Source organism: Oncorhynchus gorbuscha, linkage group LG05, assembly GCF_021184085.1.
Source record: "Oncorhynchus gorbuscha isolate QuinsamMale2020 ecotype Even-year linkage group LG05, OgorEven_v1.0, whole genome shotgun sequence".
Classification (NCBI taxonomy): Eukaryota; Metazoa; Chordata; class Actinopteri; order Salmoniformes; family Salmonidae; genus Oncorhynchus; species Oncorhynchus gorbuscha.
The window spans coordinates 44,920,279-44,992,367 of record NC_060177.1 but is presented as its reverse complement, the minus strand read 5'-3'; the positions used below and the strand labels follow the sequence as shown (position 1 = coordinate 44,992,367).

Genomic DNA, 72,089 nt, shown 5'->3' with positions numbered 1-72,089 from the left:
TGAGATGGAGGCAACAGTAAATTCTTTACCGAGGCCCAACAGCGAATCTCAGCTCCTAAAGGAGAAGATGAAAAGACGACTTAATTACAAAAGGCCACTACCACTTTCAAACACTCAACATGTCTAAAGTACTTACCTCCATAAAACTGAGAGGTCCACAGGAGTATAAAAACATATCACTGAGAGATGAGGTCTCAGCTCATGACCTAACTATTGACGATCTCACACGATGCAACTGACCTGATGGACATTGGTGAAAGGACTGACACAGGAGAGCATGGATGAAAATGAGACCTCAGAACAGCGAAACAGATGTGAAAACGACACTGAAGCTGATCAGTCACCTGAGGATTCCGAACAGGCCAGCAATGAGCAGATTACTGGCATTGCCCTACTCACATGCTTACAACCAGCAGACATCGGATAGGAGATGCTATCGTTTGGTTACGAGATATTTTGCATTGCTCTTGCCGAAGGAAACAGCCCAGTCAGCTTTTACAGAATCCCAAAACTTGAGGCCATGGCTTTCCCTGTTCAATTTCCCACTGGAGAAAACACACTAGATGAGCAACACAGACTGAAAAAGCTATTATCAAGCAGATATTTTAATGCAAGGGTATTCTTTACTGACAATCGCTTCACCAAAGATACAAATATTGTTTTTTGTTGCAATTTGTCACAGAGATGCATCAGGCCAAGGCAGGTATGTCGCTTCAGGAAGGAAAGCCCATGACCAGAGATGAATGCAGGATAAACAATAGATTCAGGGATGCAAACTGGTCACCTTTCTGCGAAATTTGCCGTTTTGAATCCAAAATAGGTGAGCTACGTGCTTCGTGTAGATCTGACAAGAAAAATTGTGGCGGGGAATCACTACTGGCTGTAAGCGGACGAGTGATGCACGTTTGGAGCAATGCTCACTGTATCCAAGGCTTAGCCAATTGTTCACATAGCAGAATGCAGCACACGACTGAAGATAACTAATTTGCTAGTTACAGCATCAGCGCGTGCTCTGGAAAGACAGCAGAGAGTGGAAAGGCAGTTTGCCAGTTACAGCAGCACGTCCCCTGAACTATTACGAAGAGGTGAGAAGTCTGAAAACGGAGATGTGGGTGAGAAGGTGATGGAGAGTACTTCATGAGCTGTAACCGACAAACAACTGGCATTTGGAAAGTTTGAGGTGAGGGAGAAAGTGTGGTGGAACAAGTGTTGTTAGTATTGTTATATATCTTGCTAGCTGGATCAAATTCTCTGTTAGCTAGCCAGAGAAATGTTGAGCAACATTAGCCAACTTAACTGATCAAATAATTTTGTTTATGGTGTGAAAATTAGCTGGCTAATAAAGTCAGACAGCTAATGTTAGCTAGGTAACGTAACAACATCAGATGAGCTAACCAATTCGCTATAGTATTAACTGGTATACGACTCCTTGCCGTTCCTCAAGTTATAATGTGTTAGTTCTTTACTGGACCCTGGCAATCTGTGTGAAATGTTAACGAACTATCTATGAAATAATGTTTTCCCTCTACAGTACGTGGTTAATATTCAGAATGGGAGAATTAGATGAAAATGAGGTGTTGCTTGTTAAACAAGTGGATTCAGAGATCAAGTGGAGCTGGAGCTGGGTCTGGCTTAAACTGGATGCAACTATAGAGGTGAAACGAACATCACACAGTTTCCATACAGTGGATAAAAAGGGGTATGCCAGGTGTACTCTCTGCCTGAAAGAGAACAATTATGCAAACAAAGGGTATCACGCTCTGCTGGCACATTGTAGAACAGATGCCCACAGGCAAAGTGTACAGGGAAGTCAGGAACCAATACAGCCAGTCAGTCAGGAAAGCAAAGGCCAGCTTTTTCCAAGCAGAAATTTGCATCCTGTAGCTCTAACTCCAAAAAGTTCTGGGACACTGCAAAGTCCATGGAGAACAAGAGCACCTCCTCCCAGCTGCCCACTGCACTGAGGCTAGGTAACACCGTCACCACCGATAAATCCGTGATAATCGAAAAACTTCAACAAGCATTTCTCAACGGCTGGCCATGCCTTCCTCCTGGCTACTCCAACCTCGGCCAACAGCTCCGCCCCCCCCCCCGCAGCTACTCGCCCACGCCTCCCCAGCTTCTCCTTTACCCAAATCCAGATAGCAGATGTTCTGAAAGAGCTGCAAAACCTGGACCCATACAAATCAGCTGGGCTTGACAATCTGGACCCTCTATTTCTGAAACTGTCCGCCGCCATTGTCGCAACCCCTATTACCAGCCTGTTCAACCTCTCCTTCGTATCATCTGAGATCCCCAAGGATTGGAAAGCTGCCGCGGTCATCCCCCTCTTCAAAAGGGGGAGTCACCCTGGACCCAAACTGTTACAGACCTATATCCATCCTGCCCTGCCTATCTAAGGTCTTTGAAAACCAAGTCAACAAATAGATCACTGACCATCTCGAATCCCACCGTACCTTCTCCGCTGTGCAATCCGGTTTCCTAGCCGGTCACGGGTGCACCTCAGCCACGCTCAAGGTACTAAACGATATCATAACCGCCATCGATAAAAGCCAGTACTGTGCAGCCGTCTTTATCGACCTGGCCAAGGCTTTCGACTCTGTCAATCACCATAATCTTATCGTCAGACTTGGTAGCCTCGGTTTTTCTAATGACTGCCTTGCCCTGGTTCACCAACTACTTTGCAGACAGAGTTCAGTTCAGTGTGTCAAATCGGAGGGCATGTTGTCCGGTCCTCTGGCAGTCTCTATGGGGGTACCACAGGGTTCAATTCTCAGGCCGACTCTTTTCTCTGTATATATCAATGATGTTGCTCTTGCTGCGGGCGATTCCCTGATCCACCTCTACGCAGACAACATCATTCTGTATACTTCTGGCCCTTCCTTGGACACTGTGCTATCTAACCTCCAAACGAGCTTCAATGCCATACAACACTCTTTCCGTGGCCTCCAACTGCTCTTAAACGCTAGTAAAATCAAATGCATGCTTTTCAACCTTTCGCTGCCTGCACCCGCACGCCCGACTAGCATCACCACCCTGGATGGTTCAGACCTAGAATATGTGGACATCTATAAGTACCTAGGTGTCTGGCTAGACTGTAAACTCTCCTTCCAGACTCATATCAAACATCTCCAATCCAAAATCAAATCTAGAATCGGCTTTCTATTTCGCAACAAAGCCTCCTTCACTCACTCCGCAAAACTTATCCTAGTAAAACTGACTATCCTACCGATCCTCGACTTCGGCGATGTCATCTACAAAATAGCTTCCAATACTCTACTCAGCAAACTGGATGCAGTTTATCACAGTGCCGTCCGTTTTGTTACTAAAGCACCTTATACCACCAACCACTGCGACCTGTATGCACTAGTCGGCTGGCCCTCGCTACATGTTCGTCGCCAGACCCACGGTCTCCATGTCATCTACAAGTCTATGCTAGGTAAAGCACCGCCTTATCTCTGTTCACTGGTCACAATGGCAACACCCACACATAGCACGCGCTCCAGCAGGTATTTCTCATTGATCATCTCTAAAGCCAAAACTTCATTTGGCCGCCTTTCCTTCCAGTTCTCTGCTGTCTGCGACTGGAACGAATTGCAAGAACCTCTTAAGTTGGTGACTTATCTCCCTCACCAACCTTTAAACATCTGCTATCTGAGCAGCTAACTGATCGCTGCAGCTGTACATAGTCCATCGGTATATAGCCCACCCAATTTACCTACCTCATCCCCATACTGTTTTTATTTTATTTACTTTTCTGCTCTTTTGCACACCAGTATCGCTACCTGCACATGTTCATCTGATCATTTATCACTCGTGTTAATTTGCTAAATTGTAATTATTCACTCCTATGGCCTATTTATTGCCTACCTCCTCATGCCTTTTGCACACAATGTATATAGATTCTTTATTTTCTACTATGTTATCGACTTCTTTATTGTTTACTCCATGTGTAACTCTGTTGTTGTCTGTTCACACTGCTATGCTTTATCTTGGCCAGGTCGCAGTTGCAATTGAGAACTTGTTCTCAACTAGCCTACCTGGTTAAAAAAAGGTGAAATAAAAATCAAGAAACCTTTGAGGAATGTCTGTTAGCTGTGGGAGACTTTTACCAGTTGCCACCGATGGGACATGCTAAACCCCTGTGCTTGTTTGAAGGACATGTGCTGGACTTTTGGCAAGACACCTTTCAGATGGTAACCCTGACTGAGATCAGAAAGACAGAAAGAGGACGTTGCCTTCGCACAACTGTTGAACAGGCTTCGCGTCAAACAGAAAGGGAAAGCCTTATCTGACAGCAACAAAGCTTTGCTTAGCCAGGCAGTGACCGACCCACCCGATTGCTCAACTGACGTGTTACACATTTTTGCCATCAACAAAGATGGATACCACATCGCAACCACAATTATGGCACTCTAATATTATAAACATTGATGCACATGGATACAAAAAGGATCCCCAAACATGGCAGTAAAGGGAGTGGCTCACCATCAGTTCCCCATAAAACTGGCCTTTGCTTGCACAAGACTTAAGGTTCAGGGCATCACGAACCAGGCATGGCATACTTCGCGCTCAATGAACTACCTCGCTCCGTGGATTACTCATTACTGAATTTGACAAGAATAAAATATATTCTGATCCGGAAATATGTAGCTCGTTGGATAGCATGAGAAAATATATGTTTGACGACGCATTGCCACTTTTCAAAAGTTCACTGACACCACACACAACTCCACACCAAACACTCATAGCTATTCACCACAACTTGCAGGGATTGTCTGCATACATTGATGACAATTTCGCACTATGAGTTGTTTCTTGCAGATGTTTTGTGTGTCACAGAAACTAAAATGTTTGGCTCTTTGGTTCCTGACAATCTACAGTTAGGAGACTACCTCATGTTTTAACAACAGACCATCTCTTCCACAAACTACCCACATCTGTCCAACAAACATGGAGCAAGTTATGTAAAAAACTCCCTTGAAGGGCACAACATTCAGTACATACAGAATGTGACCGACTTGGAATTCTTGGTAGTCAAGATCATGGTCCCAGTCGTTGCATTGATAGTCACTGTCTACAGACCACCAAGTCCAGGAGGTTCACAAGATTTGGTAAGAACTGGGCAGTATTGCCCAGTTCTTACCAAATCTTGCGAACCTCCTGGACTCTGGCCATCGTAAATCATCATCCGATCATTGTCTACGGTGACTTCAACGAGGATCTGCTGTCCAGGTCAATCAAACATTGTTTAACGAGAGAGGGTACGCACAGTTGATACAAGCTGCTACCACGGAAAATAATATTCTGCTGGATCCAGTGTTCATTTCCCGACCACAAAGTTGCCTCCATTTCAGGTGTGCTGCAGACGTACTGCATTTTAACTTCAGACATCTCTCAGGTATGAATCTTGACCAAAACATGAATGACATTTCACTGCTTGCATTAGTTTAAAGTCCTATTCATGTAAGTGTATAAAACAAGTATGTTGAGAAAGCAGAATAACATGTTGACCTTAATGTTTATGGTAAAACAAAATGCATTTAAAATAATGTAACTCAAATACTCTGTTAAGTTGTTTATCCCCCTGGGGGCAGAGAAGGGGTTTCCCCTTCTGGCCAGTGGGTCCCTCTTCCCACTGATACCCCTCCAGCCATGAGAAGACTTCATGACCCCCCTGTTGTAATCCATATAGTGTGATAAAATAAAGTGTATTTATTTAAAAGACAATACCTCCTTGTCTTCTGTACTACAGTATATTATAGTAGGATAAAATGTATAAAAAGGGTAGTCGTCTAAGTGTAGTAATCTAATTGTAGTTGTGTGATCTATACTGAACAAAAATATACACGCAACATGCAACAATTTCAACGATTTTATGGAGTTTAAAATAATAAAGGAAGGAAATCAGTCGACTTACTTAATTAATTAGGCCCTAATCTATGGATTTCAACACTGGAAATACAGATAGACATCTTTTAGTCACAGATACCTTAAAAAAAGAGGTAGCAGCTTGGATCAGAAAACCAGTCAGTATCTGATGAGACCACCTTTTCCTCATGCAGCACAACACATCTCCTTCGCATAGAGTTCATCGGGTTGTGGCCTGTGGAATGTTCTCACTCCTCTTCAATGGCTGTGCAAAGTTGATGGATATTGTCGGGAACTGGAACATGTTGTCACGTCTATCCAGAGCATCCGAAACATGCTCAATTGGTGACATGTCTGGTGGGTATGCAAACACATGGTGAACTGGGACATTATCAGCTCCCCAAAATTGTGTCCAGATCCTTGTGACATGGGGCTGTGCATTATCATGCTAAAACATGAGGTAATGGCGGCAGATAAATGGCACGACAATGGTCCTCAGGATCTCATCACGGTATCGCTGTGCTTTCAAATTGCCATTGATAAAATGCAAATGTGTTTGTCGTCGGGACCATAACCCCACCGCCACTATGGGGCACTATGTTCAGAACGCCGACATCAGCAAACCGCTTGCCCACACACGTGGGCCCACACGTCCACACGTTCCTCATACACGTGGTCTATGATTATGAGGCCGGTTGGACATACTTCCAAATTCTCAAAAAAATGTGTTTGAGGCAGTTTATGATAGATAAATTAAAATCTCTGACAAAAGCTCTGGTGGACATTCCTGCAGTCAGCTTGCCAGTTGCATGCTGCCTCAACTTGAGACATCTTTGGCATTGTGTTATGTGACAAAACACATTTTAGAGTGGCTTTTTATTGTCCCCATCACAAGGTGCACCTGTGTAATTCTCATGCTGTTTAAATCAGCTTCATGATATGCTACACCTGTCAGGCGGATGGATTATCTTGGGAAAGGAGAAATACTCACTAACACGGATGTATACACATTTGTGCACAAAATTTGAGGGATAAGCTTTTTATGCATATGGAAAATGGGAACTTTTATTTCAGCTCATGAAACATGGCACCAATACTGCCACCAATACATGTTAGGTTTATTTTTATTCAGTACAATTGACGCACTGTCCAAAGTAATGAGATTGATATAATAGTCTGTCAAAGTAACCAGGCTAAATATTTTTTGGACTATATTTAGGTGCTTTAATTGCGTAAAACTTTAACTGACATTACCACAATAAAAAAAAGTTTAAAGAGCTTAAGCAAGCCCCACAACTTTATAAGTTACCATCTAAGCTTAGATATTCGTCATACTTCTTCTGTTTATTCCGCACGCTACTCCTCCTACAGTGTTTAAGTTTGAAATGCTGTTCCAGCAAAAACTCAGGAATGGTCTCGTAAAAAGTTGTATACAAGCAACACGATCGTTACTCACTTTGTCATCTTGTTACATTCCATCCGTTAACATGGGATTTGTCAAAATTGTAAGACTCCCCATTGTGACGTTCAAACTGTTATTTTCGAACTGAAATCATGAAACTTTTGATGCAAACCAGCGAATAATTCCACTTTGCAACCACTTAGCAATACCAGCTTCGTCTACTTCTCTGCTACTCAAATCTGCCTTTCCAAATATAATTTTTTGTCATCAAAAGTTACAGCAGTTTAAGTAACCGCATCATCATTTTCTGTAACATTTTGGCAAACATCCGGTTTAACCACTACCGCAACAAGTTAGACAAAAAGATATGTCTACTTCTCTGCTATTCAGATCTGTTTGCAGAATCTAAATATTTCACTATGTAACTTATGGTACAGCTGTTTTTGTAACTGCATTACCACGTGTTTTCAACTTTTCCCAAATAGCTGCCATTTTGACCACTGACGCAATAATTTAGAGACTAAGGTAAGAAATCTTCCCCCACTCTGCTTTTCAAATACGAAGTCTAATTTCAAATCAAGACTACCAAATCTGTAACTAGAGCCATTTTCGTAACCCATCGCCTTGTCTTTTAAATCATGTCAGAAGTTAGCCGATTCATTAATTTCCAAACTATCATTTTGACCACTAAATCAAAAGAGTTCTCTACTTCTCTGCTCGTCAACTGCGGAGAAGAAAAAAACTAATTTGGGATTACCATTCGAGGGAGAGCGATTTAAGTAACCCCTCACACGCTGTCTTCTGACAATAGCTCTATGTCAATACTGAGATTACAAACTGGAACCATTGCTAAGATATTCACTGACACTGCAGGCCAAAAAAATGAAAAGGAGAGAGAGAGAGAGAGAGAGAAGTCAAATGTCTGCTGTTTGCTGATGATCTGGTGCTTCTGGCACCAACCAAGGAGGGCCTACAGCAGCACCTAGATCTTATGCACAGATTCTGTCAGACCTGGGCCCTGACAGTAAATCTCAGTAAGACCAAAATAATGGTGTTCAAAAAAGGTCCAGTCACCAGGACCACAAATACAAATTCCATCTAGACACTGTTGCCCTAGAGCACACAAAAAACTATACATACCTTGGCCTAAACATCAGCGCCACAGGTAACTTCCACAAAGCTGTGAACGATCTGAGAGACAAGGCAAAAAGGGCATTCTATGCCATCAAAAGAAACATAAATTTCAACATACCAATTAGGATTTGGCTAAAAATACTTGAATCAGTCATAGAGCCCATTGCCCTTTATGGTTGTGAGGTCTGGGGTCCGCTCACCAACCAAGACTTCACAAAATGGGACAAACACCAAATTGAGACTCTGCACGCAGAATTCTGCAAAAATATCCTCCGTGTACAACGTAAATCACCAAATAATGCATGCAGAGCAGAATTAGGCCGATACCCACTAATTATCAAAATCCAGAAAAGAGACGTTAAATTCTACAACCATCTAAAAGGAAGCGATTCACAAACCTTCCATAACAAAGCCATCACCTACAGAGAGATGAACCTGGAGAAGAGTCCCCTAAGCAAGCTGGTCCTGGGGCTCTGTTCACAAACACAAACACAAACACACCCTACAGAGCCCCAGGACAACAGCACAATTAGACCCAACCAAATCATGAGAAAACAAAAAGATAATTACTTAACACATTGGAAAGAATTAACAAAAAAACAGAGCAAACTAGAATGCTATTTGGCCCTACACAGAGAGTACACAGCGGCAGAATACCTGACCACTGTGACTGACCCAAAATTAAGGAAAGCTTTGACTATGTACAGACTCAGTGAGCATAGCTTTGCTATTGAGAAAGGCCGCCGTAGGCAGACATGGCTCTCAAGAGAAGACAGGCTATGTGCTCACTGCCCACAAAATGAGGTGGAAACTGAGCTGCACTTCCTAACCTCCTGCCCAATGTATGACCATATTAGAGAGACATATTTCCCCCAGATTACACAGATCCACAAAGAATTCGAAAACAAATCCAATTTTGAAAAACTCCCATATCTTTTGGGTGAAATTCCACAGTGTGCCATCACAGCAGCAAGATTTGTGACCTGTTGCCACGAGAAAAGGGCAACCAGTGAAGAACAAACACCATTGTAAATACAACCCATATTTATGCTTATTCATTTTATCTTGTGTCATTTAACTATTTGTACATTGTATATATATATATATATAATATGACATTTGTAATGTCTTTACTGTTTTTAAACTTCTGTATGTGTAATGTTTACTGTTAATTTGTTGTTTTTCACTTTATATATTCACTTTGTATGTTGTCTACCTCACTTGCTTTGGCAATGTTAACACATGTTTCCCATGCCAATAAAGCCCTTGAATTGAATTGAATTGAGAGGAGTGGCTTCTAAAGATTCTAAAAGCTTCCCATTGTGACATCACTTCCAACTGACATTCAATTACATAACTTCTGATTACACATTTAACTACTGACCACATCCACATAACTACTGACCACATCAGTATCCATGTAATTGCACAATTACATAACCACACAACTTCTGACCAAACAACTACTGAACCACAACATTACTGAACCACATTACACAACTCAAACACAAAATTACACAACTTCTGAATACACATCTAACTACTGACCAAATCTACTCACTTGATGGGAATTAAAAATGACATTTTTACACATCTTTCACTACCACAAATGAACGTTTAAAGAGCTTTTGCTAGCCCCACAACTTTACTTGTAAAGTTATCTAGTTGTTATTTTTCTTCCTCTGCACGCTACTCCTCCTACCCCATTTAAGCTTGAAATGCCATTCCAACTTCAAAAATGTGCGGAACTGTCTCGATCGAGTTGCTTGTATACAACTATGATATCTGTTAAACTGTTAGTCCGTTTTTTTTGTTGCCCAAATCCACTAACATGGGATTTCTCAAGATTCTAAGGCTCCCCATTGTGACATCACTTCGAACTGTCATTTTCTGTGAGTAAAATCATGCAGCTTTTGACACAAATCAGCTAATAATTCCACTTTGCAACCACAAAAAAAAGGCTTACCAGCTTCTTTTACTTCTCTGCTACTCAAATCTGGAGTTTGGACAAAAAATTATATTCAGATCAAAAAAAGTTACCACATCAACATTTCACAAACAAGTTAGACAAAAAGTATGGGTTAGGGTTATTAGTATGGGATATTCGTCTACATCTCTAGGAAGACAACAGAATACATGTCTCTCAATTTAAAGTCTGTATTTAAACCATATTCTTAGCATGTGTACATTGACATTTGTAAAACGGTAATACAGATGTTTCATATACTTCTGTGCACACACACACACAGAGGAAGGCATAAATGTTCCTTCTATTTGCAGAAGTCATTTATCAGACAAAGAGCAGTCACATTATCTGTTAAATATTCTCCTCAATCACAAAAGAAAGTATACACGAGGTGATTTATCAAAAGCAAAAGGATGAAAAAGCAAATTAAGGAAGAATTAACAATGCAATTTCCATTCCGCATATTTCCACACATTGACATCCCTTCAGAAAAGTAGCAAGGTTTGGAGCGGTAGCTTGCAAAAACAATATGAGAAACAGAAGTGGCTACACATACAAGAAGCCACTTGTGTTGTGAGACACTGGGGGTGCATTTCAATAGTGTAGAGTGGCTTCCTTTCCTCATCTCTTCATTTACAAAAATTTGAAGTAACAGGATATGTTAAAGCAACATGAAGGTTGAACATTTACATTTTTTTGTCATTTAGCAGACCTTCTTATCCGGAGCAATTTACAGGAGCAATTAGGGTTAAGTGCCTTGCTGAAGGGTACGTCGACAGATGTTTTACCTAGTCGGCTCTGGGATTCGAACCAGCGTCCTTTCGAGTTACTGGCCCAAAGCTCTTAACCACTAGGCTACCACATCAGGTTACATTCTTTCAGATCCCCAAATAAAATAAAAGGCCGATATTTAATCAGAAACACGTTGGAGCACATGACATATTTAAGCATTTACCGTGAATGCAACTTCCGCAAATTGCCGTAACATTGCCTTTAAAAAGGTGCATTGTTGACAGCACTCTATAATGTGCGTCAGATTGAATTCGAGCCTAAGACCTGGTGTAAGACAAGAGTGGATGGCACTTGATTCTTCCAGGGTAACAGGTGTGGTTCTTTGTCTATTTCTACATGAACCAAGCACAGGTCCAGCAAGGGCTGGGGGGGGAATGTTTATGTACAAGATTGTGGGTGAGTCTAAAGAAATGTAATGAATCATTCATTTGAGTTCTGTGGGTATGTCATCTCAAAAGTTACAAATAGGATATGAATTATCTAATCAACAGGCAGCGGACAGCATACATACCACAGTATGACATTCCAGTTTCAAACAAGCACCACACAATTTATTTTTCTGGCTTCTGGACACAGCGATCAAGGTTGGGGTCAATAGCATTTCAATTCAGTCAAGTCAGTAAACCCTTTCAAATTCAATTCATGAATGCAAGTAGTGGCACTTTGTTTTCAAAGAGGATCCCTCGCTTTGAGTTGAAATTGAATTAATTTACTTACCAAACTAAATTAAAATGCAACTTACCACGATGCAAACTGAGGGCAACAATACAGACCATTAACACTTATCTCAACTACCCTTTAAACCCACTACACAGGTCCTACTCACAGAGATCCTTCCTTTCTAAAAATCACAAGATAACAAATCATAAATAGTCAAGAACAGGGTGGTCTATGCATTTATATGGAGCTGTTTGAGGAACTGAATATCATTCATTAGAGTATCAATAACATTGGTACTCTATCATAGAGGAATAAGACATCTTGATGCACAGAGAGCTGCTTTGAAGTGAAACCCAGGTAAGGGGGAGTTGAGTTGACCGGTGTCTCTGACCGGTGAGTCAGAATGTTTGGGATTTATTATTTGAGGTTTTTAATCTGCTGGTTGGTGTTGTTGATCTTGAGGTCCAGCTTGTCCACTTTACCCAGCAGATTGTCCAGAGAAGTGTCCTGATTCTCAATTTCAGATTGGAGGCCCAGTCCTAGGTTCTTTAACCTTCCCAGGCCCAGGGACATCTCATCTGGAGCAGTTCAAGAAAACAGGGGTTCGTTAAAATTAGATTTTTTTTATTTTTTTTATTCTCCACAAAATGTGGAAATTTGCCTTCGGCTTCACACAAAAACAGATATACACAAATAGATGTTAACTGCTGATAAGGAGTTGGATTCTTTTGTTGTTGATCGCCATTAAAAGTTATGAATAAAATTAAGACAAATGTAATTGTTATTTCCCATCGGTCCTGGAAGGCTCTTACCTAAGTTGTTGTCCAGGGTCTGGTGGGCGGCTCTAAGCTGTCTGTTTGCAGGGTAGCCATTTTGACTAGATGAGCTGTCATCTGATGCAAATGCGTCGAAACCTACACCACACACAGGAGATGTCATTGACAGAAAATTATCCTTTTGCTTAAAGTAGCTGCCAAGTGTTCCAGATTTCTATGAAATATGACCGATTACAATATGAGGAAAATAAAGACTTAAAAATAATGCTGTCATTTACATAATAGTGATCAACAAATCACAGACGGACCTGTCTAAGCCAAAGTATGTGAGGTCACATATGAGGAAATACACTGAACAAAAATATAAAAAACGCAACAAAGTGTTGGTCCCATGTTTCATGGGCGGAAATTAAAGATCCTAGACATTTTCTATATGCACAAAAAGCTTATTTCTCCCCAAATTAATGCACAAATTTGTTTACATCCCTGTTAGTGAGGATTTCTCCTTTACCAAGATTATGCCACACCTGTCAGGTGGATGAATTTCAAGAAGTATGATCATTACACAGGACAATAAAAAGGCCACTAAAATGTGCAGTTTGTCACAACACAGATGTCTCAAGTTTTGAAGGGAGCCTGCAATTGGCAAGCTGACTGAAGGAATGTCCACCAGAGCATTTAATGTTTATTTCTCTACCATAAGCCACCTTTGTTGCTTTAGAGAATTTGGCAGTAAGATCAACTGGCCTCATAACCGGTAACAATGCAAGCCCAGGACTTCCACATCCGGCTTCTTGACCTGCGGGGTCATCTGATACCAGCCACCCGGAAAGCTGATGAAACTGTGGGTTTGCACAACTGAAGAATTTCAGCACAAACTGTCAAACCGTCTCAGGGAAGGTCATCTGCACGCTCGTTGTCCTCACCAGGGTCTTGACCGGACTGCAGTTGAACGTCGTAACGGACTTCAGTGGGCAAATGCTCACCTACCGTGGCCACTGGCAAGCTGGAGAAGTGTGCTCTTCACAGATGAAACTGTTTCAACTGCAACGGGCAGATAGCAGACAGCATGTATGGAATCCGACCATCACCCCTGGTGAGACAAAACCACGACTCGTCAGTGAAGAGCACTTTTTGCCAGTCCTGTCTGGTCCAGAGACAGTGGGCTTGTGCCCATAGGCGACGTTGTTGCCGGTGATGTCTGGTGAGGATCTGCCTTTTACAACAGGCCTACAAGCCCTCAGTCTAGCCTCTCTCAGCCTATTGCGGACAGTCTGAGCACTGATTGTGGGATTGTGTGTTCCTGATGTAACTCGGGGAGTGGTTTTTGCCATCCGGTACCTGTCCCGCAGGTGTGATGTTCGGATGTACCGATCCTGTGCAGGTGTTGTTACACGTCGTCTGCCACTGCGAGGACGATCAGCTGTCCGTCCTGTCTTCCTGTAGCGCTGTCTTCGGCATCTCACAGTACGGACATCTCCAGCCCTTATGCCACCTTGCAGCATGCCTAAGGCACATTCACGCAGATGAGCAGGGACCCTGGGCATCTTTCTTTCGGTGTTTTTCAGAATCAGTAGAAAGGCCTCTTTAGTTTCCCACATTTCCATACCTTTGACCTTAAGACACTAACAGCTTAGGCAATTAATGACTGTTCCACAGGTGCATGTTCCTTAATTGTTTATGGTTTATTGAACAAGCATGGGAAACAATGCTTAACCTGTTACTCCTACCCCCTACTTTTTCAAACATTCTGTAAAAAAATTGCGCAACATTTCCGCACCCTGCTACTCATGCCAGGAATATAGTATATGTGTATGATTAGTAAGTGTGGATAGAAAACACTCAGACGTTTATAAAACTGGTTAAATCACGGCTGTGACTATAACAGAACGTGCGTTTCATCGAAAAGCGCAGGAAAATCTGATCACTGAAAATGCGAAAATATATCCATGCGCCACTAGAACCCATTGTTGAATGTGAACCACATTAAATGGGGCCGAGGTTGCAATACCTACAGCTTCCACACGATGTCAACAGTCTTGTCATTTGCCTACGATTTGTTTCTTGGTCAAACGGGCACAAGGTAGCGCCTTTCTTCCTGTCTCCGACCGGATATTTTGGTTGAGATTTACCCGGACATTATTTCCAGACGTACAGCTATAGAATATACATCGCCTCGTGATCAATTTGATCGCTTATTAACGTTTACTAATACCTAAAGTTGCATTACAAAAGTATTTCGAAGTGTTTTGTGAAAGTTTATCGTCAACTTTTTTAATAAAAAAAAATGACGTTACGTTATAAAACGCTATTTTTTTCCTTGATTTTTTTCTTCATAGATCGATATCTAGGCTATATATGGACCGATTTAATCGAAAAAAAGACCCAATAGTGATGTTTATGGGACATCTAGGAGTGCCAACAAAGAAGATGGTCAAAGGTAATGAATGTTTTATATTTTATTTGTGCGTTTTGTGTAGCGCCGACTATGCTAATTATTTTGTTTACGTCCCCTGTGGGTCTTTTGGGGTGTTACATGCTATCAGATAATAGCTTCTCATGCTTTCGCCGAAAAGCATTTAAAAAATCTGACTTGTTGCCTGGATTCACAACGAGTGTAGCTTTAATTCAGTACCCTGCATGTGTATTTTAATGAACGTTTGAGTTTTAACGAGTGCTATTAGCATTTAGCGTAGCGCATTTGCATTTCCAGATGTCTAGATGGGACGCCTGCGTGTCGGGTAGGAGCAAGAGGTTCAGATGGTGATCAGATGGTCATGTGCGGGTAGAGATACTGGTGTGCAAAAGAGGAGAAAAGTAAATAAAATAAAAACAGTATGGGGATGAGGTAGGTGAATTGGGTGGGCTATTTACCGATGGACTTTGTACAGCTGCAGCGATCGGTTAGCTGCTCAGATAGCAGATGGTTAAAGTTGGTGAGGGAGATAAGTCTCCAACTTCAGGGATTTTTGCTATTTATTCCAGTCACAGGCAGCAGAGAACTGGAAGGCGGCCAAATGAGGTGTTGGCTTTAGAGATGATCAGTGAGATACACCTGCTGGAGTGCATGCTACGGGTGGGTGTTGACATCGTGACCAGTGAACTGAGATAAGGCGGAGCTTTAACAAGCATGGGCTTGTAAATGACCTGGAGCCAGTGGGTCTGGCGATGAATATGTAGCGAGGGTCAGCCGACTAGAGCATACAGGTCGCAGTGGTGGGTGGTATAAGGTGCTTTAGTAACAAAACGGATGGCATGGTGATAAACTGCATCCAGTTTGCTGAGTAGAGTATTGGAAGCTATTTTGTAGATGACATCGCCGAAGTCAAGGATCTGTAGGATAGTCAGTTTTACTAGGGTAAGTTTGGCGGCGTGAGTGAAGGAGGCGTTGTTTGCGAAATAGAAAGCCGATTCTAGATTTGATTTTGGATTGGAGATGTTTGATATGAGTCTGGAAGGAGAGTTCACAGTCTAGCCAGACACCTAGGTACTTATAGATGTCCACGTATTCTAGGTCGGAACCATCCAGGGTGGTGATGTTAGTCGGGCGTGCAGGTACAGGCAGCGAACGGTTCAAAAGCATGCATTTGGTTTTACTAGCATTTAAGAGCAGTTGGAGGCCACGAAAGAAGTGTTGTGTGGCATTGAAGCTCGTTTGGAGGTCAGATAGCACAGTGTCCAAGGAAGGGCCAGAAGTATACAGAATGGTGTCGTCTAGAGGTGGATCGTAGAGCGTAGAGGTGGATCAGGGAATCGCCCGCAGCAAGAGTGACATCATTGATAGAAAGTGTCGGTCCGAGAATTGAACCCTGTGGCACCCCCATGGAGTCTGCCAGAGGACCGGACAACATGCCCTCCGATTTGACACACTGAACTGAACTCTGTCTGCAAAGTAGTTGGTGAACCAGGCAAGCCAGTCATTAGAAAAACCGAGGCTACTGTGTCTGCCGATAAGAATATGATGATTGACAGAGTTGAAAGTTTGGCGAGTTCGATGAAGACGGCTGCACAGTACTGGCTTTTATCAATGGCGGTTATGATATCTATAGTACCTTGAGTGTGGCTGAGGTGCACCCGTGACCGGCTCGGAAACCAGATTGCACAGCGGAGAAGGTACGGTGGGATTCGAGAGGGTTAGTGATCTGTTTATTGACTAGGCTTTCGAAGACCTTAGATAGGCAGGGCAGGATGGATATAGGTCTGTAACAGTTTGGGTCCAGGGTGTCTCGCCCTTTGAAGAGGGGGATGACCGCGGCAGCTTTTCCAACAGGCTGGTAAATAGGGGTTGCGACAATGGCGGCGGACAGTTTCAGAAATAGAGGGTCCAGATTGTCAAGCCCAGCAGATTATTTTTTTTTGGGGGGGGGGGGCTGTTGGCTGAGGTTGGAGTAGCCAGGATGAAGGCATGGCCAGCCGTTGAGAAATGCTTGTTGAAAGTTTTCGATTATCATGGATTTATCGGGGGGTGACCATATTGCCTAACCTCAGTGCAGTGAGCAGCTGGGAGGAGGTGCTCTTGTTCTCCATGGACTTTACAGTGTCCCAAAACTTTTTGGAGTTAGAGCTACAGAGCTATCTGTGAAGTTATTTGAATTTTTACAAATTATATTTTAAAGACAGGATCCTGAAAAAGAGACTTTTATATATATATTTGCTGCCTTTAATAATTTCCCTAACCCTATTACCCCTAATTAAATATTACATTTTTATTACTCCCCCCCCCCATAAATTGAGTAAACTAATGGACAACAATACTTAGGCTTTTACTTTCAGCTTATACATACATTTCAGACATAACTAATGTAAACTACCTTGTTTATTTTTAGTCCCAGCCTTCAGCAACCCTCAACCCCTCCAATCTCTGAAGACCATCAGGTTTTGATTTCTAGCTGCCATATATTTTTCCACTGTGCTGTTTCACAAAATATTTATATTCTCATAGTTGACAGATTGTAAATTAAAGATAAACACCTTTGCTAAGAGTATTATATTATTGATCAATTGACTGACTTATCAAATTACCCAGCCATTTGCAGAGTTAACTCTAAGTCAACGTTGTATTTTCTTTGCCATTCCCAACGAATCTACATATGGGCAGTACCAAAACAGCCAAATCTGCTAACTAGCGCACACACAAACAAAAGTTTGGGTTCACTTTGAAATTCTTGTTTTTGAAAGAAAAACATTTTTGGTCCATTAAAATAACATCAAATTGATCTGAAATACAGTGTAGACATTGTTATGGGCCTCTATACATAGGTGTATAGAGGCCCATTATCAGCAACCATAACTCCTGTGTTCCAATGGCATGTTGTGTTAGCCTTTTAAACGCTAAACTTGGATTAGCTAATTGATCATTTGAAAATCCTTTTGCAATTATGTTAGCACAACTGAAAACTGTTGTCCTGATTAAAACTGTCCTTCAGCATTTGTGGGTTGAATTACAGGCTAAAAACAGCCAGAAACAAAAGGACTTTCTTCTGAAACTCGTCAGTCTATTCGGCTATTGCATGCGAGAAATTGCCAAGAAACTGAAGATCTCGTACAACGCTGTGTACTCCTCCCTTCACAGAACAGCGCAAACTGTCTCAAACCAGAATAGAAAGAGTGGGAGGCCCGGTGCACAAATGAGCAAGAGTGTGTGTGTCTAGTTTGAGAAACAGACACCTCACAAGTCCTCAACTGGCATCTTCATTAAATAGTACCCACAAAACACCAGTCTCAATGTCAACAGTGCAGAAGCGATGTCCAGTGTCTGTTCTGTTCTTTTGCCCATCCTAATCTTTTTTATTGATCAGTCTGAGATGGATTTTTCTTTGTAACTTTGCCTAGAAGGCCAGCATCCCAGCTGAGCCGTTGTTACTCCTAGACGTTTCCACTTCACAATAACATCACTTACAGTTGACCGGGGCAGCTCTAGCAGGGCAGAAATCTTACAAACTGACTTGTTGGAAAGGTAGCATCCTATGACGGTGCCACACTGAAAGTCACTGGGCTCGTCAGAAAGCTATTCTACTGCCAAATGTTTGTCCTATGGAGGTTGCATGGCGGTGTGTTCGATTTTATACACCTGTCAGCAACAGGTGTGGCTGAAATAGCCGAATGCACTAATTTGAAGGGGTGTCTACATACTTTTGTATTTATAGTGTATGTATTTTCAAAATGCATAATGCCTCCAGCTCATTGCAAAGTGATGTGTGACGTGTTTAAGCCTGCATTCAGTTACCAATGAGAAATAAAAATAGCTCTTTTGAATCTTGGCCAAAAAACAATTATATTTAGAATTATTGCAAATTGATTGGGCTTATAACAGAGGTGTCGGGCAGATTTTTCACTCAATGCCTCTTATCTGTATGCTCTGCGCATGTGACAAAAAAGATACATAGTGAATATCCACGGGCTGGTTCGATCCAGGACAGCCTGAGCATGTACCCAGCCGAGACATCAAAGACATTGGGCAAGATCGTGAAATCAAACCCGGCTTAACAGCCTTAGGTCGACTCGTTTGTGCTTGTCATATTATTAACAACCAGTTAGCAAGGCTAAACAGGCCAAAGAATAACTAACAAATTGTCGGGAACTTCACAAATCTAGTTACCAAAATTTAACACAATGTCCAGAAGGATGAGCACGCCCTCCTTATGTAAGACAGTTAAGTTGTCGTAAACCCTGATAAATAACATTGGAACACAAAATGTTTCTTAAAATTTGCAAATTGTTCTGCTAAGCTCGAGGTGAAGAGCGGGAAAATTTAAGGAACGAATCCTTGCCTCGGGTTTATCACCTGTGGAAGGCAGAGCTCCCGGTGAGGCATGGTGTTCACTGGCCTTGTCAAGCATAATTATAATATTCTTCAGTAGAGGGCTCTAGCACACAAACTCCTCATAGCTGTGTTGTACCAAGTTGACCAACTAAAAGGGAACAAGGGATGACAAAGGATATATTATTTTGTGGCTGAGGTTTGTGGCCTTACCTCCAATGTCCAACTTCCTCAGGTTGGGGTGACTGGCCTGGTACTTGCCTTCATGCTCCTTACTGTGAGACATGGCATTCTGCAATCTAACACACACACATACAGTCAGAGACTCAAGGCAGGATGATCTTTGACCAAATACTAAAGACATTACACACTTCACAGTTTAATCAGACTTGAACACAGAAAAACTAAAGACTGACAGTGTAAGAATAAGCCCTCTACCACCATCTTACACCTCTTCATTCCTCACACAAGACCTGTATGGGCAACATGGCAGAAACTATGATAGTATCACCACGGATAGCCTAAATACTCAGTCAACAAGTGGCTACTGATGGTGGAATGTTTGGGATATCCCATGAAAAGTTGTTCACTAGCATTTTATATAGCAACAGCACATGCCAGAGTAGAGATAGAGGTATAGAAATAAGCAGGGAGGGACTGGGCATTACTTGCTGCTGGCTTGGTAAACAACAGGCTCTTCTGGCAGGGACTTGGTGGTCTCAGGCTTGGCCTTAAAGTAAGTGACAAGGCCTCCCCACACACTCTTAATGCTGTTGATGTGTTTCTGGCTGGTTTTCAGGTCTTGGCCCATGTTGTCCACCATCCTCTCGGTCCTCTTCAGAGCCTCCCCCTGACGCATCAGCTCCTACGGATGGAGACAGAGAGGAAATCAGTGTTATCAAATTCACTCGGCTATATTACTCTTTACAGTGGGCCAAAAAACATGGAGAAATACATCTAACAATGCTGGACTTTGATAATACAGATGCTCCAGGGTGACTTTTCCGAGGTACAGATCAGCATCCTAGAGCTGGCCACCCGTCCAAACTGGGCAATAGGGGGAGAAGGGCCTAGTCAGGGACGTGACCAAGAACACAAATGGTCACTGACAGAGCTCCAGAGTTCCTCTGTGGAGGTGGGAGAACCTTCAAGGAGGACAACCATCTCTGCAGAACTCCACCAAAATCAGGCCTTTTTGGTAGAGTGGCCAGATAGAAGCCACTCCTCAGTAAAAGGCACACAATAGCCCACTTGGAGTTGGCCAAAGAGCACCTACATTTACATTTACATTACATTTAAGCTCTTATCCAGAGCGACTTACAAATTGGTGCATTCACCTTATGACATCCAGTGATACCTAAAGGAGTCGGACCATGAGAAACAAGATTTTCTCGTCTGATGAAACCAATATTAAACTATTTGGCCTGCAGCTGAGCTTCACGTCTGGAGGAAACCTGGCACCATCCCTACGGTGAATAATTGTGGTTGCAGCATCATGTGGGAATGTTTTTCAGCTGCATTGTGCTGAGTAAAGGGTCTGAATACTTATGTAAATGTGATATTTCAGTTATAAAAACATTTTGCAAACATTTCTAAAAACCTGTTTTTGCTTCTTCACTAAAAACAGGTATTGTGTGTAGCTTGAAATAGAATAAGGCTGTAACGTAACAAAATGTGGAAAAAGTCAGGGGGGTCTGAATACTTTCTGAATGAATAGGCTTACCTCTGCAGTCTCAGCGCCGATCTTCTCCGACTCATAGATGAGCCCCAGGGAGCGGTGGCTGCTGACCACCGCAGACTTGGCCGTACGCATCACTTCCTGTTGGAGGCATCTCTGCTTGCGCTCTGCCTCACTCACCCCCCTCTCTTGGGGGTCGTAAAATCCCCCACTTGACCAGTGCTGCTCCTCCTCATCATCATCTGCAAATGGGTTGTGGGTTCTGGGGTATGCCATCTTTTCAACAAAACAGCAGAGTTATGACAGTGGAGAGTGGACACAGCAGGCAAAGGGGGGCTTATACATGACAATTGTGTTCGTTCATCTTATGTTTACTGGGTGATTCTCATGGAACCATTAAAACACCATGGCAGTAATGATTTAAAAAATAAAAAACATTTAGTAATGTAACAAAATATCATAATGAAGATAGTGTTCTCTACCTTGCACAAAGAGTCATTTCAACATAGGATTAAATTATTTTTGTCATTACCTCAACACATCCAGCTGTCTGAATGCATGTTGTGTTGTAATTTAAACAGAGTAAAATGAAAATATTCTTGAATGTATAACTGAATATTATGGTAATATGAATAATGAAAAAATGAAGTGTCCATGACTGATGTTCTCATCCTCCGCAACATTTTTGTAGGACTGTTTTGGCAAGTCGGCTAGGAAATTTTTCCAATTTATTTACAGACAGATTATTTCACTGCATCACAATTCTAGTGGGTCAGAAGTTGACTGCCTATAAACAGCTTGGACAATTCCAGAAAATGTCATCATAGCTTTAGAAGCTTCTGATAGGCTAATTGACATCATTTAAGTCAATTGGAAGTGTACCTGTGGATGTATTTCAAGGCCTATCTTCAAACTCTGTGCCTCTTTGCTTGACATCATGGGAAAATCAAATCAGTCAAGACCTCAGGAAAAAATTAATACAAATGGGGAGCAGTATCCAAACGTTTGAAGGTAACACCTTCATCTGTACAAACAATAGTACGCAAATATAAACACCATAAGCACCACGCAGTTGTCATACCGCTCAGGAAGGAGACGAGTTCTGTCTTCTAGAAATAAACGTAATGTGGTGCGAAAAGTGCAAATAAATCCCAGAACAACAGCAAAGGACCTTGTGAAGATGCTGGAGGAAACAGGTACAAAAGTATCTATATACACAGTAAAACGAGTCCTATATCGACATAACCCGAAAGGCCGCTCAGCAAGGAAAAAGCCAATGCTCCAAAACTGCCATAAAAAGCCAGACTACGGTTTGGGGACAAATACATGGGCACATGGGGACAAATATCGTACTTTTTGGAGAAATGTCCTCTGGTCTGATAAAATTTAAATAGAACTGTTTGGCCATAATGACCATTGTTATGTTTGGAGGAAAAAGGGGATGCTTGCAAGCCGAAGGACACCATCCCAACCGTGAAGCACGGGGGTGGCAGCATCATGTTGTGGGGGTGCTTTGCTGCAGGAGGGACTGGTGCACTTCACAAAATAGATGGCATCATAAGGCAGGAAAATTATGTGGATATATTGAAGCAAAATCTCAAGACATCAGTCAGGAAGTTAACTTCTTTGTAGTAGGGGGCAGTATTGGGTAGCTTGGATGAAAAACGTGCCCAAATTAAGCTGCCTGCTACTCAGCCATAAAAGCTAGAATATGCATATAATTAGTACATTCTGATAGAAACTTCAGTGTTTTCTAAAATTGTTTGAATGATATGTGAGTATAACAGAGTATAGCAAAAACCTGAGAAAAAAACAACCAGGAAGTGGGAAATCTGAGGTTTGTAGTTTTTCAACTCAGCCCCCATTGAATATACAGTGGGATATTAGTTATGTTTCACTTCCCAAGGCTTCCACTAGATGTCAACAGTATTTACAAACTGTATTGAGGATACTCATAAGAGCGCTTTGAGTGAGTGGTCTGGCAGAGTGCCACAGCCTCGGTCTGGCGCGCTCAAGTGAAAAGGTAGCTACATTCCACTTCATTTGTACAGACAAAAGGAGTTGTCCGGTTGGAACATTAATGAAGTTTTATGTTAAAAACATCCTAAAGATTGATTACATACTTAGTTTGGCATATTTCTACGGGCTGTAACATAACTTTTTTGGAACTTTTCGTCCGACGCTCGGCGCGACCTGAACGCGCTTTTGGATTTGTTTACCAAATGCCCTAACAAAAAAAGATATTTGGACACAACTGATGGACATTATCGAACAAACAAAACATTTATGGTGGAACTGGGATTCCTGGGAGTGCATTCTGATGAAGATCAAAAGTTTTTTTGAAATCTGACACAGCGGTTGCATTAAGGAGAAGTTTATCTAAAGTTCCATGTATAATAGTCGTATCTTTATCAATGTTTATTATGAGTATTTCTGTAATTTAATGTGGCTCTCTGCACAATCACTGTATGTTTTAGAACTAGTGAAGGTGCCAATGTAAACTCAGATATTTATATAAATATTAACTTTATCAAACAAAACATACATGTATTGTGTAACATGAAGTCCTATGAGTGTCATCTGATGAAGATCATCAAAGGTTAGTGATTAATTTTCTCTCTATTTCTGCTTTTTGTGACTCCTCTCTTTGCTGGAAAAATGGCTATGTTTTTCTGTGGCTTGGTGGGACTTAACATAATCGTTTGTGGTTGTTTCGCTGTAAATCCTTTTTGAATTCAGACACTGTGGCTGGATTAACAAGAATTTAAAAATGGTGTGGAATACTTGTATGCTTGAGGAATTTTAATTATGAGATTTTTGTTGTTTTGAAATTGGCTCCCTGCACTTTCACAGTGTATTTGGCATTGATCAAATCTGCAGACAGACAGTCAAGTTCCCATTCAGTTGTCCAAACGTGGGTTGGGACAAGCATGCATTGACAGGCAAGCTGCAGAAGGACGAGCAGGCTACTATCTCTCATCGTTTATCAGTGCAACTTTGACTGCCAACTAGCTGAAAAAGTTTGAGGGTTTATCTAATGTTCCCTCGTTAGATTTTAGATCATCATGCACTGGCTAGCATTAGTTATTGATCGTGTTGATGTGAACAGGCAACTGAGGGAGAGAGCCTACCTTTTCATGGTTGTCTGATCAATAGGATTGTGAAGTTCCCAAAAGGAACTTCCAAATGGGGATCTAATAAAAGTTCCCAAATGGAAGACTCACGTAGTATTTACATTATTTTGTGGCTTTTGGCGAATGCGCTCTAAATAACAGTATGAGCAGCGTAGAAGGGGGGGGCAATGCAAATGGTCTGGGTAGCCATTTGATTAGATGTTCAGGAGTCTTATGGCTTGCGGGCAGAGAGAACAGTCTATGACTAGGGTGCCTGGAGTGACTATTTTTAGGTTGCATTAAGGAGAAGTGAATCTAAAATTCACTATATTTCTGTAAATTGATGTGGCTCTCTGCAAAAATCGCCAGATGTTTTGGAAGCAAAACATTACTGAACATAATGCGCCAATGTAAACTGAGATTTTTGGATATAAATATGCACATTATCGAACAAAACATACATGTATTGTATAACATGATGTCCTATGAGTGTCATCCGAGGAGGTTAGTGGCTGGAGAAATGGCTGTTTTTTTGACTTGGCTATGACCTAACATAATCAAATGTTGTGCTTTCGCTGTAAATCATTTTTGAAATCTCAACACGATGGGTATATTAACAAGATGTTTATCTTTCATTTGCTGTATTGGACTTGTTAATGTGTGAAAGTTACATATTTCAAAAATATATTTTTGAATTTCGCGCACTGCCTTTTCAGCAGAATGTTGTCGAGGGGGTTCCGCTAGCGAAACGCCTGCCCTAGAAAGGTTCATGTCAAGTTTCCTGAGGTAAACCCATAAGATTTATGCAGGTAGATCTTATTGCCTACATTAAAGAAAGTAGCATTATTGCGCAAAACAATGAGCTGGGAATAGAACGACTGAAGACTAGTTTGTGCTATTCCCCCGCTGCTAATTGTTTAAAAATTACAAGTCCCACATTCCACAAGCGGCACACTCCAACCATAGTAGAGTTCTTTGTGATGACGCAGTCCAATCGGAGAGAGAAAGGTGAACACCGGAAAATAGTATCGGTATAGGCTATAAGTTAACGTGCAGACATTGCTAAAAATGAAGCCCATTCAATTTTATTTTAAGTGAAAAAGAGACGAGGAGAAAGAGGAATCAGGAGAGGAAGATTCGCAAGGTTCAACTAATGAAGCCTCTTCACAAGGTTTACCTGAGGCAGCTAACGTTAGGGATGCTGAGAACAACGTTAGCGAAGCTACCATGACCCTCGCTGTCATTTCAACGTCCACTGTAGCTGGTGGAGGGAGAACATATAGATTCAATGCGAATTGGCTCAAAATGTTCCCATGGCTAGAGCTCGAAAACAACGTCATGTTCTGCAAATATTGTAGAGGGCAGAAACAGGCAAGAAACTTGTCCTTCTTGTCAGGAAACCCGCATCTGAAAAGAGATAGCGTAGCGAAACATAACATCTCGCGACGGCATATCCAGTGCAGAGATCTGTACCTGTTGAGACAGGAGAAACCATCAGGCACGGTGTCAGCAGCCTTGAGGCGGCAAGTGCTGCTGTCTGAGGAGGAGAAGAGGCAGCTGAAAATAAAGATAAACATTGCATACTTCATTGCGAAAGAAGAACCTTTCGTCAAATTTGGTCCGCTTATCAGACTCCACCACAAAAACAGAGTTGACATTAATCCCACATACGACAATGTAAAATGTGCGGAGATTATCTGTCAAATTGCTGACATAATGAGAGAGCCTGTCAGCGAAGCTGAAAGCCGCGAAGTATCTTGCCATTCTAATAGACGGAGACACTGATATATCCAACACCAAATGCGAGATTGTCTACATACGCTTGTTGGAGGATGGGAAGCCAGTCAATCTCATGGTCGGACAACAGACCCTTGAGCACTCTCATGCCATTGGTAAGTTGTTCCTCTTTATAAGCTTATTCTTGTGTAAAGTTTAATCATTATTCATAAGAGATCATTTTATTCAGTTTACTTTTGTATAATTGTTGTTTTTGTGTTGTCATTCGAGGTGTTTTGGATGTCACCAAGGACACATTTCGTGCTGTTTGCCCAGAGGAGAATCATGGATGAAGAGGTGCATCTACTTCAGGGCAGATGGTGCCTCTGAACATGGGCCACTATGGGGGAGTGATTGCCCAGCTGCAGAGAGAGAGGCACATAGGTTTGTAACTAATAAATTGTCTATGATCTAGTTTTATTTGATAGCAGAGAATGTTAAACAATACTGTGCGTGTGTGTCTGTGTGCGTGCACTAAGTGCTGGAATGGTAAATACCACAGAATTATTGTTTTCTGTTGCACAAGAGACATGGGTTGAAGGAGACTGAATTGTTTGGAAGATTCTGTTCTGACTTTCACAGACTAGATTTGGATCTCTTTTAGTCCCCAGTTGGACTAATCTTCCGAGAGTCCTTAAACATTAAAATACAATTTATAATACCAACACATTCTCACATATATACTAACATAAATATTCAATCAAAAAAATATTGATTCTTCATCTACTACAGTCCCACAACATTTCTATGTATTATAGTTAAATAGTTTTAAAATAATGTTTACATTTATATATTGAAAAGGTTTCTGGTTTGCTCAGTTAATTTATTCCATTTTTTTATTGCTCTAAATCGAAATGTTATTTTGCCTATTTCTCTTTTCTGTCTGGATAACGCATAGATAGTGGACAATCTATTCCTAGTATTTACGGAATGTCTGTCTCTTACCAACTGAATACCGTTGTGAATATAACTTGGCCGTTTTAAATGTATATGATGAAATAAAATAAGCATGTTTTTTTATTTTATATCTTGTCGATTGATGACCAACCAAGAACATTGCGCATGACTAAAACAGAAGAACCAGATCTCCATCTTAAAACAATCCTTGCTGCTTTGTTCTGTGCATTCTGCAGCCTCCTAACTTCACTTGATGCATTTCCCCAGAACACAGAAAAGTAGTCCACCCAACTCAATTAATGCTTGTGTAATTTGCTGAAGAATTCTCCCCGGTAAATATTTAGCTATCCTTCTGATTATGCATGCTGTTATAATATATATATATATATTTTTACATAGATTAGTTATCTGAGACAACCATGATAAGAAGTTGTCTAGCTGCACTCCCAATAGTTTCTGCCACTATTTCTGTCATCCAAATCGGACACCTTTGAGCTAGGAGGTCTATACACACATACCACCAATATGGATGCCTGGTGAGGCATACATTAAGGTCATCCCTCCTCTTAAAAGGTATACGATTCTGAATGTACAGTGCTACACCCCCACCATTCCTATTCCTGTCTCTTCTCAGTAGACTATATCCATGAATGTTCATTTGCCCATAATTTACAGATACATCTAAATGCGTTTCGGTCAGAGTCAAAATATGAATATTATTTATGTTGACCAAGTTAAAAACCTAATGTATTTTGATAGGAAGGCTACATACATTAACCTGAGCTATATGCAACCCTTTCCTTGTCAATTGGAGATCAATAGTGCATGTATTCATTATAGTGGAGATCACTAGAGCATGTATTTGTTGTAGTTCATGTAATGATACACTACAACTCACAAACTCAGATTTGAACATTGGATTTAAAATAGCCAGGGAGTTACCCTAGAGTCCTGATACAGTTGCCCGTTGATATAAAGTTTATCCATCACCATGGAGACTCGTTGATTCAGGCAACGCTTTTCCTTCATGATGGGATACATTGATCTCGGTGGGGAAGTGATCATTCATTCCAAAATTAGTGTTTCTGAGTTCTCTGCCCATGTTCTTTGCCATTTCCGTTTGCTTGCTTAAATTTGTCAAAACATGCAATAAAAGCCTGTGGCCTATTTCCAGAGGCCTTACCTATTCTATGGACTCTGGAGAAAGTGACATTACGCACAACATCAGTGGGCAGTTTTAGTTGAGTTTGGCCTAAAGTCTCGGACTGTGTCCTCACAGCCTCTGCTGTTGTCATTCTCCAGTAGCCCTGAAAATATTAGATTGTTCCGCATTGAGCGACATGTACATCAAGCAAAATGTCTTTAATTTGTTTGTTCTCCCTTTGCACCACCTCCACCTTCCTATGAATAGAGTCTACTATAGAGCTGTCTTTCAACATGCTAAACCCTTACACATGGCCAGAAGACCAGGCCAGCCTTCTCACCTTTGGCGATGATGGTGTGGCATACCTGATGAGGCATTTCAAGGAGCCTCTAGAGAGATGTAAGAATGTATTTGACACTGCATTGCCATATGAGACAATGTTACATTTGCATATTTGCAAACTCACTTGCTCTGTTCAATCCTGCAGATGGGGGTGCAACATAGCTGCAATCCTGGATAAGTGGCAGGGGCTGAAAATCCTGGTCAGCCACAATTTCAAGGACAAGTCCTACAGTGGCCTGTGGGAGACCATGTTGACAAAGGACCCCTACAGGCACAATTACAAGGTAGACTAACAGTCTTGAGTCCATGTATGGTATCCTATGGTTGGTTTTGATGATTTAATGAAATTGAAAGATATCATCTTTTCCCTATAACATTTGGTGCAGCTTATGCTGGTGCTGCTCATTTCAGCCACCCAGTGTGAGCAAAGCTCCTCTGCTCAGAACCGGATTAAGAATTCGTCAAGAAGCTGCCTTGGGTCTCCACCACCGAAGACCTGATGAGGATCAGCCTGGAGGGGTCTTCTCTGTCAAGGAGTTCGATCCCACTCCTGCCGTGGACTGACCTCCAAGCGTGCCGGACGGCCAACATACAAAAGCAGCTGGACAACTGATATCCTGTGTCTAGTAGGCATGTGCTGTTCCACAGGTGTGTGTCCCTTAGTACACTCACGCAGTATAAATATGTATGTAATAAATTGTTAATAAACTTTGTTACATTTTTCACTGTGCTCCTACATTTCTTTGTGTGCTCCTACATTTTTTCATTTAGGAGCACATGTACTCCTTGGGGAAAAAAAGTTAGCATAGAGCCCCGTCGGAGCTGGCTGGGTGAAAAATGCCATAAAATAATGCCCGTTTTTTTTCATGATTACTTCATAACTATGGAAAACAGCTGGGACACACGGTAATGTTATGAAACTGGGCTCCATAGCCAATGCAATGAACACATTTTTATCAACAAAAAAAGCGGTAAAAATGTTGTGTTCATCATGTCCTGACATTTAACAATGCTTTTTTTCTGATAACAAGTCCATTGCATCTGCTGTGGAGCCCCGTTTCATAATATGACCATATTTCCAAGCTGCTTGCTGTCATTTTGAAGTAAACATGAAAAAAAAGGCCTTATTTTAGGGCATTTTCACCCTGCCAGCTCATATTAGTTATATTGAACACAGTGACACCAACTGGCCTTCCGAACGTTCTATTCCAAGTTTATTGCTCTAAGTCACACCGCCTGCTTTACCATTGTTGGCACTGAGACCTGCCCACGTTGTTGGTAGTTAAATGCAAACAAAAAAATGACTCATGGAACTCTTGAGTTCATCCCATTGTTTACTACAAGGAAATACAGACATGTCTGTCTATTTTGCCAAATATCTCGCAATGTGTATATTTGGATTTTATTCAGGTCGGACTCCATTTTTATTGTGAGAATCTCCTCTTTCTAATTATGTAAATCTGGGCAGCGAGCTCGGTTGTCAACAAATGCTAGCCCCAAAATACTTTTATGCCCTTGGAACGCTGAGCTCCCCCCCCCCCCATTGTTTTCCTATGGATATGTATGCTGGTCCATTTCGCCAAATAACTCACAATGTGTATATTTAGATTTTATTAAATCAGGAGAATCTCATCTTTGTAATTATGTAAATTCGGTTGTCATCGATCACTAGACCAGAAAGTCAGAAGTCCCCTTCCCTTACTTTCTCATTACGCAGAAGTAAGCCTAGTTGACACCATTGACGTACGGATGTTTACGAGTTGTCCGACGAATAGATTGTAGTGGTAAAATAAAAAGGGATACATTTGTTCCATTTGGGCGAAATTGAATTTTAAGCGTCACACCAGTCAAAACAGCCCCTGCGAACGTTCAACGAAATTGCCATGGGCTCGCGCTAGCGTTCCAGATTAGCCAACATTCTTAAGCAGTTTTCCAGTCTATGGTGAATTTGTACTCATTCTATTGTCCAAAAAGGAAGCCAATTCTAGTGCTGTTGACCCGAAGACCATACCAAACAAAATGTTAGTAGTACGATGAAGACGTTATTTAATGTAAAATAGTAAAATGGTAGTTTCGATAGTTTATCTTCCATGGGTAAAAGTGGTTTGGAGTTAGTTACCAACTATCAACAAGTTGGTGTGACTGAATATTTTGCTTTCGTTCTGAGTTGGTGATTAAATCAAAACGGTATATTACATTTCAGCATGATAACGTTTAAAACAGATAATTACCGTTAGTTAGCTGGCTAACGTGTTAGCTAGTGTAGCTTATAACTAACGTTATAGAAGGGTGTAATGATTAGCTAGACAAAGAGTTGAAACGCAACGTTTGTAACTAAAACGACGTTCTATTGGACAAATTCAGGTAGGTCCCTCCCCATTTCGTTCAGTTTGCTTCCGTTTAAGAAACGTTTAACAGAAATGGCGTATTTCATACGCCCAAGATTACTTACCTAACAATTCAAACCTAAAAAAGCACAGCACTATTCTCATTATAACAATAAACGACAGCCAAATAAAAATAAGTTTAAACCACTTACGTTTACGATCTACACAACCTTTTGACCGTGGTCTGGTGAAATGTTGTTGTATCAGCTGATTAACAGCAAAAAAAAAAATCGGTTTCCGTTGTCTTCTTCTTTGGAGTTTAACGGCAGTTGGCATCCAATATGTTTCATTACTGCCCCCAGCTGGACTAATATAAATACATTCTACTTTACATTTATATATATATATATATCTTTATTTAACCTTTACTTAACTAGGCAATTCATTTAAGAACAAATTCATATTCACAATGACAGCCTACCGGCTAAACCCAGACGATGCTGGGCCAATTGTGCGCTGCCCTTATCGGACTTCAAATCACGGCAGGATGTGATACAGCCTGAATTCGAAACAGGGACTGTAGTGACACCTCTTACACTGAGATGCAGTGCCTTAGACCACTGAGATATATATATATATATATATATATATATATATATATATATATATATATATATATATATATATATATATATATATATATATATATATATATATGTGTGTGTGTGTTTTTCATAGTTTTGATGTCGTCACTATAAAATAAAGAAAATGCCTTGAATGAGTATGTGTCCAAACTTTTGACTGGTGAGGTATATACATTGCTCCAAAAAATAAAGGGAACACTTTAACAACACAATGTAACTCCAAGTCAATCACACTTCTGTGAAATCAAACTGTCCACTTAGGAAGAAACACTGATTGACAATAAATTTCACATGCTGTTGTGCAAATGGAATAGACAACAGGTGGAAAATATAGGCAATTAGCAAGACACCCCCAATAAAGGAATGGTTCTGCAGGTGGTGACCACAGACCACTTCTCAGTTCCTATGCTTCCTGGCTGATGTTTTGGTCACTTTTGTATGCTGGCGGTGCTTTCACTCTAGTGGTAGCATGAGACGGAGTCTACAACCCACACAAGTGGCTCAGGTAGTGCAGCTTATCCAGGATGGCACATCAATGCGAGCTGTGGCAAGAAGGTTTGCTGTGTCTGTCAGCGTAGTGTCCAGAGCATGGAGGCGCTACCAGGAGACAGGCCAGTACATCAGGAGACGTGGAGGAGGCCGTAGGAGGGCAAAAACCCAGCAGCAGGACCGCTACCTCCGCCTTTGTGCAAGGAGGAGCAGGAGCAGCACTGCCAGAGCCCTGCAAAATGACCTCCAGCAGGCCAAAATGTTTTTATTTATTTATAAATTATAGGTGGGCTATGTACAGGTGCAGTAATCTGTGAGCTGCTCTGACATTTGGTGCTTAAAGCTAGTGAGGGAGATATGTGTTTCCAGTTTCAGAGATTTTTGTAGATTGTTCCAGTCATTGGCAGCAGAGAACTGGAAGGAGAGGCGGCCAAAGAAAGAATTGGTTTTGGGGGTGACTAGAGATATGGGCTTCCGGTGCTTCTGGTTTGGAGCGAGTGGTCGCATCGGCACTTCGCTCCCGCAGGTAGTATAACTTTTTCATTACATTTCATTACATTTCATTATATTTTATTATAGCACAACGGTTTGATTTGTCTAATCTTAGCAATTTCTTCTCAGCTAGCTACATAGCCGTCTTTGTCTCAAAGATAATTGCGTAATTATCGTATTTCGCCGTCCTAACGTAGTCATTACTAGCCAGCTAGCTAACGTCCACTGATTAGCTGCACTGGAAAAACTATTACACTCAACTGAACGACTCGATTAGTGTAGTGTTAGCTAGCTACATAGCTGTCTTTGCTGTCTTCGTATCTTCGTTCCAAGATAATTGTGTTGTTTAGGTTTAGAGTGTGTATTCTTAGAGTGATTATCTTAATTTACCGAGGTTAGCTAGCCAACTATTTGTCGTCCTTAACGTAGGTGACTCTGCTAGCTAGCCAACAGCTAGCCAACGTCTACTGAATAGAACTCAACAACCCGGTCGCATTCACAGGTAGTATCACATTTTCATTTAATTTTATTACAGTACAACGGTTTGATTTGTTTGATCGTAGCTAGCTACATAGCTAGCTACATAGCCGTCTTTGTATCAAAGATAATTGTGTAGTCTAGAGCGATTTTCTAGGTTAGCTAGCCAGCTATTGTCGTTCTTTTAACGCAACGTAGCGTAAACAACACTACTAGCTAGCCAGCTAGCCCCCGAATAGCAGCACTGCAGAAACTATTACACTCAACGGAACGACTTGATTAGTGTAGTGTCAACAACGCACCCACTGCCAGCTAGCCTACTTCAGCAGTACTGTATCATTTTAATCATTTTAGTCAATAAGATTCTTGCTACGTAGCTTAACTCTCTGAACATTCGAGACGTGTAGTCCACTTGTCATTCCAATCTCCTTTGCATTAGCGTAGCCTCTTCTGTAGCCTGTCAACTATGTGTCTGTTTATCCCTGTTCTCTCCTCTCTGCACAGACCATACAAATGCTCCACACTGCGTGGCCGCGGCCACCCTAATCTGGTGGTCCCAGCGCGCACGACCCACGTGGAGTTCCAGGTCTCCGGTAGCCTCTGGAACTGCCGATCTGCGGTCAACAAGGCAGAGTTCATCTCAGCCTATGCCTCCCTCCAGTCCCTCGACTTCTTGGCACTAACGGAAACATGGATCACCACAGACAACACTGCTACTCCTACTGCTCTCTCTTCGTCCGCCCACGTGTTCTCGCACACCCCGAGAGCTTCTGGTCAGCGGGGTGGTGGCACCGGGATCCTCATCTCTCCCAAGTGGTCATTCTCTCTTTCTCCCCTTACCCATCTGTCTATCGCCTCCTTTGAATTCCATGCTGTCACAGTTACCAGCCCTTTCAAGCTTAACATCCTTATCATTTATCGCCCTCCAGGTTCCCTCGGAGAGTTCATCAATGAGCTTGATGCCTTGATAAGCTCCTTTCCTGAGGACGGCTCACCTCTCACAGTTCTGGGCGACTTTAACCTCCCCACGTCTACCTTTGACGCATTCCTCTCTGCCTCCTTCTTTCCACTCCTCTCCTCTTTTGACCTCACCCTCTCATCTTCCCTCCCTACTCACAAGGCAGGCAATACGCTCGACCTCATCTTTACTAGATGCTGTTCTTCCACTAACCTCATTGCAACTCCCCTCCAAGTCTCCGACCACTACCTTGTATCCTTTTCCCTCTCGCTCTCATCCAACACCTCCCACACTGCCCCTACTCGGATGGTATCGCGCCGTCCCAACCTTCGCTCTCTCTCCCCCGCTACTCTCTCCTCTTCCATCCTATCATCTCTTCCCTCCGCTCAAACCTTCTCCAACCTATCTCCTGATTCTGCCTCCTCAACCCTCCTCTCCTCCCTCTCTGCATCCTTTGACTCTCTATGTCCCCTATCCTCCAGGCCGGCTCGGTCCTCCCCTCCCGCTCCGTGGCTCGATGACTCATTGCGAGCTCACAGAACAGGGCTCCGGGCATCCGAGCGGAAATGGAGGAAAACTCGCCTCCCTGCGGACCTGGCATCCTTTCACTCCCTCCTCTCTACATTTTCCTCCTCTGTCTCTGCTGCTAAAGCCACTTTCTACCACGCTAAATTCCAAGCATCTGCCTCTAACCCTAGGAAGCTCTTTGCCACCTTCTCCTCCCTCCTGAATCCCCCCTCCTCCCTCTCTGCAGACGACTTCGTCAACCATTTTGAAAAGAAGGTCGACGACATCCAATCCTCGTTTGCTAAGTCAAACGACACCGCTGGTTCTGCTCACACTGCCCTACCCTGTGCTCTGACCTCTTTCTCCCCTCTCTCTCCAGATGAAATCTCGCGTCTTGTGACGGCCGACCGCCCAACAACCTGCCCGCTTGACTATCCCTATCCCCTCCCCTCTTCTCTTCTCCAGACCATTTCCGGAGACCTTCTCCCTTACCTCACCTCGCTCATCAACTCATCACTGACCGCTGGCTACGTCCCTTCCGTCTTCAAGAGAGCGAGAGTTGCATCCCTTCTGAAAAAACCTACACTCGATCCCTCCGATGTCAACAATTACAGACCAGTATCCCTTCTTTCTTTTCTCTCCAAAACTCTTGAACGTGCCGCCCTTGGCCAGCTCTCCCGCTATCTCTCTCTGAATGACCTTCTTGATCCAAATCAGTCAGGTTTCAAGACTAGTCATTCAACTGAGACTGCTCTCCTCTGTATCACGGAGGCGCTCTGCACTGCTAAAGCTAACTCTCTCTCCTCTGCTCTCATCCTTCTAGATCTTTCGGCTGCCTTCGATACTGTGAACCATCAGATCCTCCTCTCCACCCTCTCCGAGTTGGGCATCTCCGGCGCGGCCCACGCTTGGATTGCGTCCTACCTGACAGGTCGCTCCTACCAGGTGGCGTGGCGAGGAGAGGAGGATCTGAAAAGGATCTTCTTTTCACCACGCGCTCTCACCACTGGTGTCCCCCAGGGCTCTGTTCTAGGCCCTCTCCTATTCTCGCTATACACCAAGTCACTTGGCTCTGTCATAACCTCACATGGTCTCTCCTATCATTGCTATGCAGACGACACACAACTAATCTTCTCCTTTCCCCCTTCTGATGACCAGGTGGCGAATCGCATCTCTGCATGTCTGGCAGACATATCAGTGTGGATGACGGATCACCACCTCAAGCTGAACCTCGGCAAGACGGAGCTGCTCTTCCTCCCGGGGAAGGACTGCCCGTTCCATGATCTCGCCATCACGGTTGACAACTCCATTGTGTCCTCCTCCCAGAGCGCTAAGAACCTTGGTGTGATCCTGGACAACACCCTGTCGTTCTCAACCAACATCAAGGCGGTGGCCCGTTCCTGTAGGTTCATGCTCTACAACATCCGCAGAGTATGACCCTGCCTCACACAGGAAGCGGCGCAGGTCCTAATCCAGGCACTTGTCATCTCCCGTCTGGATTACTGCAACTCGCTGTTGGCTGGGCTCCCTGCCTGTGCCATTAAACCCCTTCAACTCATCCAGAACGCCGCAGCCCGTCTGGTGTTCAACCTTCCCAAGTTCTCTCACGTCACCCCGCTCCTCCGTTCTCTCCACTCGCTTCCAGTTGAAGCTCGCATCCGCTACAAGACCATGGTGCTTGCCTACGGAGCTGTGAGGGGAACGGCACCTCAGTACCTCCAGGCTCTGATCAGGCCCTACACCCAAACAAGGGCACTGCGTTCATCCACCTCTGGCCTGCTCGCCTCCCTACCACTGAGGAAGTACAGCTCCCGCTCAGCCCAGTCAAAACTGTTCGCTGCTCTGGCCCCCCAATGGTGGAACAAACTCCCTCACGACGCCAGGACAGCGGAGTCAATCACCACCTTCCGGAGACACCTGAAACCCCACCTCTTTAAGGAATACCTAGGATAGGATAAGTATTCCCTCTCACCCCCCCCCCTTTAAGATTTAGATGCACTATTGTAAAGTGACTGTTCCACTGGATGTCATAAGGTGAATGCACCAATTTGTAAGTCGCTCTGGATAAGAGCGTCTGCTAAATGACTTAAATGTAAATGTAAATGTACCTGCTGGAGCGTGTGCTGGAGCGTGTGCTACAGGTGGTGGATGCTATGGTGACCAGCGAGCTGAGATAAGGGGGGACTTGTAGATGACATGGAGCCAGTGGGTTTGGCGACGAGTATGAAGCGAGGGCCAGCCAACGAGAGCGTACAGGTCGCAATGGTGAGTAACATATGGGGCTTTGGTGACAAAACGGATTGCACTGTGATAGACTGCATCCAATTTGTTGAGTAGGGTATTGGAGGCTATTTTGTAAATGACATCGCCGAAGTCAAGGATTGGTAGGATGGTCAGTTTTACAAGGGTGTGTTTGGCAGCATGAGTGAAGGATGCTTTGTTGCGAAAAAGGAAGCCAATTCTAGATTTAACTTTGGATTGGAGATGTTTGATATGGGTCTGGAAGGAGAGTTTACAGTCTAACCAGACACCTAAGTATTTGTAGTTGTCCACGTATTCTAAGTCAGAGCCGTCCAGAGTAGTGATGTTGGACAGGCGGGCAGGTGCAGGTAGCGATCGGTTGAAGAGCATGCATTTAGTTTTACTTGTATTTAAGAGCAATTGGAGGCCACGGAAGGAGAGTTGTAATGGCATTGAAGCTTGCCTGGAGGGTTGTTAACACAGTGTCCAAAGAAGGGCCAGAAGTATACAGAATGGTGTCGTCTGCATAGAGGTGGATCAGAGAATCACCAGCAGCAAGAGCGACATCATTGATGTATACAGAGAAGAGAGTCGGTCCAAGAATTGAACCCTGTGGCACCCCCATAGAGACTGCCAGAGGTCCGGACAGCAGACCCTCCGATTTGACACACTGAACTCTATCAGAGAAGTAGTTGCTGAACCAGGCGAGGCAATCATTTGAGAAACCAAGGCTGTCGAGTCTGCCGATGAGGATGTGGTGATTGACAGAGTCGAAAGCCTTGGCCAGATCAATGAATACGGCTGCACAGTAATGTTTCTTATCGATAGCGGTTAAGATATCGTTTAGGACCTTGAGCATGGCTGATGGGCGCCCATGACCAGCTCTGAAACCAGATTGCATAGCAGAGAAGGTATGGTGAGATTCGAAATGGTCGGTAATGTTTGTTGACTTGGCTTTCCAAGACCTTAGAAAGGCATGGTAGGATAGATATAGGTCTGTAGCAGTTTGGGTCAAGAGTGTCCCCCCCTTTGAAGAGGGGGATGACCGCAGCTGCTTTCCAATCTTTGGGAATCTCAGACGACACGAAAGAGAGGTTGAACAGGCTAATAATAGGGGTGGCAACAATTTCGGCAGATCATTTTAGAAAGAAAGGGTCCAGATTGTCTAGCCCGGCTGATTTGTAGGGGTCCAGATTTTGCAGCTCTTTCAGAACATCAGCTGAACGGATTTGGGAGGAGAAATGGGGAAGGCTTGGGCGAGTTGCTGTGGAGGGTGCAGTGCTGTTGACCGGGGTAGGAGTAGCCAGGTGGAAAGCATGGCCAGCCGTAGAAAAATGCTTATTGATATTCTCAATTATGGTGGATTTATCAGTGGTGACAGAGTTTCCTATCTTCAGTGCAGTGGGCAGCTGGGAGAAGGTGTTCTTATTCTCCATGGACTTTACAGTGTCCCAGAACTTTTTTGAGTTAGTGTTGCAGGAAGCAAATTTCTGCTTGAAAAAGCTAGCCTTGGCTCTTCTAACTGCCTGTGTATAATGGTTTCTAGCTTCCCTGAAAAGCTGCATATCACGGGGGCGGTTCGATGCTAATGCAGAACGCCATAGGATGTTTTTGTGTTGGTTAAGGGCTGGGGAGAACCAAGTGCTATATCTGTTCCTGGTTCTACATTTCTTGAATGGGGCATGCTTATTTAAGATGGTTAGGAAGGCATTTAAAAAAATATCCAGGATCCTCTACTGACGGGATGAGATCAATATCCTTCCAGGACACCCCGGCCAGGTCGATTAGAAAGGCCTGCTCGCTGAAGTGTTTCAGGGAGCGTTTGACAGTGATGAGTGGAGGTCGTTTGACCGCTGACCCATTACGGATGCAGGCAATGAGGCAGTGATTGCTGAGATCTTGGTTGAAGACAGAAGTGTATTTAGAGGGCCAGTTGGTTAGGATTATATCTATGAGGGTGCCCGTGTTTACTGCTTTGGGGAGGTACCTGGTAGGTTCATTGATAATTTGTGTGAGATTGAGGGCATCAAACTTAGATTGTAGGATGGCTGGGGTGTTAAGTATGTTCCAGTTTAGGTCGCCTAGCAGCACAAGTTCTGAAGATATATGGGGGGCAATCAGTTCACATATGGTGTCCAGAGCACAGCTGGGGGCAGAGGGTTGTCTATAGCAGGCGGAAACGGTGAGAGACTTGTTTTTAGAGAGGAGGATTTTTAAAAGTAGAAGTTCAAATTTTTTGGGTACAGACCTGGATAGTAGAACAGAACTCTGCATGCTATCTTTGCAGTAGATTGCAACTCCACCCCCTTTGACAGTTCTATCTTGTCTGAAAATGTTGTAGTTTGGGATTAACATTTCTGAATTTTTGGTAGTCTTCCTAAACCAGGATTCAGACACAGCTAGAACATCCGGGTTGGCAGAGTGTGCTAAAGCAGTGAATAGAACAAACTTAGGGAGGAGGCTTCTAATGTTAACATGCATGAAACCAAGGCTATTACGGTTGTACATGTGTCTGTTTCTGACCGTTTGAGCAGACTCCATGAGGGTGGTATAAGGGCCCGACGTCCACAGGTGGGGGTTGTGCTTACAGCCCAACACCGTGCAGGAAGTTTTGCATTTGCCAGAGAACACCAAGATTGGCAAATTCGCCAATGGCGCCCTGTGCTCTTCACAGATGAAAGCAGGTCACACTGAGCACATGTGACAGAGTCTGGAGACTCCGTGGAGAACGTGCTGCTGCCTGCAACATCCTCCAGCATGACCGGTTTGGCGGTGGGTCAGTCATGGTGTGGGGTGGCATTTCTTTGGGGGGGCCGCACATTCCTCCATGTGCTCGCCAGAGGTAGCCTGACTGCCATTAGGTACCGAGATGAGCTCCTCAGACCCCTTGTGAGACCATATGCTGGTGCGGTTGGCCCTGGGTTCCTCCTAATGCAAGACAATGCTAGACCTCATGTGGCTGGAGTGTGTCAGCACTTCCTGCAAGAGGAAGGCATTGATGCTATGGACTGGCCCGCCCGTTCCCCAGACCTGAATCCAATTGAGCACAACTGGGACATCATGTCTCGCTCCATCCACCAGACTGTCCAGGAGTTGGCGGATGCTTTAGTCCAGGTCGGGGAGGAGATCCCTCAGGAGACCATCCGACACCTCATCAGGAGCATGCCCAGGCGTTGTAGGGAAGTCATACAGGCACATGGAGGCCACACACACTACTGGAGCCTCATTTTGACTTGTTTTAAGGACATTACATCAAAGTTGGATCAGCCTGTAGTGTGGTTTTCCACTTTAATTTTGAGTGTGACTCCAAATCCAGACCTCCATGGGTTGATCAATTTGATTTCCATTGATACTTTTTGTGTGATTTTGTTGTCAGCACATTAAACTATGTAAAGCATAAAGTATTTAATAAGAATATTTCATTCTTTGAGATCTAGGATGTGTTATTTTAGTGTTCCCTTTATTTTTTTGAGCAGCGTGTGCTTAATTGAGTGTGACTCCAAATCCAGACCTCCATGGGTTGATAAATTTGATTTCCATTGATAATTTTTGTGTGATTTTGTTGTCAGCACATTCAACTATGTAAGAAAAAAGTATTTAATAAGAATATTTCATTCATTCAGATCTAGGATGTGTTATTTTAGTGTTCCCTTTATTTTTTTGAGCAGTGTGTGTGTGTGTGTGTGTGTATGTATATATATATATATATATATATATATACACACACACACCAAGCACCAGGGCTAAGTAGGCTACTCATTGGACTTAACCAATGTCAGGATTGTAGTTTAAATGGGTGGTTCTCAAATCTATCAAATATACAGTTGTTTATGAATAATAAAATAATGTTAATTAACCACAGGGACAACTTGATTCAGTCAAGTTTTGTGATCAGCTGATTGATAGTTGGAAGTAGCCACCCCATCTGGACATTGGTTTCAGCCTGCAGGATGTTGATGGCCTTGGTGACTGGGCTCATGGTGTCAGCATACTGTTACTATGAGAAAAAACTATGTTAATTGATCTAGCTAGTAGGTTACGTCAATAAATTACGTCTGCAGTTATTAGCGAGTTAAGAACAACTTTATCAACTAACACAATTAATAAAATGGCTAGCTAACTGGATGTTGGCAAAATTTTAAAAGCTAACCGTTAGCTAGCTAGCTTGACCAGTTAGTCAAGGTATTTGGCTAGACTAATGTTAGCTGACTAAAATGTGCCCCGATTCGGAAACTACCAGTTCACTTAAACTAGCTAGTTTGCTCGTTTAGTTAGATTGCGTTAGCTAACAAAGCTTCCAAATCTGGGCACATTTTAGCCAGCTAACATAGGTAGCTACTAGCTAGTGAACTATTTGGGTAGATTAGCTAGCATCAACTAACACTGCCTGTTGCATTAGCAAATGTGGGCTACCTAGATTATCTCATGTTAGAGAGCATGCTAACGTTATTCTAGCAAACTACCAGCATATCGATGGTGAGTTCTTGAACGCTAGTAACGTTATTTCCTGAACTAAGCATTAGACATTTCATCCGGTAGGACGAATCCTTCATTCCGAGAAAAGCAAACATTTTTTTCCGATACCGCCAAGGGTGTTTGTCCTCATCAGGAGGTGTGGGAGAGCGATTTCTGACACGCTTGAGCAAAGTGCTGCTGAGTGGATGACTTTTGTGAGTGACAGGCTCCCGGTGGGTGGGCTTTACACTTTAGGACTCTTGGATTTAACCAAATTGAAGAGGATTGGATCAATTCTGCGTGTCGTCGCTTGCAGCCGAGAAAAACAAGTTCCCCCAATGAGTGTGCCGACTCGCCGATGTTGCTTGCATCTTTTTCCAACATGATTCGTTTTTTTTCTTCCAGCTTCAGATTGATTTGATTTTTGAGTAAAAGTATACTTGTTTTATTTTTTATGCAGTGAAGTAAAAGTCGACATAAATAGTAAAAAGTAAAGTACGGATAGTATTTCTACTTCATTACTTTACGCAACTGACTGCAATAAGTTAACGTAATCAAAAACCTTTAAACGTTTAAGTTTGGTGCAAAATTGTTAAAGTTACTAGTGGGTGCATTATAATTAGCCTTGACCCAGTCATAACGGCTCATATTGGCAGAAGACTATCTTCTGTTTCATGAAGCAACTTTATGTAAATAGAGCGTGAGGTAACAGCTGGAGAGAAGGATTTCCAGAGCTTTGGTGGAACAAGGTGGCCAGCTGTGGTAGAATGGAGTGAGCATGTGGGTTGGCAGGGGAAAAGGTTGGGGCGAATGTCAGAGGTAAAGGTGGTGAAGAGCTTTGTCGGTCAGAAAGAGGATATTGTATTCAATTCGGTGGCAGACAGGGTACCAGGGGAATTCATGGTGGATGGGGGTGATGAAGACGGTAGGTAGCTTAGTGGTTAACACATTGGGCCGAAAAGGTACAAAAATATGTCCATGTGCCTTTAAACAAGGCACTTAACCGTAATTGCTTCAAGGTTTCCTTTGATAATTGCAGTCCCTGGCCTTGACCCCACTCTCAGAGGGTGTATTAATACACACTTGTAGATTGTGAAATAGGACAAATATAAGCACCCACCAAATTATTATTATGGGCTGTCAGGAACATTTGGAGTTTATGGAGAGAGCTTGAGTTGAAGCTGGAGAGTAATTAGTTTAGGTAGTGGAGTCTGGCGGAGATGAATGCAGGGACAGTTTGATTAAAGATTTTTCATTAAACTGTACTCTTGTCTTTTTATGTCAGATGGTCCAGCACCATTCTCGGAAATGCTTTCATTTTTGGTGTTATTTTCAATTCTAGAAAAGGCTTAAAATACAGGATAAAGTCTTGCTATGACACATGCTTGCGCAAAACACAAGGCCCTAATTATAAACAACATCCATGGCAGATTGCCAGTGTGCTGCTGTAAAACTGGGGTTTTAGGTTTGTGATTCCTTCAGCCACATCTTGTCCTACTTGTGTGACACGACTGGGTGCCCTCAATGCGCGCTATCCACAGCACTTTCCACAGCTGCTTGGCCAGGTCATCCGACAGGGCCTCTGCACCTTTCCAAAGTAGTTTAGAATGAGGTTAATGTTGTGCGTGTTCTTGCTGTCTGTTCGGTACTACTAATACATGAGGTCATTCCATGAGCACTCCAGGTTCATCAGTTCATGGTAGCCCTCCAGCAGCTCGGCTTGCTCTGTCATTACGGAGTGTCTGCCTCCATCTGAGGCACTTATCAGGAAGGGAGGAGGAATATTAATACACAAATACATTTCTACTGCACAGCAGTGCTCTCCAACCCTGTTCGAGGGTTGGAGGTTTTCACTCCAGTCACAGTGATAACTTACCTGATTTAGCTTACCTGGTGAGATAGATTATGGTTGGAGTGAAAACCTACAGGACGGTAGCTCTCCAGGAACAGGGTTGAAGAGCCCTTCCATACAGTGTCGGATCAAAGCAAAAATATAAACACAACATGCAACAATTACAAAGATTTCACTGAGCTACAGTTCATATAAGGAAATCAGTCAATTGAAATAAATTAATTAGGCCCTAATCAATGGATTTCACATGACTGGGAATACAGATATGCATCTGTTGGTCACAGGTATCTTTAAAAACAAATGTAGGGGTGTGGATCAGAAAACCAGTCAGTATCTGGTGTGATCACTATTTGTCTAATGCAGTGCGACACAATTCCTTTGCATACGTTGGTCCAGAGCAATGTGTGACATGTCTGGTGAGTATGCAGGCCATGGAAGAACTGGGACATTTTCAGCTTTCAGGATTTGTGTACAGATCCTTGCAACATGGGGCCGTGCATTATCATGCTGAAACATGAGCCGATGGCGGCAGATGAATGTTTACGATAAATAACAAAATAGCAGTTAATTATAAAATAGCCACCGCCAGTCTTGCATTACAATTAGTCTGTCAGTTTTGCTTTAGAATAATGAGGATAAACTTACTCTACCAAAACGCTCTGTCCTCTGGTCAGGCATTGTAAAAAATGCTTGTCGTGACATGCCTGGCGCAGCCATCTTCATCTCTTCATATGAAAGAGAACACGTCTGTTGAAGATGGTGCAAAAGTTGATGGTGGCAGGCCAGTAGCCACTCTTTCATGCCTGCTTTACCAGTCTCGAAATGGAGCTCAGGCAATGCCAGATTTTAACGACCTAAAGAGAGGAATGAGTCAATAAAGTTGATCGGTTTAAAAGTCGAACAAGACAAACTAAATAAAGATATACTGCATCCTTAGTATTCATGGTTAAAAGTGCAACAGATCTGCCAGGGCAAACCCTAATTGCCGGTTGTGGACACAGAAAAAAACGTTGCAGGATCTCTACAAGCAGAAGATGATCTAAATAAAAACATCAGATAATAGAATACAATTAATGACATAGGATATTCAACATGGCAAGGAAGGTAAATAGAATGTGTTATCTTTTTAAACACAAAAAAGTTACCAAGTTGGTTTGAAGCAGGGCTGCCATCAGTGGGAGGCAGTGGCTGTAGAAAGCCTTTCACCATGGCATATCGATTGTGGACCACAAAAATGGATTGTTTCACAATCAGCACAGAAGAAGGGACACGGAAGGCAGTCTCTACAGCGCACGACAGCTGGGTTGATACCGCACTGTTGACATTTGCGTGATGAGGTGACATAATAATAAATAATCCTCCACTGCCAGCCAGTTGTCAATGAGATATGGTCTTAACAGATTGAGTTATTATGCTATTGAATCATCACGCAACTAATTAAAAGCAAACACAAAATTAACATCCATCACAAAGCTGATATTCAAACAAATTCAAGAAAATGTGTTATGCACTACAAATTGTAACTAAAATCTTATTTCTCTTGATTTTTTTTCAAGAAGCAGCATCAGCCAACGGTTGATATTGGAGAAACACTACAAAAATACTTTATTTAAAAGTGCAAGGTAACATTATTACATTATTTAAAAAAAACTAAAAACATTGCTATGGGGTCCTTGAATGAGCTATCGGACAGAAACGTTAGGGTCCGTCTCTATGGGCCAAGGCGGTTTCAATGCACCTAGTCTTGCGACTCTGGGACTTTTCTAAATGTCTAGAGCCACATAACTCACCGTGCACTATCGACTTGGGCTCTAGAACATGTTTCTAAAGTTTCAGAGCTCTAGGTCTGACGGTTCTTTGATAGTTTGAACAAAGCTAACTAATTGCAGGCTCTGTGTGTCTGTTAGTCCCACATTGTGTCACCGTCCTTGCTGTGTTTGTGTGTGAGTTTTTCTTGGAAATAAGATGTGAGAAATTACTGATTTACAGTTCATGAGGGTTGCCTAATCACACATATGAAGTTTTGGAAAGATGTGTATTTTTTAAACCTTCGAAACAGCCCCTATGCCCCCAATTTAAGGTGCTTCCGGTTGGAACCGGAAGGACAGCTGATCAACTGCAAGGACAGCTGATCGTCCTTGCAGTGGCAGACCACGTGTAACAACACCTGCACAGGATCGGTACATCCGAACATCACACCTGCGGGACAGGTACAGGATGTCAACAACAAATGCCTGAGTTACACAAGGAACGCACAATCCCTCCATCAGTGCTCAGACTGTCCGCAATAGGCTGAGAGAGGCTGGACTGAGGGCTTGTAGGCCTGTTGTAAGGCATGTCCTCATCAGACATCACCGGCAACAACGGCTGGACCAGACAGCACTGGCAAAAAGTGTTCTTCACTGACGAGTCGCGGTTTTCTCACCAGGGGTGATGGTCGGATTCGCATTTAGCGTTGAAGGAATGAGCGTTACACTGAGACCTGTACTCTGGAGCAGGATCGACTTGGAGGTGGAGGGTCCATCGTGGTCTGGGGGGGATGTGTCACAGCATCATCAGACTGAGCCTGTTATCAATGCAGGCAATCTCAACGCTGTACATTACAGGGAAGACATCCTTGTCCCTCATGTGGTACCCTTCCTGCAGGCTCATCCTAACATGCAGTATTACAATACCACCAGCCATACTGCTTGTTCGGTGCATGATTTCCTGCAAGACAGGAATATCAGTGTTCTGCCATGGCCAACGAAGAGCCCTGATATCAATCCCATTGAGCACGTCTGGGACCTATTGGATCTGAGGGTGAGGGGTAGGGCCGTTCCCCCCAGAAATGTCCGGGAACTTGCAGGTGCCTTGGTGGAAGAGTGGAGTAATATCTCACAGAAAGAACTGGCAAATCTGGTACAGTCCATGAGGAGGAGATGCACTGCAGTACTTAATGCAGCTGGTGGCCACACCAGATACTGACTTACTTTTTATTTTGACCCCCACTTTGTTCAGGGACACATTATTCAATTTCTGTTAGTCACATGTCTGTGGAACTTGTTCAGTTTATGTCTCAGTTGAATCTTATGTTCGTACAAATATTTACACGTTAAGTCTGTTGAAAATCAATGCAGTTAACAGTGAGAGGACGTTTATTTTTTTGCTGAGTTTAGGTGCGCATTCTTCTCTCTTCCATAGCAGGCATAAAAGAAACACAGACCGGACAAGTGGGTGCAATGGATTATGTTCATTGTAGGTAATTACCATGTTTTCTGCACTATAACTCCCTACTATCATTACACAGTTCAGGCTGGATCTGATTTATCACTAGAGAAACTGTGCAATGTGCACATAGAGCACAGAGAAAAAAATAAAACAAAACAATTAGTTGCTTTAAATCTGGAAAAATAACAGAAATGTTGGTTAATCGCTCATCACTTACCTTAACCCTTATCCTTATTCTAAACCTAACCCTAACTGTAACATTGGCAAGTAGTTGTCATAAGGTGAATGCACCAATTTGTAAGTCGCTCTGGATAAGAGCGTCTGCTAAATGACTTAAATGTAATGTAAATGTAGTTGCTTATCAACAGTATGACACTTTCTGTAGCATCCAAATAAAGTGTGATTTTGTATTAGATTACCGCCGACATAAGGACAAAAATTAGCAGACAACAGGTGAAGTAAGTTGAAATTAAGTTTGTTCAACATTCTGACTTGTAATGAGACTGTTCAGGAATGCTGAGCCTAAGTTATGTTAGAGATGAATGTGCAAGTATTTCAATCTCTGATTCTAAGAGGCTACCTGTGTATGTATTGGGGCATGGCAGTATAAGCTCAGGCATATGTATAATTTCTAGATTTTTTTGCATTTCAATGCAGTATTATCGTAAGTATACCGACAAACTGAAACAATTACAAAAATAAACAAACTGTTCCAACAGCAAGTAGAGGTTGATTGTGTACTGTCATATGGAATAGAAGTGTGCTCTTTCAATTAAATGTCTGTCTACTACTATAAGTTATGACTTACCACAAACCTTTTACATAGCTATGCCAGTTATTGGCCTAAACAGCTGTGATGTGGATGGGATACAAAGGAGCTCAAAATCGTGTATGTTTATGTGGTTTATTTATGAAAACAAAGGAACTCAGAAAATATGGCATCCCATGTAAATAATTACATCAAATATTAACTTTTTGTTTGCCCAGCATCCCCATGTAATTTCACCCTTAAACCCTAAAACTACAACACAAATCTTTAGTTCTCAAAGATTGATGTCTACAGAAGTTACAATACAGTGCTAAAAAATATTTCAGAAAGTTACAGCAGGAGTGCATGCAAATACATAAAATGATTTTATTAAAATATAAAAATTATCTATTATATGTTGACCAAGAACTAAAATGAACAAATAAGTGAATATGGTGAAAACAATTCGTATGACATCCCTCAGGCAAAACAGCTTTTTTTATGTAAGAGGTTGTCAATCTGTATAATGAGGTTAATGGGGATTTAGCAGTTCAAGTTTAAAACATCACCACTACTAACAACTAACAAAATTATCTCAGCTTCGTGAACTGCAGTTGTAAATTATCTAAAATTGATAGAAAATACACTTACCATCTCAGAAATTACAGATACATAATTGTAAAAATCCAGTCACAACAGGTGTATTGTAAAAGGTAAACAAGGAGTTTGAATTCATGATTCTGAATTTGGAAGGAAGACTAGGTTGTGCATTATGACACATCTACCTAGTTCTGTTTACAGAGGTCTTTGTAATGCTCAAATATGAACAAAATAACAATACGATTATTTACTTTTAGATTCTAATTTTCTGTCTTGTGTACGTTTTTGTACACGTGGCGATTAGTTGTTTACACAGAGGAGACAGAGAGCCCATTGCTCTCCACTCTTAAAAGAAACAGGCTATACTGTGAGTGTTAATTCACCTACATATGGAATACAACCATAATGTTCAAATGAAAGACTAGCTCAAACACAGACAAAGGAAAAAGTTATAACATTCAATAATGAAAGTTGTCAGATATGGCACATGCCAAATATACAAACAGGCTGGGAAACAAACCACAAGAGTGTGTGATGTGTGTTACATCTTAGTAGGGGAGCATTTAACACTGGTGGCAAAAGTTAATTTGTATATGCCACCACATACTGTGGACAGAATATCAAAGCATGAGACTGAAAAATAATCTTTAAGACAATCAGAAAATGTATCAAACAGCAACTTTACTTTTCCATAAATGTGTAGATAAAACACTCAGTAAATACAAGTAGGGCCATGATTAAGTCAATGTATCACTTAATCGCAGTCTAGTGTTAACCATCAACTACATTGAACAGACCCTTGAGACAACAGATTTACAAATACTGAATGGAGAATGGAAGATTGAGAACAAAAATAAACAGTTATCAATTCTCTTCTATAGATGATCGTTAAAACCATTTGTTTTACATTGTCAACAAAAATTGTATGTATGACCATAAAAATAATTATCTTAATTTCTTAAATATAGCTGTATCCATAAAACCGAAATACAAAAAATGGAATAATGTGTGGTGGCAAAGGTCAAACTAGAGGCAACAGCCATCCCAGGAAGAGAAAGACCATATTTGTTCCTTGAGACAATTTTGTCCAAACCAAAATCAATCTCAGTGTTTCTTAACGGTTTACTACTTATGTAACATAGTCTTTAAAAAGTTATAATATTAACTAAACGCATGTTGTTCTGGTGATACCAGGCATTTCCCTTTAAGGGCCAGCAAAAACAAATCCTGACCATGTTCAGTCAGCTATATCTTCTTACACGTTTCCTATGTTTTTCTTTAAAGGCATTTCTAAATACAAAACATTATCAATATCCTCATCATCAAAAGTCTTTTCATTATCTTATAAAAGTCATCCAGGGAAAAAAAAAAAAAAGAGAGTAGACTACTAGCTAGAAAGGGGGGTAAATTAACTACGGTAAGAGGGGGACTGGACTGTATGTGGGTCTTTCTCTGATCAATCGGAGTCACTGCTTTCTGAGCTGGAACCACTGGAGCTGCTGCTGCCAGAGTCAGAAGAGCTGCTGCTGCCACTCATTCGAGAGGCGCCCCCTGCTGGCGCCGAGCCTGCCTTCTCTGCACAGGAGAAGGAAGGAGGTAAGGGGAAAGTTAATACTGAGGCATACAGTCAAATCCAGACATATCAACTACAGAAAACAGATAAACATCCTTTTCACAGAGAGCATCAATTGGAGAAGGGAGTAGTACACAGCGGTGTACGCGATCTTCAGTTTCTTGGCAATTTCTCACATGGAATAGCCATTTCGCAGAACAAGAAAAGACTGACGAGTTTCAGAAGAAAGGTCTTTGTTTCTGGCCATTTTTAACCTGTAATCGAACCCACAAATTCTGATGCTCCAGATATTCAACAACTCTAAAGGACAGTTTTATTGCTTCTTTAATCAGTACAACAGTTTTCAGCTGTGCTAACGTAATTGTAATTATCTATTAGCCTTTTAAAATTATGAACTTGGATTAGCTAACACAATGTGACATTGGAACACAGGAGTGATTGTTGCTGACAATGGGCCTCTGTAGGCCTATGCAGATATATTTCCAGCTGCAATAGTAATTTACAACATTAACAATGTCTACACTGTATTTCTGATCAATTTTATGTTATTTTAATGGACAAGAAATGTGCTTTTCGTTCAAAACCAATGACATTTGTAAGTGACCCCAAACTTTTGAACGGTTTAATAAATATACACGCATATCCTCACACACATATACATACGTATACATTCTAGAGGTCTACCGATTAATCGGAATGGCCAATTAATTAGGGCCGATTTCAAGTGTTCATAACAATCAGAAATCTGTATTTTTGGGCGCGGATTTTGCAGATTTTTTTTATACCTTTATTTAACTAGGCAAGTCAGTTAAGAACACATTCGTATTTTCAATGACGGCCTAGGAACGGTGGGTTAACTGCCTCGTTCAGGGACAGAACGACAGATTTTCACCTTGTCAGCTCGGGGGATCCAATCTTGCAACCTTACAGTTAACTAGTCTAGCGCTCTAACCACCTGCCTCTCATTGCACTCCACGAGGAGCCTGCCTGTTACGCGAATGCAGTAGAAACCAAGGTAAGTTGCTAGCTAGCATTAAACTTATCTTATAAAAAACAATCAATCAATCATAATCACTAGCTATAACTACACATGGTTGATGATATTACTAGTTTATCTAGCGTGTCCTGCGTTGCATATAATCGATGCAACGCTGGAGGATGATTTAACAAAAGCGCATTTGCGAAGAACGCACAATTGTTGGACGACTGTACCTAACCATAAACACCAATGCCTTTCTTAAAAACAATACACAGAAGTATACATTTTTAAACCTGCATATTTAGCTAAAAGAAATCCATGTCAGCCGGCAATATTAACCAGATGAAATTGTGCCATTTCTCTTGCGTTCATTGCACGCAGAGTCAGGGTATATGCAACAGTTTGGGCAGCCTGGCTCATTGCGAACTAATTTGCCAGAATTGTACGTAATTAAGACATAACATTGAAGGTTGTGCAATGTAACAAGAATATTTAGACTTAGGGATGCCACACGTTAGATAAAATACCGAACGGTTCCGTATTTCACTGAAATCAAAGTTTTGTTTTCGAAATGATAGTTACCGGATTCGACCATATTAATGACCAAAGGCTTGTATTTCTGTGTGTTATTATGTTATAATTAAGTCTATGATTTGATAGAGCAGTCTGACTGAGCGATGGTAGGCAGCAGCAGGCTCGTAAGCATTCATTCAAACAGCACTTTTGTGCATTTTGCCAGCAGCTCTTCGCAAGCACATTGCTATTTATGACTTCAATCCTATCAGCCTAATGGCTGGTGTAACCAATGTGAAATGGCTAGCTAGTTAGCTGGGTGTGCGCTAATAGCGTTTCAAACGTCACTCGCTCTGAGACTTGGGAGTAGTTATTCCCCTTGCTCTGCAAGGGCCATGGCTTTTGTGGAGCGATGGGCAACGCTGCTTCGAGTGTGGCTGTTGTCGATTTGTTATAAATATAAAAACTATATTACCTAAAACCTCTTACCTTGGAATATTGAAGACTCATGTTAAAAGGAACCACCAACTTTCATATTTTCTCATGTTCCGTGCAAGGATCTCAAACGTTAGCTTTTTTACATGGCACATATTGCACTTTTACTTCTCCAACACTTTGTTTTTGCATTATTTAAACCAAATTGAACATGTTTCATTATTTATTTGAGGCTAAATGGATTTATATTGATGTATTAGATTAAGTTAAAATAAGTGTTCATTCAGTATTGTTGTAATTGTCATTATTACAAATAAAAAATAAAAATTGTCAGATTAATCGGTATCGGGTTTTTGGTCCTCCAATAATCGGCATCGGTATTGAAAAATCATAATCGGTCGACCTCTAATACACACAAATACATACACACACACACACATATATACAGTTGAAGTCGGAAGGTTACATACACTTAGGTTGGAGTCATTAAAATTCATTTTTTAACCACTCCACAAATTTCTTGTTAACAAACTATAGTTTGGAAAGTCGGTTAGGACATTACTTTGTGCATGACACAAGTAATTTTTCCAACAATTGTTTACAGACATATTATTTCACATATAACTCACAATTCCGGTGGGTCAGAAGTTTACATACACTAAGTTGACTGTGCCTTTAACCTCTTCAACCTATGGGGGCGCTATGTCATTATTGGATAAAAAAAACGTGCCCGTTTTAAGCGCAATATTTTGTCACAAAAAGAAGCTCGACTACGCATATAATTGGCAGCTTTGGAAAGAAAACACTGACATTTTCAAAACTGCAATTATATTATCTGTGAGTGCCACGGAACTCACGCTACAGGCGAAACCAAGAGGAAACTCAAACAGGAAATGAGCAGAATTTTTGAAGCTCTGCTTTTCTATCGTCTCCTTATATGGCTGTGAATGTGCCGTGAACGAGCTTATGCTCTCTGCTGTTCGTCCAAGATGTCTGCAGCATTGTGACGTATTTGTAGGCATATCATTGGAAGATTGACCATAAGAAACTACATTTACCAGGGGTCCGCCCGGTGTCCTGTGTCGAAATTATTGCGTAATCTCTAGGTCCATGTGCGTTCCATTTCTTCAGAAGAGAAAGTCAACTGCCACGATGGATTTATCGTCGATAGATGTGAAAAACACCTTGAGGATTGATTCTAAACATCGGTTTGCCATGTTTCTGTCGATATTATGGAGTTAATTTTGAACAAAGTTCGCGTTTTAATGACTTAATTTTCGTTTTTTTCTTACCCAAACGTGATGGAGAAAACGGAGCGATTTGTCAACACAAATAATCTTTTTGTAAAAACTGAACATTTGCAATCTAACTTCTTGCGTCGAGCCATCCCGGATCCGGTATCGTGACTACAGCCTCAAGCTCGTTAGCATAACACAACGTTAACATTCATGAAAATCGCAAATGAAATGAAATGAATCTATTTGCTCTCAAGCTTAGCCTTTTGTTAACAACACTGTCATCTCAGATTTTCAAAAGAACTTGTCCTGTGTCTGGTGTCCTGTGTTGTTTTGCAATGGTTGAGAAGCATATTTTTGAAAATCTGAGATGACAGTGTTGTTAACAAAAGGCTAAGCTTGAGAGCAGATAGATTTATTTCATTTCATTTGCGATTTTCATGAATGTTAACGTTGCGTTATGCTAACGAGCTTGCGGATAGATTTACACAATCCTGGATACAGGTTTCTTTCGTAGCTAAACGTGACGCAGAAAACGGAGCGATTTGTCCTAAACAAATAATATTTTTGTAAAAACTGAACATTTGCTATCTAACTGAGTCTCCTCATTGAAAACATCTGTTCTTCAAAGGTAAATTATTTTATTTGAATGTTTTTCTGTTTTTTGTGAAAATGTTGCCTGCTGAATGCTAACGCTAAATGCTACGCTAGCTATCAATAGTGTTACACAAATGCTTGTTTTGCAATGGTTGAGAAGCATATTTTGAAAATCTGAGATGACAGTGTTGTTATCAAAAATCTAAGCTTGAGAGCTTGCATATTGATTTCATTTCATTTGCGATTTTCATGAATAGTTAACGTTGCGTTATGGTAATGAGCTTGAGGCTGTATTCACGATCCCGGATCCGGGATGGCTCATCGCAACAGGTTAAACAGCTTTAGAAGCTTCTGATAGGCTAATTGACATAATTTGAGTCAATTGGAGGTGTACCTGTGAATGTATTTCAAGCCCTACCTTCAAACTCAATGCCTCATTGCTTGATATCATGGGGAAATCAAAAGAAATCAGCAAAAATAGTAGATCACAAGTTTGGTTCATCCTTGGGAGCAATTTCCAAATGCCAGAGGTACCACATTCATTTGTACAAACAACAGTACGCAAGTATAAACACTAGAGGTCAACCTATTAATCGGAATGGCCGATTAATTAGGGCCGATTTCAAGTTTTCATAACAATCGGTAATCAGCATTTTTGGACACCGATCATGGCCGATTACATTGCACTCCCCGAGGAGACTGCGTGGCAGGCTGACTACCTGTTATGCAGCAAGGAGCCAAGGTAAGGTGCTAGCTAGCATTAAACGTATCTTATAAAAAACAATCAATCTTAATTAACATAATCACTAGTTATCATCAACCATGTGTGGTTATTACTAGTTTACCTAGCTTGTCCTGCGTTGCATATAATCGATGCAGTGCCAGTTAATTTCTCATTGAATCATTGCCTACTTCGCCAAACGGTTATTTAACAAGCGCATTCGCGTAAAAAGCACTGTCGTTGCACCAATGTGTACCCAACCATAAATATCAACGCCTTTCTTAAAATCAATACTCAGGCATATAAACCTGCATATTTAGTTGATATTGCCTGCTAACATGACTTTCTTTTAATTAACTAGGGAAATTGTGTAACTTTTCTTGCTTTCCGTGTATATGCACCAGTTTGGGCCGCCTGGCTCGTTGCAAACTGTGTGTATTCCTAACAAAGACCGTAATTAATTTGCCTGAATTGTACATAATTATGACATAACATTGAAGGTTGTACAATGTAACAGCAATATTTAGACTTTGGGATGCCACCCGTTAGATAAAATATGGAACGGTTCTGTATTTCACCGAAAGAAGAAACATTTTCTTTTTGAAATGATAGTTTCCAGATTCTACCATATTAATGACATAAGGCTTGTATTTCTGTGTGTTATTATGTTATAATTAAGTCTATGATTTGATATTTGATAGAGCAGTCTGACTGAGCGGTGGTAGGCAGCAGCAGGCTCGTAAGCATTCATTCAAACAGCACTTTAGTGTGTTTGCCAGCAGCTCTTCGTTGTGCTTCAAGCATTGAGCTGTTTATGACTTCAAGCCTATCAACTCCCGAGATCAGGAGTGTGTAACCGATGTGAAATGGCTAGCTAGTTAGCGGGGTGCGCGCTAATAGCGTTTCAATCGGTGACGTAACTCGCTCTGAGACCTTGAAGTAGTTGTTCCCCTTGCTCTGCAAGGGCCGCGGATTTTGTGGAGCGATGGGTAATGATGCTTCGAGGGTGGCTGTTGTCGATGTGTTCCTGGTTCGAGCCCAGGTAGGGGCGAGGAGAGGGATAGAAGCTATACTGTTACACTGGCAATACTAAAGTGCCTGTAAGAACAGCCAATAGTCAAAGATATATGAAATACAAATGGTATAGAGAAAAATAGTCCATTAGTCCTATCATTTCGATAATCCTATAACTCCTATAATAACTACAACCTAAAGCTTCTTACCTGGGAATATTACATAAAGTCCTTTTAACAGGAACCACCAGCTTTCATATGCTCTCATTTTCTGAGCAAGGAACTTAAATGTTAGCTTTTTTACATGGCACATATTGCACATTTACTTTCTTCTCCCAACACTTTGTTTTAGCATTATTTAAACCAAATTGAACATGTTTCCTTTGGGGCAAATTTTATTTTATTGATGTATTATATTGAGTAAAAATAAAAGTGTTCATTCAGTATTGTTGAAATTGTAATTATTACAAATAAATAAATACATGTAAAAAAGATTGTCTGATTAATCGGTATCGGCTTTTTTTTTGGGTTCTCCAACAATCGGTATCGGCGTTGAAAAAGCCGGTTGACCTCAAATAAACACCATGGGACCACGCAGACGTCATACCGCTCAGGAACGAGATGAGTTCCGTCTCCTAAGTTGAACGTACTTTGGTGTGGAAAAGTGGAAATCAATCCCAGAACAACAGCAAAGGACCTTGTGAAGATGCTTGAGGAAACAGGTACAAAAGTATATATATCCACAGTAAAACGAGTCCTATATCGACATAACCTGAAATGCCGCTCAGCAAGGAAGAAGCCACTGCTCCAAAACCGCCATAAAAAAGCCAGACTACGGTTTGCAACTGCAGACGGGGACAAAGATCGTACTTTTTGGAGAAATGTCCTCTGGTCTGATGAAACAAAAATAGAACTGTTTGGCCATAATGACCATCGTTATGTTTGGAGGAAAAAGAGGGAGGTTTGCAAGCCGAAGAACACCATCCCAACCGTGGAGCACGGGGGTGGCAGCATCATGTTGTGGGGGTGCTTTGCTGCAGGAGGGACTGGTGCACTTCACAAAATAGATGGCATCATAAGGCAGGAAAATTATGTGGATTATATTGAAGCAACATCTCAAGACATCAGTCAGGAAGTTAAAGCTTGTTGCAAATGGGTCTACCAAATGGTGGCAAAATGCCAAAGCTGTGGCAAAATGGCTTAAGGCCATCACAAAGCCCTGACCTCAATCCTATAGAAAATTTGTGGGCAGAACTGAAAAAGAGTGTGTGAGCAAGGAGGCCTACAAACCTGACTCAGTTACACCAGCTCTGTCAGGAGGAATGGGACAAAATTCACCCAACTTTTGCAGGTCTTTTGCAAGTTAAACAATTTCAAGGCAATGCTACCAAATACTATTTGAGTGTATGTAAACTTCCAACCTACTGGGAATGTGATGAAAGAAATAAAAGCTTTAATAAATCATTCTCTCCACAATTATTCTGACATTTCACATTTTTTAAATAATTTTACTAGGATTAAATGTCAGGAATTGTGAAAAACTAAGTTTTAATGTATTTGGCTGAGGTGTATGTAAGCTTCTGACTTCAACTGTGTATACACACACACACACACTAGAGGTCGACCGATTATGATTTTTCAACGCCGAAACCGATTGTTGGAGGACCAAAAAAGCAGATACCGATTAATCGGACGATTTTTATATATTTGTAATAATGACAATTACAACAATACTGAATGAACACTTATTTTAAATTAATAGAATACATAAATAAAAGTATATTTAGTCTCAAATAAATGATGAAATAAGTTCAATTTGGTTTAAATAATGCAAAAACAGTGTTGGAGAAGAAAGTAAAAGTGCGATATGTGCCATGTAAAAAAGCTAATGTTAAAGTTCCTTGCTCAGAACATAACATATGGAAGCTGATGGTTCCTTTTAACATGAGTCTTCAATATATCTCTCACGTCACCCCGCTCCTCCGCTCTCTCCACTGGCTTCCAGTTGAAGCTCGCATCCGCTACAAGACCATGGTGCTTGCCTACGGAGCTGTGAGGAGAACGGCACCTCAGTACCTCCAGGCTCTGATCAGGCCCTACACCCAAATAAGGGCACTGCGTTCATCCACCTCTGGCCTGCTCGCCTCCCTACCACTGAGGAAGTACAGTTCCCGCTCAGCCCAGTCAAAACTGTTCGCTGCTCTGGCTCCCCAATGGTGGAACAAACTCCCTCACGACGCCAGGACAGCGGAGTCAATCACCACCTTCCGGAGACACCTGAAACCCCACCTCTTTAAGGAATACCTAGGATAGGATAAAGTAATCCTTCTCACCCCCCTTAAAATATTTAGATGCACTATTGTAAAGTGGCTGTTCCACTGGATGTCATAAGGTGAATGCACCAATTTGTAAGTCGCTCTGGATAAGAGCGTCTGCTAAATGACTTAAATGTAAATGTAAAATATTCCCAGTTAAGAAGTTTTAGGTTGTAGTTATTATAGGACTATTTCTCTTTATACCATTTGTATTTCATATACCTTTGACTATTGGATGTTCTTATAGGCACTACAGTATTGCCAGCCTAATCTCGGGAGTTGATAGGCTTGAAGTCATAAACAGCGTTGTGCTTCAAGCATCGCCTCTACACTGTTGACGTTGAGACTGGTGTTTTGCGGGTACTATATAATGAAGCTGCCAGTTGAGGACTTGTGAGGCGTCTGTTTCTCAAACTTGACACTAATGTACTTGTCCTCTTGCTCAGTTGTGCACCGGGGCCTCCCACTCTTTCTATTCTGGTTAAAGCCAGTTTGCGCTGTTCTGTGAAGGAGTAGTAAACAGCGTGTACCAGATCTTCAGCTTCTTGGCAATTTCACGCCTTCATTTTTCAGAACAAGATTAGACTGAAGAGTTTCATAAAAAAGGTCTTTGTTTCTCGCCTTTTTGAGCCTTGAAATCTAACTCACAAATCCTGGTGCTCCAGATACACAACAAGTTTAAAGTTTTATTGCTTCCTAAATCAGAACAACAGTTTTCAGCTGTGCAAATGTAATTGCAAAAGGGTTTTCTAATGATCAATTAGCCTTTTAAAATGATAAACTTGGATTAGCTAACACAACGTGCCATTGGAACACAGGAGTGACAGTTGCTGATAAATGGGCCTCTATACACCTATGTAGATAGTCCATAAAGAAAATAAGCCGTTTCCAGCTACAATAGTGATTTACAACATTAACAATGCCTACACTGTATTTCTTATCAATTTGATGTTATTTTAATGTACTTTTTTTTGTTGCTTTTCTTTCAAAGACAAGGAAATTACTAAGTGACCCCAAACTTTTGAACAGTAGTGTGTATATATAAAAAATAAATTACAGGGGGCAGTTTGGAAAAAACATATCCTGTCCGAATCGTCCTCTGGATTAACAGACATTCTGTGATAATAAATACATAACCAACTAGTCCCAAAACGAATAGGGCATTAGCCTTAATAATAACTCCTGCAGAACTAAGCATTCCTTGCAGTAAAATTATACACCAAATGTACGCATAATTTGGACTTGGGAACAGGAGTAGAGAAATATGATTTATTTCTGCATCTTGAGAGAATCCAATGCTCAGTTATATACAATCTTTAGAGGTGCTGTCTTCATCATGAAAGCATCATAAAAAAGCATCATAAAAGGTGATAGTACTTACATCACTCGTTGATGTACTAAAGTAAAAATACTTTAAAGTATCAGAACTTCACCATTTATAATTTTGACAACCTTTACTTCAATATATTCCTAAAGAAAATAATGTACTTTTTACTCCATACATTTTCCCTGACACCCATTTTACATTTTGAATGCTTAGCATGACATTTAATTTTAATTTTACCTTTATTTAACCAGGCAAGACAGTTGAGAACATATTCTTATTTTCAATGACGGCCTGGGAACAGTGGGTTAACTGCCTGTTCAGGGGCAGAACGACAGATTTGTACCTTGTCAGCTCGGGGGTTTGAACTCGCAACCTTCCGGTTACTAGTCCAACGCTCTAACCACTAGGCTACGCTGCCGCCCTAATAAGAGTATATCCCTGGTCAACCCTATTGCCCCTGATCTGGCTGACTCATAGCACACATGCTTTGTTTGTAAATGATGTCTGAGTGTTGGAGTGTTTCCCTGGCTATCTGTAAATAAATATTATTTTTTTAAACAAGAAAACAGTGTTGTCTGGTTTGCTTAATAAGGATTTTTTAAATTATTTATATGTTTACTTTTGATACTTAAGTATATTCTAAATCAAATACTTTTAGACAAGAATTTCACTTGGTGACTCAACTTTTACTTGAGTCATTTTCTATTAGTTATCTTTAATTTAATCAAGTACGACGATTGGGTAATTTCAACCACATAAAATATGCATCGAAGCCGAACTGAAAAACGTTGGTTCGTTTTCACAGTATTCTTTTTCCTTACAACTGATCAAACTGATGTCATTTGGACATTTTTCACAGAAAGTCTTACGTTAGTTTTTTTTACTGTATTGCAGTTTATTTTCTCCCCAGTCCCGAAAGGTCTTAGCATTGCGAAAGACGACAGAGAAAAGTTTATCGATGTCACCTAGATTGAAGCATTCATTCTATCAAGCTATTACATTATTCTGTTGAGCAAGGGTATATTTAGTATTTTAGGGAAACACATGACAAAAGAGAAGCTACATACATCTAATTATAGACAAGTTGACTAACAAATAGCCTAACAAAATGTTGGATATTATAAGCAGAAACATATCTAAATCAGGCAAAACAAAATCCTGCATACACACTCCAAAAATCGTTCTGCAGTCTGACCGTAGCCTACAGCGCATTTTCTATATTTATGAGTTAGGTTGGGTGCAGGCCTCAGAGTTTCACTTTATCGCATATAGTTGAGCAGTTGCGGATGGGTTATTTGCAATTGCGGGCGGGTGAACAAGCACTTGACCTGTTTCACCACTACCTTACGGCACAACGCCTCTTCCCTATTTCACCTAGATATTTTTTGTATATGTATTGAAATGTAGGCTGTGTGTACCGTTTCTAAATTCATGTAGTTCTGTTCTGTGCTTTACTTGTCTATTTATGTTCTGTAATATGTCATGTTTCATGTGGACCCCAGGAAGAATAGCTGATGGTTTCACAACAGCTAATGGGGATCCTAATAAAATACCAAAAAGCAAATGTGCAAAGGGTGGGAGGGTGAGTAACATCCGTGCTAAAAAGGGGGGGGAACAAACGCAAGGGAGCATTTAGCAAACAGGCAGAGAAAAGAGGTTTACCCCTGAAGAACCAGGTAACCATTAGCGACTGGAGAAGGGCATCTGTAAAAACAACAAGAGTAATAGCTCACAACTTACGTAAAAGTTTCCGCTGCTTTTTTTGCAAACAGGACTTGACGTATCGTTCGAGCTCACGAAGGGTAGAGGGCTTGAGTGTCTCAAAGTCTATCTCTATCTCGTCCGGATTGGAGTCACGCAGGGAAGGCTCCCGGGCCTGGATGATGTGGACCACCCTACCCAACTTCTCACCCGGAAGACGGTTGATGTCCAGGCTAAGCTGGCGCTTCTCGTCGTATGACATGGGAAGGGACGGCTTCTCTTCAGACTCGTTGTTCGCCACCGCCACCTTGGTCCCTTTCTTTGTTTGCCTGAAAATGTTTTGGTCAGATCTTTGATAGGCCTACGGGTTTTGCCTCTGTCAGGATGCTCAAATTAGCACTGAGAGAAGTTTAAAGTACAGATGATTTACATCTGGATCAGACTACAAGGGGAAAGTGTAACACAGCAGAGCTTAACACTGTTACAACAAGTGGCATGGATAATGATGATTCATCCAAAAGTTCAAGTTCCCTGCAGTAAATGAGCAAATTAATTGTGACAAATTCTGAAACGGATACAGTGCCTTCAGATATGAATACTATCCCTTAACTTATTCCACATTTTGTTGTGTTACAGCCTGAATTCAAAATGTATTAGATATTTTTTTACACACAACGGAGCATAAAGATGGCATGAAACTATGTTTTTAGAATTTGTAGCAAATTTACTGAAAATGAAATACAAAAGTCTAATTTACATAAGTATTCACACCCGAGTCGATACATGTTAGAATAATTTAAGTCAAAACTAACTAGGCCACACAGGAACATTCATTGTCGTCTTGGTAAGCAACTCCAGTGTATATTTGGCCTTGTGTTTTAGGTTATTGTCCAGCTGAAAGGTGAATGTCTCCCAGTGTCTGTTGGAAAGCAGACTGAACCAGGTTATCCTCTAGGATTTTGCCTGTGCTTAGCTCTATTCCGTTTATTTTTATCCCCTCAAAAAACTCCCTAGTCCTTGCTGATGATGATCATACCCATAACATGGTGCAGCCACATGAACAGTGGTACTCAGTGATGCATTGGATTGGCCCCCAACATAACAGTTTGTATTCAAGACCAAGTAAACTTCTTTGCCAATTTTTTTGCAGTTTTACTTTAGTGCCTTTTTGCAAATCTGATGCATGTTTTGGAATATTTTTTAGTCTGTACAGGCTTCCTTCTTTTCACTTTGTCATTTTAGGTTATTATTGTGGAGTAACTACAATGTTGTTGATCCATCCTCAGTTTTCTATCACAGTCATTAAACTCCATAACTGACTTCAAGTCACCATTGGCCTCATGGTGAAATCCCTGAGCGGCTTCCTTCCTCTCTGGTAACTGAGTTAGGAAGGACGCATGTATCTTTGTAGTGACTGGGTGTATTGATTCACCATCAAAAGTGTAATTAACTTCACCATGCTCAAAGGGATATTTCATTTCTGCTTTTTACACATCTACCATTTGCGAAGCATTGGCCTTTGTGATTAAATCTGTGTATGAAATTCACTCCTCGACTGAGGAAGCTTACAGATAATTGTAGGTGTGGGGTACAGAGATGAGGTAGTCATTTAAAAATCATGTTAAACACTATTGCACACAGAGTACATTTTTACTCCTGAACTTATTTAGGCTTGCCATAACAAAGGGTTTAAATAATTATTGACTCAAGACATTTCAGCTTTTCATTTTTAATTTCTAAAAACATAATTCCAGTAGTGTGTGTACGCCAGTGACACAAAAGTTTAAATTCAAGCTGTAACACAACAACATTTGGAAAAAGTCAAGGGGTGTGAATACTTTCTCAAGGCACTGTATGATAAGACTGGGCAGTAGTACCTGGTAGCCGCCCCCGTGCGGTTTGGTTTCCGGGCTGGAGCCTTCTTCTGATTAGCCGGCTTGGTTTGCTGTGTTGACTTGGGCTTCTTCTCGTCATCAGCCTTCCCCTTGTTGGCTTTGTCTTTGTCTTTCTTCTTATCTTTTTGCTTTTTCTCCATTTTCTTTGGTTTACTTACTGGGGCCTGCGACAGAACAGCCAGCTGTTCATGAACGGCCTTCAGCTGAGGAGAGAAGCAGAATAAAGAGTCACGATGAGCCCAGATGTTAGTTTATATAGGGTAAAGCGGATGCAGAGACTGGGACAAGGTACTGGAAGTGATGGAAAAATACAGGCATCAAGGGTTAGCTATTGTGGGATGTAGGTATGTGTAACCTGTTGCAGAAAATGTCTTGGACCATTATGTCACAATTATGACAGGTATATTGGCCCTAGGAGGAACGTTTTATTTTCCATTGACTTTGAATGGGTCTCATTTTCTAGCCAATTCATGGGTTTGCTTGATTGACTTAACTTTTAAAGGGTTGCTACATCTTAAATCATCCTCAAGTTACCTTATTCATGTATTGTATGTGCATTAATTAACTATACACTTACTCATATTTCTACATATATTCTCAAATGAAAGCTCAGGAAACAATCAAGAGTGTGTGTGTAAATAGTGTACAGTCATTGATCTCATAAAAACAGTACTATACTGGCAAGGAAAAAAAGGAGTCTCATTAAATAATTTCCCATTGGCCCCTGGAAAAAAGCTGTCAGAGAAGCACACCAGGCCACCAGCCTGTACTGTGGCTGTCTACCGAAAACTTTAAAACAATAATCAAATGCTGACTCCCAAAGTGACGCATTGACTGATTGCTTTTTGAAGAAACAAGTAATATAAAACAGAAAAAGAATAACATATAATTGTGAACGCTCTCAGTGACACTTCCTTGTCTTCAGCACAAAGATATTGTTCTTTAGGAGTTATTCAACTTGGAAGAAATAAGAACCTACAACACAACAACACATTTGAAATCATTGCCAGAATCATTAAAAAAACACTAACATCACCAGCAAACACTGTGACCACCATGAAAACTAACATTTCCCATTTTTAAACCACTAAAAAAAGTGACAATGGGAGAAAAAGTAACTACCTCCATCTCACAAAAAGCCTTAAAAAGGAATATCTAGGGCTACATGTCAAAGAGCAAGCTGACTACTGAGGGAAATACCTTTAGCACACTTACAACCTGTTTAATAGTTCTCATCCCCACATGTAACCCTCTACCGCTCTTTCAACAAGGTGCAATACAAAAATAAAAGTTTTGTGGGGACGGGGAAGTAAGAGATAAATCACCTGAAAACGTTTGGCACACCCGTTTTTTCCCCCCGCCCTGTTACCATTGGGGTGCTCCACAGTGATTTGCTGGTAAGAAAGCCAAAGGGGAAATCAGGGGACAAAGATAGAAAACTCCAAAGATCATGTTAACATTCTAGTAGCACAACAAACTATTTCATTAGAGCTAAAAACTATCACCATTGGTATGAATGAAATGTAAAACATTGCTCTAAAAATGTGAGCTCTACAGTTTCAGCATGCAAGCCATAATACCAAGTTATTCTAACAGTTTATTTCAGCATTTGTAGCGGCAGAGGGTTAACTATGTCACTTTTACTCTGGAGGGCTGGCTGAAAATCATTTCTGAACATCGTGGAGTGGCTTAGATTTTTAAGGGTTAGCGGTCTAAATCTGAAGTGGAGCATGGGGGGGGCATCTCCCTGTTCATCCATCCATGGGTTTTGGATCTTGGTCCTTGGTTGTGAGAACCCACCTGTTCCGAACCCACCTGTTCCTGCAGTTCGGCGAGCCGCGTGGCCCGCTCCTCCTCTGAGTCGGAGCTCTCCGAACTGGAGGTGTTGCCGCTGCTCTCACTGCTCTCTGTACTCTTGCTTACCACCGGCATGGTGGAGAGCTGGGTGGCTTCGATGGGCTCGTCCGGCATCTTGGCAAATCGCATCTCAAACACATCCTGAGAAACACAAGACAAGGGGTAGTTCAACCGACAGCTCTCCAATGAGGTGGTGTGAATATCTGATTAATCTTATCCTACCTGGAGCTTCCTGGCCATCGCAACAACCTCGTGGTCGGGGGGGTTGTACTTGTAGCAATTTGAAAACATTAACCGGACGTCTGTCGCAAAGCTTTGGGCATCTTGGTAATCTCGACTGTCCATTTTTTTCTGTTAATACAGAGCAAACAGTCAGAGCCTTATTATTGAGATGGAGATCTCTATAAAACTCTATAAACAAATATATTAGCAAAACAGATGTAATTGTCCTCCCCTTAGCAGTGACTGTTGTTGAGGGATAGATCCATGTGAACTATTCTTAACCACCAAATAAAAACATTGGTCAAATTATTTTCCTCCACCAAGTAGACAGCCAGGCTTTGGAGGGTAATTTAGAAGAGTTAGTAGTGAGTCGAGGAAGTGAATAGGGTACCTACTTTGACAGTGCTCAGGTCCATGGGGTGTTTGATTATCTCATGGTAGTCATGCAGTTCTAGCGCTTCTGCATCTACAGGCTTGTAGAAAGGCCAAGCGTGGGCCGTGTACTTCTTGGACAGCATCTCCTTCAGGATGACTTCGCAGTGCTTCAGCTGCTCGCCGAGCTTGCCTTTCTTGCCACTGAGCAGGGGCGCCTCTCCATCCTCTGTGTCCTTCTTGGGGGGCTTGACGGACCGCACTGTGCTCTCCCGCCTGGACAAGACATTCTCCTGTTTGGATTCTAGGAGCTGGGTAGGGGAGTCACTTCTACTGGCCGAGATTGCTGAGGTGGTGGGAGTTGTTGTGTCTGCTTTCCGCTTGACCCCCTTTTTCTGTGGAAATGACAATGTCCAAATGCATATCAGTAGCCTGTTTCTCTTCATCAATATATGGCATGTTAGAATTTCTCTCAGATTTCTAATGGATTATATCCTAAGACAACATTTTGACGAGTAGAACTGTAAAATACGCTCCCCACAAGAATCCTCCGTTAGACTGTAGAGCTAAATGAAAAGACCCCCTAGAGCAGCCTGTCTCTCTGGCACTTACTTTGATGACTGGCTGTGCCGTTGGAACCACAGCCATCATGGAGGCAGCGGTAGGCACAGCTCGGACAGGGGTAACAGATGTAATGGTTGGCATTGGCGTGGCTGCTATGACAGGATTCTGAGATAGAAGTGGAGGGGAGCTGGTGTAAGAAGATGGGGGTGAATCCGTCGACTCACCCTGTGCTTGGCTCTCTGCAAGAAAGATGATGGAAGCAAAAAGGTGTAAATGACAGACATTTCCTCAGCGCATGAGTTCCTATCAACTGTGAAAGGCTGGACTTGCCTGCACTAACGGGCCCTCCTGGTTTGCGGGCTGCTTTGACTTTGGGCACCGGTGGTAGCAGCTCCACCTCCTCCTGAGGCATTTGGGCCACTTTCTGTAAGAATATCTTCTCTAGAGCTTGGGCCATCAGCACAATGTCATCTGTAGGCTGTGGGAACACAAGAAAGGATGAGTTATGGGTCAAGATTAAGGTGAACAAGGTCAGATGGTTTACTTGATCATAATCATTACAGCTATTAAAAATGCCTACGGGGCACCTCTAGACTGACTAGAGGAAGTATAAATACATCCTCCTCGTAATGAGTCAAAATACAGTCCAAAAGTCTTCATCAATGTCACTGAAAAAACATTGTGTGTGTAAACTGTATCTGTATGTGATCCAGTGAAAAAACTGCTAAAGGAAATAAGCTCTGTGAACTACTTGTTGAGTGCAGACCTTGTTGTTTTTCGCATCTATATTTTTATGAATGGCAAAGGAGAATTCACCTTGTTGTAGATATAACAGTTAGTAAACATTGTATTGAAGTCCTGCATACACTCGCTGGCACTCCAGTAGTAGTTATTCTCTAGCCTCTTCTTTATTGTTCCCATGTCCATTGGGCTCTTGATAACTTTATGATAGTCCTGTATGACAGCATCAAGAGGAAAGTAGAATTCACTATGAATGAGCAATAACAAAACAGCCAGGAAATAAAGAAAATGTTTTAAGATTATGATTGTTGAACAATGAGGGGTTAGGGTTAGTTTATGAACAACACCAAAATGTACACACATCCACACAATGTATATATTAAAATGCAACAGCCTACTTTTACCCAGAGGCAAATATTGTTAAAGCTAGAATCATTTGTTACTACATACATTTTAGACTTAGACATTAATGACATATACCCACTGATTCTTGGAGAATATAACTTAGAAATGTCTCATGAGCATAGTTCAACTATCATACCCCATCAAAACCCAATATATAAGCCTGTTTCACTCCAATGTTTGTTAAACGTAAACAAACATTGTAGCCTCAAAACATGGTTAAAACTATGCATTTGATATTATGGATGGTCAGTCCTTGAATCCATAGCTCAGTCTATGAATTTGAGAGTGGTTACATTTCTCCAGGTCCATTCCTCAGCTTTTTACCAAAACAGAGGGGGGGTCCACACTTTGTTATTGTCTCAATTAAGGATTCTAGCATTAAGGCTCTGATTTTAGTACCCCATACTGACTACCAATAACAGAGAGAAAACTACTGAGTGTGGAATTGACTTACGGCGAGACATAATTTGATGGCATCCACAGGTGTGTAAAAGGGCCACGCAAACTGATGCTTCCATAGAGTCTTCACCACAACGTTCTGCATGTACTGTAGTTGGTTTGTTTTCCGGCCAGGCTTGTTGGGGTTGGTGAACTCTGGTGGCGGGGGATTGACAAGTGCTGGGGCGGATGCAGGAACAGCCGACATACTGGCAACAGGAGAGCACTTCTTCCCTGTTCTACAAAACGTCGGAGTCTAGTGTTTTCAATAGATACTTTGCTCCTCTTTCAGCTCATTATTCCTCCAGCAGTACACACATCCCATCACCACCTGGGTGTATGTGCCCTGCCAAACAAAATGGTCAAATATTGGAATTAGAATTTTCTGAAAGTGCTGTTCAGAAAATATGAGACCATCAGATGCCATCCTCACAGACAGTAGTCAAATCTCGAGTCAATTGGGCTAATATTTTATGAGAATGACTGAGCTATGGTGGCTAAATTCTAATAAACTAAAAGTCAAATGAATCTAAAATGTGAGTACACATACATGTAGCCTACACAGACCACTTAGGAATTCTAACAGGGGCAAAGAAGTGAGCATTTCGCTCAGCAATGATGCAGAGATCAACATTCACAAAAGTACACATTGTAGGATAATAAACTACGCCAAAATCTGGCACGTTTAGCAATTACAAATCCATATGGCTAAATGTAGACAGATTAGCTAGTTACTCGACTGGGCGTACACCCTTTATTTCACAAAATAGTAGCCATTTACAATTTAACGACCGGGTGCATATGGTTGTGCATCACATCTATTCCTTTAAAAAGATGGCGGGCAGGGGGATGCTATAGCTGTTTGCTACAGTAACTAGCCTCTCAATAGGCAAAATGCTAAATGTGCACGCAATGCAAATAGCTAACTTACACACTAGTTCATGTGAAGTACAACTAAAATGCTGACCAGTGCGTTGTAGAAGGGCTGAAAATAATATGAAACGATAACTAGGTTTCCATTTCAACTTTGCATACGACAAATGTAGCGTTAGCTAAGGTTAACTACTAGCCTAACAAATCCTCGCTAACTAAGCTTTGTATGCATTGTTTCAATCAAGGCGCCGAGCGGGCAGGCTGACTCAGAAAGCAACCTATGGATTGAGTGTATTGAGAAACACTTCGATATGCATCCCATCCTTTAAATTACACAAATCAGGAAAAAGTACATATTTTACTTTATTACTTTCTCAAGTGGCTCCAATGGTTGTTCGCTCGCAGTTTTCTGGTACCTTTTTATTTCAGCGAAGTAGCATAGTAGACGGGTTATCGGCTGTCTGATATCCCATGCGCAATTTCGAGCAGCATCATGGTCCTTGTTGTGTTTTGATGGGTAAAGCATTTGGAATTGGAGGTATGTCGCTAAATGACTGACTACATATCCCGGGATGCAGCTCCTTAAACACAAGCCATGTTTTGGCACAGGGAGCGTTTGAGGGGTAAAGGCCAGAGATATCGCAGAAAAGAGGAGATAGAATCCCATTGGACATTGACCAAAGACTGTCGACCAATCGTGTTTACGTTGTCATGTTGCGTCACGCTGTATCGTCACGCAACACCCCGAGTCTATATTTGTATTTTTGTGTTTAGGCTATCCTGAGTCGATAATCACAAAATAAAAGTAATTCCCTCGACCACGCCCACAGATTGTGAAAAACAAACAATCTTTCCAATGGACCACCATTGTAAAAGTCTATTTTGTTTATACAGGATAACAAAACATGCCAAAGCTGCTGTGTAATCGGGTCAAACATCTTCAGGCTATTTGGCATGGGAGTGAGAAATTTGGGGACATGGTGGCCAAGTAGGCTACAAGTAGGTTTTTGTGTGGAAAACATTTTATCACAAATAATCCATTTAACTTGTTAGTATACTCCACCCACTACTTGTATCTGTGTAGTCTATTTGTTTGTGTTGTTGGTCTTGGCTAGCTTAATGTTCTGTCAGTAGCTAGGTAGCTAGCACTCACCCAAGTTGCTGCTTGCACTGTCATGAAAAGGGGCATGAGGGAAGCCCTACAATATTACGTTTTTCTAAGTAGTGAGAACACTTTGGAGCAATAATCTTTAGACATGCTTTTCTTAAATGTAGTTTTGTAATTGATTAAAACAAGCAGACAACAATAAAACTGTGTTTGAATGGGGTCATGTTTTTGCTCTGAGCCAGTGGGGTAACTTAGGGAACCACAGGTTGTTTTCCCCACAAGTGGGCGTTCTATCTAATACCAACAAGAACTATAAAATGAGTCCCAACACGCTTGTGGGGGTCGTAGAGCAAAATGGAGAACACCATTGTGTTCATGGGAGCCTCGTCTTTCAACAGATGGGTCGTAGTTTGGATGCTACAGATGATTTTGTGAGAAGACCGATTTCAGGATGTCTCATGGTCTGACAAACAAGTACTCTAGCTCTGTCACATTTTCACTGCAGATGTGCGACATCACCGGACGCAGTGGATTGAGACGCATCCAATGCAACAAATAAAAAAGATAGACTAGGGGTAATATTAAAAAGGCCCGGCCTTTGTTAGCAGTTTCAGCAGCCCTGAACTATTAGTTGTATTTGCCCAACACCCCTTATTTTCTTATTAGCAGTACCTGCACGTTAACCCACTTGATTTGTACATAATGTTGCTGCTGCCGTCTCTTATGACCGAAAAGAGTTTCTGGATATCAGAACAGTGAATACTCACCTCAAACTGGACAAAGCTTTTTCTTTAATGAGTCCGAAGCAAAGGATATACTGTTTCTCAGAGACCAGGGCCAAATCCCCATTATTCGCATGAAGAAAAGACGGCAGTACAGGGGATGGAGATCGGGGTGCCTTGTGAGAATTCATCGGTGAGTGGGTAACCCGCCTCTACCATCCGTTCTATTGGCCAATGTGCAATCACAGGAGAATAAACTGAATGAGCTCCGTTCGAGACTATCCTACCAATGGGACATAACAACTGTAATAGCTTAAGTTTCACTGAGCCATTGCTGAACGACGACACGGATCATATACAGTTGACTGGGTTTTCCATGCATCGGCAGGAAAGAACAACTACGTCCGGTAAGACGAGGAGTGGTGGTGTGTGTCTATTTGTCAATAACGGCTGGTGCGCAATGTCTAATATTAAGGAAGTCTCGAGGTATTGCTCGTCTGAGGTAGAGTACCGTATGATAAGCTGTGGACCACACTATCTACCATCACCACAAACCGATGCTGGCAGTAAGACCACACTCAAAGAGCTGTATAAGGAAATAAGTTAACAAGAAAATGCTCATCCAGAAGCGGCACTCCTAGATGGCCGGAGACTTTAATGCAGGAAAACTTCAATCTGTTTTACCTCATTTCTACCAGCATGTCAAATGTGTAACCAGAGGGAAAAATGCTCTAGATCACCTTTACTCCACACACAGTGGCACATACAAAGCTCTCCCTCGCCCTCCATTTTGCAAATCTGACCATAATTTTATCCTCCTGATTCCTGCTTACAAGTAAAAACTAAAGTGACCAGTGACTCGCTCAATATGGAAGTGGTCAGATGACGCGGATGCTACACTACAGGACTGTTTTGCAGTCCTGTAGTGACTGGAATATGTTCAGGGGTTCATCCAATGACATTGAGGAGTATACCACCTTTTATGCTCACCTTGAAGCAAGCAACACTGAAGCATGCATGAGAAAACAGGCTGCTCCAGATGACTGTGTGACCACACTCTCCGTAGCCGGTGTGAACAATACCTTTAAACAGGTCAACATTCACAAGGCTGTGTGGCCAGACAGATTAACAGGACATGGACTCAGAAGATGCGTGGACAAACTGGCAAGTGTCTTCACTGACATTTTCACCCTCTCCCTGACCATGTCTGTAATACCTACATGTTTCAAGCAGATCACCATAGTCCCTGTGCCAAAGGAAGTGAAGGTAACCTGCCTAAATGTCTGTAGCCATGAAGTGCTTTGAAAGGCTGGTCATGGCTCACATCAACACCATCATCCTGGAAATCCTAGACCCACTCCAATTCGCATACCGCCCCAACAGATCCACAGATGATGCAATCACACTCCACACTGCCCTTTCCCACCTGGACAAAAGGAACACCTATGTGAGAATGCTATTCATTGAATACAGCTCAACGTTCAACACCATAGTGCCCACAAAGCTCATCACTAAGCTAAGGATCCTGGGACTAAACACCTCCCTCTGCAACTGGATCCTGGACTACCTAATGGGCTGCCCCCAGGTGGTAAGGGTAGGCAACAGGGGAGGCAGGTAGCCTAGTGGTTAGAGCGTTGGACATGTCATCGAAAGGTTGCAAGATTGAATCCCCAAGTTGACAAGATAAAAATCTGTCGTTCTGCCCCTGAACAAGGCAGTTAACCCACTGTTCCTAGGCCGTCATTGAAAATAAGAATTTGTTCTTAACTGACTTGCCTAGTTAAATAAAGGTGCAATAAAAAAATCTGCCACGCTGATCCTCAACACTGGGGCCCCTCAGGGGTGTGTGCCTAGTCCCCTCCTGTACTCCCTGTTCACCCATGACTGCGTGGCCAAGCACGACTAGAACACCACCATTAAGTTTGCTGACGACACAACATGCTGATCACCAACAACGATGAGACAGCCTATAGGGAGGAGGTCAGAGACCTGGCTGTGTGGTGCCAGGACAACAACCTCTTCTTCAACATGAGCGAGACAAAGGAGCTGATCGTGGACTACAGAAAAAGGAGGCCCGAGCATGCCCCCCATTCTCATCACAGTGGAGCATGTTGAAAACTTCAAGTTCCTTGGTGTCCACATCACCAACAAACTATCATGGTCCAAACACACTAAGACAGCTGTGAAGAGGGCACGACAAAGCTCAGGAGACTGATTTTTTTTGGCATGGGTCCTCAAATCCTCAAAAGGTTCTACAGCTGCACCATCAAGAGCATTCTGACTGGATGCATCACTGCCTGGTATGGCAACTCCTCGGCCTCCGACCACAAGACACTACAGAGGGTAGTGTGTATGGCCCAGTACATTACTGGGGCCAAGCTGCATGCCATCCAGGACCTCTACACCAGGCGGTGTCAGAGGAAGGCCTTAAAAATAGTCAGACACCTTCCACCATAGTCATAGACTGTTCTCTTTACTATCGCACGGCAAGCGGTACCGGAGCACCAAGTCTAGGTCCAAAAGGCTCCTGAACAGCTTCTACCCCCAAGACTTCTGAAAAGCTTATCAAATGGCTACCCAGACCCCTCTTTTACGCTGCTGCAACTTTCTGTTTATTATCTACTCTCTGTTTATTATCTCTGTTTGTTACTTTAACTCTACCTACATGTACATATTAGCTCAATTACCTCGACTAACCGATGCCCCTGCACATTGACTCTGTTCCGGTACCCCCTGTGTATAGCCTCGCTATTGTTATTTTACTATTGCTGTTTATTAGTTTGTTACTTTTATTTAAATGTTTTTACTTATTTATTTTTTACTGAACATGTTTTTCTTTTTAACTTCTTAAAACCAGTTAAAGCGAGGCGTCCCTCTCAGGGTCCACCCCCCCCCCGTCAGCTGAAACGGTGGCGCAGGCAATGCAAAAATATTCTTAGAAATATTTAACCTCCACACATTAACAAGTCCCACACTTCAAATGAAAGATAAACACCTTGTTCATCTACCCAGCATGTCAGATTTTTAAAATGTTTTACGACGAAAACACAGCACATATTTATATTAGACCACCACCGAAACAAAGACAAGAGGCAGCCATTTTGTCCCAGAAAATATACAATTATAAAAGCAGGATTACAAAATAAATCATTCACTAACCTTTTGAAAATCT

At 41.8% G+C, this 72,089-nt stretch overlaps 2 protein-coding genes and 1 long non-coding RNA gene across 10 annotated transcripts; 1 reads left to right on the top strand and 2 right to left on the bottom strand.

The window, feature by feature from the left end:
• Positions 1–10,548: 10,548 nt before the first annotated feature.
• snap29 (synaptosome associated protein 29) lies at positions 10,549–31,007 on the bottom strand. Of its 3 annotated transcripts, none has more exons than XM_046349948.1 (7): positions 30,851–30,961; positions 26,124–26,290; positions 21,085–21,315; positions 20,030–20,226; positions 19,575–19,660; positions 12,638–12,739; positions 10,549–12,403 (listed from the first exon to the last, which is right to left on the bottom strand). In XM_046349948.1, the coding sequence occupies exons 3-7, from the start codon at positions 21,313–21,315 to the stop codon at positions 12,243–12,245; spliced, it is 777 nt and encodes a 258-aa protein (XP_046205904.1). In that variant the 5' UTR covers positions 26,124–26,290; positions 30,851–30,961; the 3' UTR covers positions 10,549–12,242. The 3 variants fall into 3 exon arrangements, with proteins under 3 accessions (XP_046205904.1, XP_046205905.1, XP_046205903.1); XM_046349949.1 differs by lacking the exon at positions 26,124–26,290 and adding an exon at positions 25,626–25,689 and having other exon boundaries at positions 30,851–30,915; XM_046349947.1 differs by lacking the exon at positions 26,124–26,290 and having other exon boundaries at positions 30,851–31,007.
• On the top strand, positions 25,647–28,368 carry LOC124035960. Its single transcript, XR_006838817.1, has 3 exons — positions 25,647–26,044; positions 26,160–26,312; positions 28,237–28,368. It is a non-coding gene; the product is annotated as an uncharacterized LOC124035960 (long non-coding RNA).
• A 15,846-nt stretch (positions 31,008–46,853) lies between the features above and the next one.
• Positions 46,854–67,666, bottom strand: LOC124035957 (bromodomain-containing protein 3-like). 6 transcript variants are annotated; one of them, XM_046349943.1, is made up of 12 exons: positions 67,450–67,666; positions 66,231–66,560; positions 65,447–65,584; positions 64,961–65,108; positions 64,679–64,869; positions 64,090–64,461; positions 63,695–63,823; positions 63,416–63,613; positions 62,941–63,009; positions 61,598–61,818; positions 59,760–60,049; positions 46,854–48,886 (listed from the first exon to the last, which is right to left on the bottom strand). In XM_046349943.1, the coding sequence occupies exons 2-12, from the start codon at positions 66,420–66,422 to the stop codon at positions 48,768–48,770; spliced, it is 2,067 nt and encodes a 688-aa protein (XP_046205899.1). In that variant the 5' UTR covers positions 66,423–66,560; positions 67,450–67,666; the 3' UTR covers positions 46,854–48,767. The 6 variants fall into 6 exon arrangements, with proteins under 6 accessions (XP_046205899.1, XP_046205897.1, XP_046205898.1 ...); XM_046349941.1 differs by having other exon boundaries at positions 67,458–67,666; XM_046349942.1 differs by having other exon boundaries at positions 67,504–67,666.
• Positions 67,667–72,089: the final 4,423 nt, after the last annotated feature.

Coding starts and splice junctions, on each gene's coding strand:
- snap29 (XM_046349947.1), bottom strand. CDS start 21,315: ATGGCATACCCCAGAACCCACAACCCATTTGCAGATGATGATGAGGAG. Junction 20,227..21,084: donor TCGGCGCTGAGACTGCAGAG/GTAAGCCTATTC, acceptor CTCCATCCGTAG/GAGCTGATGCGTCAGGGGGA. Junction 12,740..19,574: donor GAGGAAGTTGGACATTGGAG/GTAAGGCCACAA, acceptor TGTGTGGTGTAG/GTTTCGACGCATTTGCATCA.
- LOC124035957 (XM_046349943.1), bottom strand. CDS start 66,422: ATGTCGGCTGTTCCTGCATCCGCCCCAGCACTTGTCAATCCCCCGCCA. Junction 65,109..65,446: donor ACTGTTATATCTACAACAAG/GTGAATTCTCCT, acceptor GTGTTCCCACAG/CCTACAGATGACATTGTGCT. Junction 64,870..64,960: donor AGGAGGGCCCGTTAGTGCAG/GCAAGTCCAGCC, acceptor TCTTTCTTGCAG/AGAGCCAAGCACAGGGTGAG.